Raw genomic sequence first — 72,089 nt, forward strand, 5'->3', positions numbered from 1 at the left:
GTTCAAGTTGCTCTTGATTTGATCAGTGGAATACCTTCAAGCTTCTCTCTCGTCTTTGTAACATATTCCATTATTTATTTATTTTTAGCACTTCCTTACTTCTGGCCTAACAAGATGTTGTAGGCTGATCTTGTGTATTTCCTATGCCAGCTCTGGACTCAGCCATTTCTTCAAGGAGCCCTGGTTCCTTTTATTGCAAAGTGGTATTAGAGACCAAGATCTAGTGTGTGTGTATATATGTATATACTTTTTCATAGTCTTTTCCATTATGGTTTACTACAGAATAGAGGGCTATTTTTAACAGACTCATAAGATGGAAGATATCCTGAGATTTTACTTAACTGAGCTGTGAGATCACTAAATCATTTCAACTCGATTATTCTGAATGTTCAGGAAAGACATAAAGCTTAGATTTAAAAATATTGAAACAGGGACTTCCCTGGTGGTCCAGTGGCTAAGACTCTGCACTCCCAATGCAGGGGGCCTGTGTTTGATCCCTGGTCAGGAAACTAGATCCCACATGCCACAATTAAGAGTTCAAGTGCTGCAACTAAAGATCCCGCATGCTGCAACTGAAGATCCTGCATGCTACAACTAAGACCTGCTGCAGCCAAATAAATAAATGAATACATAAATAAATAAATATTTTTAAAATATTGAAACAAATAAATGTTTAGCTAATTTAGAATGCTTTTTTCCTTTTGATTATTTTGCTTAAAACTTTGTAAAGCAATATAAGAGGAAGAATTCAGCTCTCGCACCCTAGACTTATTTTATTGCTATGCTATAAGCACTACCACGAAGCTTGGTTTTCAAGTAGTATTGTGAAATTATTGACTTGGTTTATGGTAATACCCATTAATGGCAGCACACAGAAACATAACCACACTTAGAAGTAAAGACATCCTCATCACCCGCATCATATGCCTTGCATGGGTCGTAGGAGTGGCATATCAGCAAGGCGGGACTCCTGGAGCCCATCCTAGAGGGTTGCAAATGCACAGAGGGTCAACAGGGTTCTTTCAGCATTATTTCACCCACTCCTTGGGTCCAAATACACACTGCCTTTTTTTCTGGCCAAATTTCTTAATTTGGTTCTCAAAAATGTCTGCTTCAGCAGTTGATTTTCTTCTCTGTAGAGACATTTCAGTAGTTTCCTCAGGGAAATTGGCTTCTTTTCAATTTGAATGCTTTATTAAGGAAAATTATAAGTAAAGGGGCTTTCAACCTTGAGTAATAAACCAGAGTTTCTATACCTGAATTATGGCAATGCTTTGCATTGTCTTAATGTTGTTGACCATTTAAGTAAACTCATACTAATTCATATTACAAGAAAATTATAAATGCCACCTTGAATTACTAAAACCACATAGAGATTGATTTTAACATAGTTATTTTATAGACACTATAACATGAATAGGGTAAAAAGAGCAATGAAAAACTTGCTGTACAATCATAATGCAAAGTTGATGACTTAAACTAAAACACCACAGATATACATTCACAAAACCATAATTGAATATTCATACCCATAATTTCCCCCCCAAATACAATTATTTAGCCTTCTACTATGTGGCCAGTTTTCTTATTTCCATAATAAATAGTTGAATTCCCCAAAGGACTATAAGCAGCTGGAAAAAAATATCAGGGCACATAATATACTATACTATGAAAGGGGTCTAGAAAATGAGGTGACATGTGCTTGGCCTACTTGTTCCTGTTGGGATTGATTTGGGGAACCTTCTCAAATTAGCCCAAGGATCAAGGATAATCTTAACTAAAAACTGTACAGAAGGGGCTTCCCTGGTAGCGCAGTGGTTGAGAGTCCACCTGCCGAGGCAGGGGACACTGGTTCATGCCCCAGTCCGGGAGGATCCCACATGCCGTGGAGCGGCTGGGCCCGTGAGCCATGGCAGCTGAGCCTGCACGCCCGGAGCCTGTGCTCCGCAACGGGAGAGGCCGCAACGGTGAGAGGCCCGCGTACCGCCAAAAAAAAAACAAAAAAAAAAACAAATAAAAACGTTAATGAGAAATACATGTCTAAGAAATAACTCAAAATTGTGTAAGTTTTAGAAGGAACACAATTGAGATATCAAATATTTTTAATTTGAAAAACTTAGTAAATCCCCTTTAATAACTTTGAGATATGTTTTTTAAAATATTGATATTAGAAGTTGTTAGAATTCTTGCTTGCTCAATGTTTTTCATCACCACCCATTTAGTATATGAAAATAAAATCTTTGAGATAGGAGTAGGTTATTTTTGCTCAGTAACAATTTAAATCTGACTTCAATGCTGATATGTCCCCTAAACACGTTATGGCTGATTAGACATATTAGACATCTATCATAAATAATGGCAGAAAGTATTTTTCTACAATGACCACCAAAATATGGTCGTTCCACTGCCCTGTGTACTACCTGCCACTCCACCATTAAGAGGTGGTGTCTATTTCTCTATCTCCTTAAATCTGGACAGTCTTCATGACTGTTTTGACCATTAGAAAATGATGCAGGGCCAGTTCCTGGTGTAGCCCTTAACTGGCCTGGCAGTTCTGCTTTCTGCCTCTTAGAAACCATCCGCCACGTGAGAAGTGTGACTATCTTGAGACCACCATGCTGTGAAAGCCCATATCTCATGGAGAGGCCCTGAAGGATAAGAACTTATGTGAAGAGAGAGGGAGGAAGGGAGGGAGAGAGAAAGAGAGAGAGAGGAGAACTAGTTGCTGCAAGTTACCGAAAATGTGAATGAAGAAGGCATCCCGAAAGAGGATAATCCAGCCTCAGCCACAATAGCTTTAGCTGAAGCCATGTGGATCAGAGATGAGCCACCCCACTGAGCCCTTTCCAAATTTCTGACCTATAAAATTGTGAGCATTGTTTTAAGCAACTAATTTTTTAGGTTAGTTTTTTAAGCAGCAATTGGTAACGAAATTATAAATATTGAGCAAATTCAATTTTAATAGGGAGCCTCCAAACTGTATAGTATGTTTTGCCTCTTCCCTTGTGTCATGGTGCAAGGCAATGTGCTGGGTGCTGGTGATAAAAATTGAAAAGATAATTGTTATCTGGTCCTTGCTATCCAGTAAGAAAGACATATAAATAACTATCTACAATAAATGTGACAAATGCAATAATAATGTAATGTGAGAACATAGAAAGAATAGTTAATTATTCTTCCATTAGAAATTAAACATTACAGTGTTTGCTTTGGCAGCACATAAGCAAAAAGATTTCGGATGCTGAAAAAAAGAGGAAATTAGGCATTATAAGGGCAGGAGTTGTATCTGTTTGGCTCAGACCAAGTATAAAGAAGAGTGCCTGGAGCATAATAGATGCTCAAATAATATTTGTTGAATAAGCAAAAGGCTGAAGGGAGGGAGGTGATGGGCATGTGAATGGTAAGGTTTGGAAATGACTCCTGAAATAATTGAGAAAAGAAATTATATTTTATCCAGATCTTGAAGGATTCCTAGAATTTTGCTAGGAAGGGTAACAGGAGAAGAGAGTGGATAGAACATGGATGGTAAGTAGAATCTATCATATACCATCATATGCAGCTGTGTGGCTGGCACCTTAGGCTGTGGAAGCAGTAAGGGTAGTTGGGTATTTGTTAGTTAGTCAGCACCTAATTTGAAAAATCCTGGCATCTCACCCAAAATTTTAAGAGATTAGTCTAATCTTGAGGAATATTGGGAGTTTAGGTGGGATTAATTCCCAGACTGAGGTCATCCTCTAACACATCCAGGATCCCAGATATCTCTCAGATACAAGCATAGTAAACCTAGAATTGGTTCTTTGAAGTCATTGGCCACATTTCACTTGTTTTAGGTCCTTGGACTTGTTTTTATCATCAACATCGTCTCTAGATTGGGGATAAATGGGAACCTCACCCTGCTTGTAAATTTCCATTGAGATATAAAGTAATATAATACTTATATTTTGTTTTGTATTTGAGAAGGCTGCAAAGATCATTAGTCTTAATAACTAGAAATTCTTAGTTTGCATTAATTGGCTGTGATTTGTAGAAAGACCCTGGAACTCTTTTATCTGTCTTCATGCATTAATTTATTGATTAACTTACTCATATTTGCTGGGCAATATGGGAAAATATACCAGAGTAGTATCAATTCTTTAGTAAAATGTTTTGATCCCTATTAAAATTTTTAAAAATAATAATAAAGTGTGAGAATTTGAACCACTCAGGCCGTTAAAGACATCTTGATCTTTTAATGGATCCTAGACAAACCTATCCTATCCTCTGTTATGTTCTTGAGTACATACTATATGCCATATTTAAGTGCTTTTGAAGAGCACTGTACCAAGTATGGAGGAAATAGGAGAAAAAAGGTAGGAAATATAAATTCTGCCTACAGGGAATTTGAAGGAAAATAGCAGACTCAGAGTAAGGCCAAATAAATACATGTAATCACAAATAAAAGAAATGAATATATATTTAATGAACTATGAATGTACCTACCAAGATAGTGTTAACTTCAAATATTTCTGTGCCACTCATAGAATTTTCTTAGGGAGGGAAGAAGAGTGTTTCCTAAGATAAGGCAGTCAACCAGAAAATAGTGAAAGGATGGTCTACTTTTGCCACTTTATAGGAAGTGGTTAAGGACAAAAAGGGGCATACCAGTCCAGCAGAAGCAATATTCCCAAATAAAACGCAAGCATAAATTTGGTCAATTAATAACAAATGTTGAAAGAAAATTAATAAAACCTTAATAATACATTTATTGTAATTTTTAATGTCAAGCCTCACTGTTAAAAGAGTATGATCTATTTTTAGAAAATTTCTGTTAAGCCAACTGCTATGAATTGTCTGTTTCTGACAATAGTCATATTCTCCTCTCTACCTTAATTAAAAGTATTGATGAGCTAGATGCCATTGAATTGCAGGTTTTTTTTTTCACAGGCCATGATTTAGTAAAAATAGATGGTGCTTCACTTCTATTACTGAAGCAACCCTGAGTATCATTTCTAAAATGTTCTTTAAGCAAGTCTTGGAAAGCAATATACACATGATGTTATATCATAAGAGATAATCACTAACATTAAATTTTATATCACTCCTCTGAATGGCTGTTATAGTCAGCAGGTGACTTGGTTCAATTCTTAAACAGATCTAGACTATAGAACCAACTGCCTTATGACTGTGATAGCTATTTAGGGTGGTTACTCATTCATTGATACTTGGTATGAGTCCCACTACTGTTAGGCAGCAGGTGTTGGTCCTGTAATCTCTGCCCAAGAGTCAACATTCTTATTTTGTTTTATCACAGCCAGTAGGTTCCATAGTTGGGTAAACTTTGTAATACTCATGACGCTAATTGGAAGGTTTCAGAGCATTTCTGAACATATTTTTTCAATAAGAATAGCTAACATCTCATGAGGACATACTATATGCCATAGAGCTAGGCATTTTATAAGCAAAATCTGATTTTATCCTTATAGCAACCTATAAATATTACTGTTATCTCTGTTTATAGAAGAGAAATTGAGACACAATCACGTGACTATTAAGTAGTTGAGCAGAATTTCAAAGTCAGGTTTGACTCCAGTGTATATATCCTTTTAACCACTGTGCTGACATCAGGCAGTGAACAAATATCAATGTGGTTGTTTTTATGACATTGGAACTGCATATGACATGAAGCTTCTTGTTGGACGTTGGATCTTAGTGAGAGAATTGGTTGAATGGATGGGGGAAAAATGTGAATTCCTAGTTATTATTTCAGTGGACCAGGTCTGATGATTATAAACAAGCTAACAAGCTAAACCTGCCAACACATGTTGGGAACACATATCCTAATCACATCAATATGAAATATGAAAATTCTATCACACTCACAACAATTGTTTCAAATAATGGAACTCCAAAAACCTCACCAAGGGTATGTAATAACCGATGAAATTAATTTCTACTGCCCGGGCACAAGTATAACAAATATGGTTCAGAGTTTTGCCTTTAAATTCACAATATTAGTATGAAGAAGTTGGATGGACCTCTAAAAAAGAACATGCTTCAAAAAAGAAAAAGGGCAAAACAACTCAGATAGCTGAAAAGATTATCTGGTAATGGGCAATTTCAAATGAAATGGTTTTGACATAAAGGTCAATTGAAAAGAAATTTAGGAAGCTGGTTATAAAATTAAAAACATTATAAACATGAATTAAATATTTTCCAACACCAGACGTATAAGTATAAATCCATACACTATCTGATTTATTACAAAATCTTACAGTATGATGCCAATAAAACCGTGCTATATCAAAAGGGACAAACCCTAGTACTTTCCCATATGCCATGTGTTACAGGCAGTTTCGTGCACCTGCTGTGGGTGTGTTTTCAGTACTAAAATATTCATGTACTGAAAAGCCATTACAGATACAAATTATCTAGAATTTAAAGCCTTTTGCATATATATCTCTGGTATGAATCAGGATAACTTAAGCCAAAACAAAAATGCTAAACAAAAGGCAAAAATCTTTTGAAAGAATTGGAGAAGCAGTTCTATTAGCATCATATAGAAATTTATGACTTTATGTGTGCAAATATCAGACATTAATAGATGATGAGAAGTTTTGATGATACTCAGTTATTCCCTTTATCCTCATGGGAAACACAAATGCGTGGATTTAAAGTTTATAACAACAAAACCCGTGCTCTACGTGTAGAAAAGTAACATCTCTTTATACATAGAAAAATAATATCTTATATCAATACTTTATTAAATGAAACACTATTATATACATTAAAAATAGAAATGCATGTGGAAATAGTAAAATGCTGAGAAAATGCCTGAGAACTGCCAGCAATGAATAGTACTACTCCACAATAAATTCTATTACCATTTTTGACATGACCTGGATAAGAAACTCAACCTGTCAAATGTTCATTTCAGTCATAAGAAGGCAGAATAAAATTGCTTACTTCTTTACTGGAGATGTTAAAGAGGACGTCTTACTATTTTTCAAATATGTTATGAATATTGCTATTTTTAATGGAATTTGGAATCAATTTTATAAATATAAATAGTAAAAACTTACTATTATTTTTATTTACTATTATTCCTCTAGATTCATATTTAAAGAATCTTATTGAAATTGAGAAGGAAAAGACCCAATACAGCCTTTTCAGCTTGGAAAAATTATTTGAAATGTTAAACCCCCAAAGAATAAAATTATTGTCATTTTTTCTCGCAGTCTCTTGCTCTTTGGGGACTGTTTCTCTTTTAATTTATTGCTCTGTGTTCTAAAAAGTGGAGAAAGATTACAAAACACATTTTAAAAGTGTATTAAATATAACTTATGGTAAATTAGTAATACCTCTTGAAAAACCGTGCTATGAGCTCTCCCATGGTGCTTCCTTTGGGGGAAGATAACCCAATTGTGTTGATTTAAAGGTTCTGTCTGGTTCTTTTAAACATTCCTTTGATGTTGTATTGCTCTGCTTGTAATAGACTGTTATTGCCCTATATTGAGTTTGCAGAGTGAAGGTAAATCTTTTGTGATGTGATTGTGCCGCCACAAATTCAATATTGTTCATAGGGCCTTTATAACTCTCAGCCACATTGCAGCGGAATAGCACACATTTTCATTTTTACCTTTTTAGATTTTTATTCTTTGTTCTGAGACTGAAAGTATGTATGCTTACCTACACTCTACAGTGCTTGTTCTGTGAAGCGGTAACTGTAAGCAAAGAGAACATTGTCAGGTGGTTTTTTTCTTTTTCTGAAATTGTTGATTTTATTGTTGATCTTTTTCATTATGTTCCATTAGGTACTCTGCTATCTTATTGAAAAAGCACCACTATTGGGAAAAGCCCAATTCAAATATCTATCCAAGTTTCTGGTCTGAAATGTTTTCTGAGTACATAACGACACTATGAAAAGAGATTCTCCTGAGGAGTTCTCTCCTCCTTGAAATTCAGATAAATGAGATTTCCCCTGGTGGCAGATCACACATAGAAGACTTATGTGATCAGAAGTATTAACATAGTTAATTCAGTATTAACATTGGCCTGTTTGATTGAAAGTAGAAACTTTATGTAATGGCTTACGATATTATTTGCGTCTTTTGTTAAATTTCTTACAAAACGTAGATCTATTTTTCACTGGTATAGCATTCAACTCAGTTTAAAACTGCTTGTGAAGCAAGACAGCACTAAGGCTACTTTTTAGGCATTTTTTTTTTTACTTCTTGACCTATGCCCTGTTATTACTATCCTTTTTTTTGTTATGTATGATGGTATGATCACACAGTTTGGGGGAAATAATTAGTTAATAAGCAATGTTTGAAAATAAAGAATGTCCACACATGGAAGGAAATATTTTATACATTACAGTAGACTGGATTTTAAATATCTATATTCATTGGGTATATTAGCAGGGTATACCTCTGCTAATGTAATTAATAATTATTATTCCAGAAAGTCAACATTTCCTCTACTACAAACAATTTTCATTATTTTCTCCCTGGTTAGTGAAAATAAATTAAATCATCAGTCTTCAATTCTCAGAGACTGATAAATATTAGTTACACTGGTAAATGTCTGTAGAATCTGCATTTCTAATTATCTTCTTTCTGTTTTCCCTTTCTTGTCACTTCTCCACATCACTCTAGGCCCCTTGCAAATGAAAGTCTAAAGAGCTCTACAATGATTTATGAAGAAACTCAAAGACACACAATTTATAGGAAGAAAATTTCTGAGGTAATGCTTAATATGCATAATTTTAAAAGATGAACGTATATTATTCAATGAAGTTCATAATTGAAACCAGAATTCCTTGGATGGGGTTGTAGAGGGCATCTGACCCAGAAGTTGCAAATCGATGGCCCTGGGGCCATATATGGGCTATAGATGCGTTTTATTTGATTTGAACAGGCTTTAGTTGTTTTAGTTTTTGTTTTAATTAGGTGTTAACAATTTAAAATTGGAGTTTTACTTTAGAATATGAGTTTTCACTTTGGTTGAACAATGGAAGCTTTGATAACACGGGGCTTTGATAACGTTGGTTTTCACCAGTGACATTCCTTAGGTGGCTTGTGCGTTCACTTTCTGGCCACAGTCTCCACATGGGCTGCTTCATTTCCATCACTGCTGGCCCCTGTGGGCATCTGTTGTAGTATCTGTTGCTACTTTAATGCTAGCAAGTTCTTCAGCCTCTTCACTTTGCTCACTCTGGCTTCTTGTTCTGGCATGCCTCTCACTCCAATTCCATCTGTCAGAATCCTTACACCTCAAAAAGCATTGCCTCCCCATGGCTTTCTCCAGTTCCTCATTATTACTTCATAGGAATCTCTCCTGCTCTACTTCTTTTGCCTCTTGTTAGTTGCACACAATCTGCCTTGAGTTATATTGATTGTATTTTCATTTCGCTTCCCAATAATTGTGAACACTTGAAAGGCAGGGGCTATCTTTGCATCCGACAGAGCGACTTCCAGTACATGCCTTGCACCTAGTATATTCTCTCAATAGATATATAGTAATGTAGATACAGGTATATGGTAATTTAATTTATGGTTTTCATCTGTTAGATCATTGAAATTAGTATTTAGGAAGTATTTAGGGGATTTAAATTCCCTATCCAAGTGGTCAAGGAAATAAAAATGGGAGGATCAAAGAGGAAAATTCCCTAAATGGATAACTGAGAGTGGATTATAACTATTATGCATCTCAGTAGTTATACAATGAGTTGTTAAATCACAGCTTAAACGTCTTTGGACATTACCACTGGAACAGAGTTCGCCTCAATCCTACCTCCTACCTACATATTATCTGTTAGCAATTTAGCATCATTTCCCCCCTGCTGTGTCCTCCTTTGTATGGGATAGCAGGACACTTAAGAACTACATTCTCAGCCATGTTCTGAGTTAGAGTCTGCTAGGATATGCATTTGTATCAGATCTGCAGGGTGAAGAGAAGTTGGTGCCATGTTTTCCTTCCTCTGGCAGCAGCAGGAAGGCGTGTGGACTTCTGAGATATGAGATTTTGCAGTAGCCTCTGAGCCATTTTTCTAAGAATTACCTGGTTCCTGATAGAAGTATCTAGAGCAGTTTCTGCTTTCCTAGCTCTTTTCTTGATGGGACTCTTGCTGACACACTTTGATAAGGAAATAGGCAGCAAGGTACCATTTAGTAAATTTATTTCTGACTTTGACATGGTCAAATATTTAAAATCAGAGTTTTACCAACTAGAAAATGATGTGAATGAATATCTCCAGAATAGAAGGAGTATATCTTCCCCATAAAAGGAAAAATAAATTGGCATTTTTCCCCCTCGGAGAAAGGCAAAGATATCACAGGTTTTCTTTGGATCACTTATAAGAAGAGTATATATTTTTTATACAAGACTATTTGCAAGAGAAGTAATGTATTGAAAAAACAACCGAGGCTATGTTTAACTGACAAAAATACTCATGATAAAAATGTTTTAAAGGTACAATGGAAAAGAATAAATATTCCCACCCTTCACCTAAATGCAGTGGTTGACAGAGTGTTCTGTATATCATGGATATTTACTGATTTACATATGAAGAGAAAAGGAAAAGTGCCTTGCTTCTTTTCGGTGAAATCTGGTGTGTGTGAACAATATTACTCATGTGAAATAATTTAAAAGATGTTTATTATTTGGCTTTTGGAAGCATAATCAATGTACTGAGCACTCTTGACAAATATAGAATTGGCATTGGTTCCGACTCAGTAGATAAGGAAAATAGCATATTACGATTTACTTTTGCTTTAGGTTAGCTAGAATTTCAGTAAAATTGCTACCACAAACTTATTTTAATTAGCCTGAAACACGATAAGTGAATTTGCCATGGCTGAGTCAGAGCCATGTAGTGTGGAAGGCTAGTCTATTGAGGTTTGCTATTGTGAGTTAGAGGATTAGTAATATTCCCGTGAGCCCACCCCTCAAAATCACCCCCAGTCTACAAGACAGAGCTGTCTTGATTGGAATTCAAAGAAATTTTTCTTTGAAAAGATGGTTAGTTACAGCTGATTGCATGCTGTTTCTCTGCTGTGTTTCTAATTGTGCTGGGTTCTTGTTGCCTGCTAGATTTCTTGCATCAGGCACTTGGACTCTCTTCTCACAAGTGAAAGGATGCAGGTTGATGTTTTGCAGGTTAAAGGTTTTCTGTGAGATGTTGCTTTGTCCTGGTGAACACGATCTGCTGTCCATTTCACCTTGCTTTTTACACAACAATTTTTTCAAGGTAAACTAAAAAAGTTGAGAAAACAGTCTCTTATATAGGGTAGTAAAGATGAGAGTTGTATTATTACTGATAATATGTAATAACTGTATTTGGATTTTTGGTGAAAGTCATTGGTAATTTGAGGTACTTCATGTATATTTGTGACAATTGGGCTCATTTTTGGAACAAATTGGCACTAGACATAAAGTCTCTTTCTTCTTGATCTCTATGACAACATGTTAGAAAACAAGCACATAGAACTAAAAGCAGCAGAACAAAATCTTGATTTACCTCAATGCAACTAATAAGAAAGCTGGAAAATGCAATTAACTAAAAAACCTCATAAAACTTAAGTGATTGCAACTGGTTTCTTCAATTTTCAGAGAACCACAAAGTATTATTTCATAATAGGATTTTACATTAAGAGAAATATGCAGGCTGTCTCTAGCGATCATTCTTGATTCACTGTCTTGTAGCTTTTGCACCTATGCAGCTGTGATTATTTAAAACTCCAAAGAACGGAAGTCCTAAAATTCTGATTCTAATTTGTTAAAAAAAAAAAACCCTCTTCTGGGCTTCCCTGGTGGCGCAGTGGTTGAGAGTCCGCCTGCCGATGTAGGGGACACGGGTTCGTGCCCCAGTCCGGGAAGATCCCACATGCCGCGGAGCGGCTGGGCCCGTGAGCCATGGCTGCTGAGCCTGCGCGTCCGGAGCCTGTGCTCCGCAGCGGGAGAGGCCACAACAGTGAGAGGCCCGCGTACGGCAAAAAAAAAAAAACAAAAACCCTCTTCTTACCAAAACAAGAATATTTATTGATATATATTTTAATATATGAAAAGTATGTATAATCCAGGTTACAGACATGTATATACTAAAACAATTATTTTGTCAAAATGAAAGAAGAAACTTTGTTTTTGACAATCTAATATATTTTAAAGACATAGAAAATAGTATTTATTAGTGGCAAATCCCAAACAATATAAAAGTGTATGAAACACAATCCTTTCTTTTAACCCCTTACTAGGACTATAAATAATGTCAATAATTTGACATATATTCTCCCAGTTTCCTCCCATATATTTGCAAACATACATGTAATATTTGTAGATTTCTAAAAATCCTGAATGGAATAATACTAATCACACTATTCTAAAACCTGCTTTTTTTTTGCTCAACAGTATATCGTGGACATCTTTCTATGTAAATATATAGGGACTATAAATAATTTTATAAATAAAATAATCAAGAAATAATATAGTTATGGAAAGTAATTACCTGAAAAGATATTTTATATGTCAAAACCTTGATTAACTTTACATTATTTCAATATGTTGGTAAATTAAATGCTTTATTAGTAAATTATTGAAAAAGTTTCCTTGAAAGTGTATCTATGATAATGCAAGTTGTTTTAAAACTTTTCTTATTTTTGCTTACTTTAAAAGATGTATCAGTTCAGTACTTAAATTATTTATAGAGATATTCTGCACTTCAACAAATGTGTTTAATATAATCTCTAATTCTATTTAATCATAATTTTATGATTATCTATTAAAAAATCTTTCATAAGTTCGAATAACCTGAAAGTCATAAATCAAAAGTCCATTCATCTTCATGCCTTAATGAAAAACAGGGAGTGCACTATTAGTTATATGTAGGAGAAAAGGAAACAAGATTATAGGAATAAACTCACTAGGAGAGTTGCATAAGAATAGGAAGAACATTTTAAGAAGTGTAGGACCATCTGGATGTTTGGTAATTATATGATTTATGACTTTTTTATTTTCTGACTTAGTGTTTTTATGTGAAATAAGATAGAAGTAAGGGCAGACCACCTTTAAGATTATTATGGCATATGGATTATGTTAGAATTGAAGCACTCCTATATTTTTGAGATGCCTAACTAAATATTTAATTTCTCAGGTGAGAGAAGCGGTGAGGAATCAGCAGTGTGACCAGGATCACATTGCTAAGTTCAATGATCACTGCTTACTCCTGATTTTGCTTGACCTTTCAGCATGACTAGAAAGAGCTGTTTTCTTTTAATTTATACATTACTCACTTAAAAAATTAAAAAAAAATTTTTTCCAGCTTTATTAAGATGCAGTGGACATATAACATTGGGTAAGTCTAAGGTGTACAACATGTTAATTTGATACACTTATATATTGCAAAATGATTATCACCATAACATTAGCTAACACCTGCATCACGTCACATAATTACCATTTCTTTTTTGTGGTGAGAATGTTTAAGATCTACTCTCCTAGCAACTTTCAAGTATATAATTCAGTATTATTAACTCTGATCACTGTGCTGTACATTAGATCCTCAGAACTTAACTCATCTTATAACTGGAAGCTTGTACTCCTTGGTCAATATCTCCAGTCGCTCCCACCCTCTTGCCCCTGGCTGGTAACCACCAGGCTAGTTTCTTTTTTTTTCTTTTTTTTTGCGGTTCGCAGGCCTCTCACCATTGTGGCCTCTCCCGTTGCGGAGCACAGGAGCAACTTAACTGGCCAGGGAAGCCCCAGGCTAGTTTCTTGAAACAGGTCTTTTCTATTAAGAGATTTGCAAATACGAAAAACAATGCTACTCTTCTCACTATTTTTTTCTGTTTTGGAAAATATAACTCGTTTTATTAAACTATTTATGTTAGCATATCGGAGTTTATTCTTACTTTAAATGATTGAAAAAATAAATATTTTAAATATTTCTGTTTTAATTTCTAATATTATAAATATGGATAGATATAACCCACACAAACAAAGCTCTTTGGAATCATCAATACTTTTTAAGAATATAAAGAGGTCCTGAGAACAAAAACATTGACAAATGCTGGACTAAATTAGAGGAGAAAATAGATGAAAATAAGATAGTAGGATAAAACAATAATTTTAGCATTAAACCTGACGGGAAACCCAAGAATAATAAAGATCAGAACACTTTCATTTCCAAGGCAAAATTTCTAAGATGCCAGTCATATTTGTAATTACATATTTTGATTTAATATATAAATTAAACTGTTAAAAAAGCAAACTTCAAAAAAATGTAAATTAAATACGGAAAACTGATCAAAATAGTATACTTTCCTTTAAATAGTGCTCCACTCCACCCATGTTTAAAAAAACTTCCTGAGGGCTTCCCTGGTGGCACAGTGGTTGAGAGTCCGCCTGCCGATGCAGGGGACACAGGTTCGTTCCCCGGTCCGGGAATATCCCACATGCCGCGGAGCGGCTGGGCCCGTGAGCCATGGCCGCTGAGCCTGCGCGTCCGGAGCCTGTGCTCCGCAATGGGAGAGGCCACAACAGTGAGAGGCCCCTGTACCGCAAAAAACACAAACAGACAAACAAAAAAAACTTCCTGAGGCAGTCGTAGAAAATCTACACTTAGGTCCTTAAACTTAATTGTAATTAAATCCTGAAAAAATAAACACACACAAAAAATCAAAGCATAATAACTCAGAAAAATAAAAACCAAGCCAAAAAAAATAAAAGATCAGAAATGGATGCATTCTTTATAAAGATCTTATGATGAAAATAAATCCCCAAGTATAACTCAAGTTAACTATGTCTCTCAGTGAAAACAAATGAAGAGAAACCAGGCAAATGGTTAGTTTCATTAGGCAAAACAAAACACCAGATCTTAGAGAAGCTGAATTAATGCATTGCAAATTAATGCCGTATATAGTAAATTCTATTGTGTAAGACCCTGGGCTATGAACTTCTAGGAAGCCTTAGATGACTTGTAAAGAACATTGTGGTCAAGACGTTTGTAGTTTAAGATAAAAAACAAATCCAAAGTCATTTAGATGATAAAGTGAAGCATAATTTTCTGAAAAAATGATAAAATATGTAATAGGCTATAAAATAATGAAGAAAGTTTTTTAATTCTTCAGAAATTTTGAATTACATTAATAGCTATATATATTTCAAATTTAGCCGGACATAACCCTTGGCAACAACATTCATTCACATAACTCAATTCGCATCTACTCATTCATTCATTTATTTAGTCAATTAATCAATTAGTTATACAAAAAGTATTAACTATCTACAATGTGCCAGGTACCTTGTAGATGCTAAGAATAAAGAAAAGAGCAGAACAGACTTAATTGGCCCTCATGGAACTAAAGGTAAAGAGAAGATAATAGTCAAATAACATGGTTAAACATATATGTTCAAAACTCACTGAGCTCTGAATGCGCAGCAGAGATGCTATGAAGTACAGGACAGGAGGATGCGATCAAGTTGGGTTTCTGAGAAGGCTTCCCTAAGAATGTGCTATTTGAGCAGGCCTTTGAGGGTGTGTGGAAGAATGGGTAAAGGAGAAGGTCATGATGATGAAGAAGATGAGAAACTGAGAGGCCTAGGTATTGAATTTACCTGCTGTGTTGGAAAGAATTAGAGTGGGAAAGACCACTGTCCAATATCAAAGTTCAGTGAACGAGGAGTGCTCAGCGGACGGGCCCGCTAAATGGTGTGGGTCTGAAAGCTGCTGTTCTGGTTTGTTTGCTTGCTCTGATAAGTTCATGGTTTTATTTTGTTCTTAAAAAGAAGGTAGAGGGGGCTTCCCTGGTGGCGCAGTGGTTGAGAGTCCGCCTGCCGATGCCGGGGACGCGGGTTCGTGTCCCGGTCTGGGAAGATCCCACATGCTGTGGAGCGGCTGGGCCCGTGAGCCATGGCTGCTGAGCCTGCACGTCCAGAGCCTGTGCTCCGCAACGGGAGAGGCCACAACAGTGAGAGGCCCGCATAACGCAAAAAAGAAAGAAAGAAAGAAAGAAAGATGAGGAGGAATGGTCCAAAAGTTTTATCAGAGGAGTAAGGGATACCAGTCCTAATTCTGAGGCGTGAGGGGTGTGAAAGATTAAGAAGCCACAGCTAGCATTGTGGTGGCCATGAGAATGTGCCTTGCAGACCTCCAACTACAGGGAGATTAACTAACCAAGGGCCCCAGCAGCCGGTTCTGGCACCAGGACCGTGCTGCCCACAGGCTGCCCCAAGCACTGACCAAGTACGGCAGGGGTGATGCTAAGGCAAAAGGCAGCTCTAGGGAGACACAGGACTGCTCATGGGCCCCCGATGGCCTTGCAGACCCGTCCTCAGACTGCAGGACTGTCTAGTCTGCTTCCTTCTCTCTCTCCTTCGTGCCCTGTCATACCTGCACCACAGTCTCAGCTCTCCCAGCCTGTGCTGGCTACTTCTCCATTTTCTCTCAACCGGGCATTACCCTTGAGAAAATCTTTGTGCCTTTAATCCCATTTTAGAGCTGCTTTTCAGAAGACAGATTAACACAGGAATAGACTCCTGGAGGAAATGCTTCAGTTCAAGTAAAGAACCACAGAAACGGCACAGAGGTTAAGGCTAAAGGGGTTTGCTGATTATGGCTTAACAGTTCTCAATGGCAAAGAGGGAAGGGTTGAGGAAAACATACTTTCCAAAAATTGCACCCTTTGAATCATTTTTGAAAGGTCATTTGTTTACATACTGACAATCTTTAAGCTATAAAGAAAAGAAGTTATTAAAAAAGATATCGTGAAACATGCATGAAAGGTATAAAAACTGTGTGGCTTTTTATATTCTTCATTGCTGACAAGCAGGGAAGGTCCTTCCATTCTCCACCAGGCATCGCTCCTAAATTCATTCTTTAGGTGTAGCAAGATAAATCCCACCCCCGACGCCCACCCATGCTGTTGTTTGGGGGTTTGCTATCAAATCTCAAATGCATTAACGTGTGGGCTCAGGACCAGGATGAGGCAACCCTGGAGGGCAAGGCTTAGAGAGGGAGGTCGCACAGTGCCTGAGCCTGCAGGGCCCTAGAGTGAGTGCCTCTTCGTTTGCCTCAAGTCCTGGCCCTGTGCAGGCTGTCCAAGGACTCAGAGAGGGGCACAAACTTTATTTGTAAGAACTTTCAGCCCAAAGAATTAAGCCAATCCAAAGCTTTCCCTCGTCTCTTCAGGCCCCAGAAGATGGACACTCAGGGTCTTTCACTGATGGGTAGAGTGAGGCAAACAGTGCTCAGAGCTATTTATTTGCTCTTCTCTTTGGCCGTCAGTAATTTCACATAAATAAATTTCAGTGAATTGCAAAAAGAAGGCTCAGGGGTATTTTTCCCAGCAGAGTAGCGAACTTGGAAATAATTCCTTATGTAGGAGCCTCAGTACTTTTGTTTTTCCCTAATAATTAGGAAAGCCACTTTCTTATCTCATACCCCCTGCTTGCCTGAGTTGTTAACTTCTGCTAGTGCTTTCAGTTCTTCAGTGCGAGAGGTTTGGAGAGAATTGTTCAGTTTTTAAGGATCGGTCTGTTGAATAAAATAAATATAAGCAGTGTGTAATGATTTGGAATCATTTGGAAAATTCCAGTGTCAATATTTGATAGAAAAGACAGCTGAGAGGTCATGTTGAAGAGTAAGGAGACAGTTAACAAAGCTAGTGAGAACAATGAGGAAAATCCAACTAGGTATGAGTAATTTTTAACAAGATTAAAATTTCCAATTCACCTTCCATCGGTAGGGATTGATATCTTCAAGTTGTCTGCATTTGGAATTGATAGCAACAGTTGTGATAAATCAGAAATAGAACAGTTCAGCTACATTTGATTGGCTCTTCAGTAGAGTCAGCTTCGGCATCTTAGGGCTTATAAGAACCTTCCTAGGTGTGTACATTTCACAGATCAGTAAACAATTTTAAATTTTAAAAAAAGGAGTGAGAGAGAATACTGACATGGGTTTGTCAATTACTTTCTGTTAAGTAAGGACCTTAAAAAATCAGCCTCCATTTATCACCATAATCATTTAACTCCCCAAGAAAAGACTGGCAAAATCCTAGAGGAGGGCTTCCCTGGTGGCGCAGTGGTTGAGAGTCCGCCTGCCGATGCAGGGGACACGGGTTCGTTCCCCGGTCCGGGAAGATCCCACATGCCGCAGAGCGGCTGGGCCCGTGAGCCATGGCCGCTGAGCCTGCGCATCCGGAGCCTGTGCTCCGGCAACGGGAGAGGCCACAACAGTGAGAGGCCCGCGTACCGCAAAAAAAAAATCCTAGAGGAAAGTTGGGTCTTCCCTCAGGAAAGAAAGCTCAGCATTTTAGAAATCTTAATCTCTCTCCTTTTCCCTTACTATTATTTTCTCTTTTCACTATAGACTGGTTAAATCTTTGCCACAGACTGGCCCTAGTCCACAAACAAATATTTGAGAACCACAGATTTGCCAACCCACTTTATAAAGAGCAGGAACTTAAGATATTCTAGAAAGATATAAGTCTATTTCACTCCTTAAAATCTTTACAATGGGTATTTTTTAAAATGTAATACTATTCTGATTGAGGAGATTAAAAAAAAAAACACATTCCAAATACCGCCTGCTTTAATACATATTAATTTATTTTTCTTTTATAATCTCATAGTAGAAGACTGAAACTTTTTTAAGCTTTTATTGCCAGAGGCCTAATCATTTATATTCCTATGTTCCTTGAATAACTATTTTATTGCTGAAATTTGCAAATTTTTATTTTGAGAGGAATGGAGGCAGAACACTTGGTGATCTTCTTCTCCTAAGAAGATCAATGCCATACTAGTGGAACACGAGGCACAGAGGTTTCCATGACCATTTCTGTAGAGTTCAGATGTCAATAACATGACCCATTAGGTGAACTGAAAGAATAAAACATAGACAAACATCAACAGCCATTGTTCAACCTGAGGCTTTTACAGTTCCCTTCTACAACACACCTGTTACTCCAGATGAAATTCTGCTGCTGTGTGAAGTGCCCTATTTTGCATGGACTTTTGGTGACCTATCTGTAAGCACACAGCAAACACACACCTGCCTGAAAGGTTGGGTCCTCTATTTGTATGTCATTGCTTACTGCAGGGAGGTATAACAAAGCAAGGCAACATAGATAAAAATCGCAGACATTAAAGAGGAAATAGAATAGCAAATGATCAGATTAAGTAATAGGAGTGTCAAAGTGAAAGAATAAGACAGAACCAAAAGTCAGATGAATTGATTTATATCTAGGAAACTCCTTGTGAGCCCTGACAATTTTTTTTCATGGAGTTAAAACGCAAGGTAAAATTCTTTCATTTATAGGTCTTGCAAAATAATGAACTAGGTTTGGTGGAGAAAACATGAGGCCAAGGGAGCTTGAGCCTTTGAATGCACAGTTGGCCAGTGGGCTTATGATAGATCCAAGGTTCACAGAGAGATGAGTACAGGCAGTTCTAAGAGCTTCTGACAATCCACAGGGACATTGTTTCTACTCTGCATGGTATCTTCACATCTTGGCTGAGAAACATTAAGGTGACAGGTACATCTTCTCAGTGCACTTTTGTACAGGTAATTTTACGAAGGAATTTATTATTTCCTTGAAACAAAATTGGTCCGACTATATAATAAGAATATAAATGAGAACTATATACCATGGGAAGATGGGAAAACCAGATAAGGAGCCAGGAAACCTGGGTTCTGATCTTAACCCCTAAAACCCAGCACTGTATTGCAATAGGAAAACTACAACTATGTCTATATTTTGTCCTCACTTGGAAAATAAAAGGTTTAGACTTGATCTTTAAAGTCCCTTTCAGCTATAAAGTGTTAGATGCATGGTGTATTTTCTATGTCCTGAGGGATCATTTCATCTAAACAGTGGCTTCATTGCAGTATTGTTCCCTCTTAGAGAAGATTTGCAGACTACAATCAATATGCAATGCTACCCAGTGTTAAAACATTCTAAGGAGTAGATGAAAGTGATTTTGAAGAAAATATGTCATGCTACCTCACACAGCTATAACAAAATAAAGACACGAACTCATATAGTTATACCAAAATAAAAATAAGAATTAGTATGGTTAACCTGAATAAAACAGATTACACCTGTCATTTTTATGGACAAAGTTGTCCATAAAGAAAATCTCATGCATCTTTTTTCTTTTCTTTTTTACACGTCCTTTTAAACATATTTTTCCTGAAAAAGGATTGCATTCAACCTGTGATCCATCACAGCTAAGAGATCATTACTGAGGCTATAGTCATGAATATAGTCTCAGTCACAGAAAATTGACTCCTCTTGCATTAAGGACTGTGATTCAGGCTCTCTTGGCTTTTGATAAAAAATGATTTCTCTTTCAATATCTCCATTGGTCTTGCATCTGCAAACCGCACTGTCAATTTCCTTCCTCTCTCTGCTCTGGTCTGTGCCCTGGGCTGGTGAAAGGGGAGGTTCTGATCCTTGAAGACAGCAGCACTAAGTTCATTTGGGCTTCTGGACGGGTTTGGCTTCTGGAGGCACAGCAGGAGATAAGTGGACAGGAGGAGAAAGAGATCAGGGTATTCCTTCCCTCTCTCTGGCCTTGACTCTATGTCCGTGTCCCTCTCATGTGGCTGAGCTCTCCCTTGGTCTGGAAACACTGCTTCTTCCACTTGTCCAGTAGCTTTCCAGTGGTGACGGGTTCCTGCTGTTGCTAGTCCCTGGCTGACTCACCATCTCTTACTGGTTCCTTTACTCCTACCCACAGCTCTGACAACTGTACCTTCCTTCATTCAATTTTCTTCACTATCGCTATGAGGGTGTCTCCTGCTGAGCAGTACACTATCTTTCAAGGGTTTTAAAAGTCTTCCTGTTATAGATTTAGCAAAAGTACATTTGTCCCCCAAAAGGTGTACTTTGATTTTAAAGTGAGGTTTAATTTTTAAGAGTTCTTGTGAATTTTTAAAGATAAAAAATTACAGAAAACAGATTTCTTTGTCATGGCAGTAAGCTTTTTATTTAGTTTTGTCATTAATCGAGACAGCGTGCTTACAGCCAATTCTAAAAAAGTTGATGATGAAACAGTCTCCATTATGCCTTTTTCTTTCTCTTAGACATTCCTTCTCACCCTACTAAAAAATAAGTCAATCCCTCTGCACAACCCCCGTCCCCCCAACAAAAAGGAAAAAGAAACCTACCCAAATCTTTTTGGATACATTAATTCTTATCAGTGCCACTTTATACCTGAGAGAGCAACAATTTCTATTTTGTGATTTTTTTTCAGACTCCTTAACATTTATGTGGCAATCACTGGTATAAGATTGACTTTCCAGTGTTACCACACAACACATCATAAGGCATCCACAAAAGACTAAAGATACTAGAATAAGCCAACTGATAACTGAGCTTTGATATACTGAGCTGCCATCATCTCTCTTTTCACTTAACGAATTCTTTGAAAGGAAGTTGGAAATAAAAGGCAAGGAGCAAAACGCCCAGTTGCCCAACAGAGATTTCTTTAGACTAAAGATCACCTAACACATTTGTTTCTCCTTCCTTTTTTCTTGTTAACTATGTCTGATCCTGCTGTACAGGTGCTGGTTGATACATTTTACCTCTGCTGCTCCTCCTTTTTCTTCCACCATTAACTCTTCCTGGATTCAGAATATTTTTGAAAAGATTTTATCAAAGAACTACACCCTTAGATTGAGTCTCAGAATCTCCAAACATAGAACGAAACTTAAAGGCAATTATATTTTATAAACTCTTTATTAAAGTTATAGCATTGTTGCATCTGGCATGGACTATTAAATGTAGCATGAAAACTGGTTTACTTCTGATGGACAAACTTTGGTCATGTGTACATAATCCAACCTGTGGAACTTGCTACAGGGATAACAGCACATCTCAAAAATCAATGCAATCAATGCCCGTAGTATACTATCTGAGTTTTTTCCCTCCCCATATCCTACTCCTTTTTCTTTCTCCTTTTTTAAGGGTTAAACTGGGTGGTTTTCAGAGTTTTACAAGAGAACTATTAGTGAAAAACAATCTGATACATTCAACTTACTAAGGCCCTACTCTTTCCCTCTAATCTTTCAGCAGGACCCAAGGGAGGCTAAAGTTTAGATCAGTCTATTCTCCACAAGAACTTTGATTCGCTATTAAATTCCGTCTAATGAAGATGACTTTGCCATCCCACGGCCATCAGCAGGCTATGTGTGGGACAATGCAAAACCCACCTTGTATAGAGGAACATTGTTCTTTCTTCTTAGTTACACCAGTTGAATAGAATCTCATGGAAATTCACATGCACAAGAGACCTGTGAAATCAGTAACAGTATTAATCTCTAGGGTGCCTTGCTGAGTCAAGTTAAGGAAATAACTATTTTGCTTAAGTACACACTTGTTCATGTCTTACAGCTTGTCATGTTTATGATAAGAGCAAATAGCTGAGACAGAAAGAGAGGGAGGGAGGAAGGGAGAGAGAGAGAGAGAGAGAGAGAGGAGAGAGAGAGAAAGGGATTTTTTTCTCAATGATAAAAGTTAAGGGTATAACAAAATATAATGCAAGTATTTGCAGAGTATGCACTAATCGCATTGAATCTAATTTTCCTATACTTCTTGCCTTGTAGATAAATTTAAAAAGAGAATGTACAAGTTTGAGAATTCTGGAACTTGCTTTAGTGCTTAAAGAATTTCTGATATATCAATCATATAAACTAGAAAAATGAAAAATATGAAATAAACTCTGATTCTGAAATTAAACTATTCCATTTAATAAAATCATATATTTACAATATTTATTTACTTCCTATTTACCTCACACAACACATTAGAAATTAGGGAAAATTAGACAAATGCAGCCTTATAAATAACTAATTTTTTGTGGTTAATAATGATCCAAGCTAGTGTCAAAGACAACAATTTGTGTTTTTAGGAGGCAGTACTGCATAATGGCTATATGCATGGGCTCTTACAATTCACCATATACTACCTGTGTAACAGGTACATGCTACTTAATCTCCTGGGCCTCAGTTTCCTCATTTCTAAAGTGAATTCTCTACTGCCTAACTTGTATGTTGATGTGAAGATTTACTGAAATAATACATATAAGGCATTTAGAAGAGTAATTGTAACATTCAGTAATAAAATGTTATTATTATTAATATTTTATTCATCGGATACCATGCATGCTTTCTGATGGGGAAAAACAACTTCAAAGTGATGAAGTAGAAATATTTAACATATTAGAGTTAAGTAATGGTTTAAAAATATAGCATAATCCATACATGTTATTTAACATGAAGCAAAGTGTTAATTCTTAATTTTTTTCTATTAAACTTGTTAGAAAAACAGGTGAGTCTACTCTAGATGTGATGGCGTAATTCTTGTAAGATCAAAAGCAGGCAAAATCTGGAGGGGACATGATTTTGGGAAGAAGGGAATAGCCCGTATGAGTTTCTTATTGTGTGTGTGGCTTTTTGACTGAGTGCAGGCCCACTCAGTGACATAAGGAGCACCTAAAATTTGGATAGAAATCTGTAGTCTTAATGGCTTGAAGACTTAGGGGATAGAGACCGCCACAACAATTGGGAAGTAAGGGAATGTACTGGGTTGAATAGTGTTTCCCTCAAAATTCATTTCCACACAGAATCTGTGAGTATGACCTTACTTGGAAATAGACACTTTGCAGATATAATTAAGGTAAGATCATATTGAGTTACAATGGATGCTAATCCAATGACAGTGTCTTTATAAGAAGAGGAAAATTTTGACACAGACCTACACAAAGGGAAAACTGACCTTGTAATGATGGAGGCAGAGATTGGAATATGCAGCAACAAACCAAGCAATGCCAACTGTTGCTGGTAACCACTAGATCCTATGAGAGAGGCATAGACCAGATCCTTCCTCAGAGCCTCCAGAAGAAGCCAACCTTGCCAATACCTTGATTTTGGACTTGTAGCCTCCAGAACTGTAAAAGAATAAATTCTTGTTTTAAGCCACCCAGTTTGTAATACTTTGTTATGGCAGCTCTAGGAAACTAATACAGGGAGAAAACATAGGAAAGGAGAAAATCAACACAGGATACCCCAAGTTCTGAGTATAAAATCTGCCCCTTTCTCTGGCTGACCCCTGAATTGCACATGTATGGAGTAACTAAGGCTACAATAATTGAATAGGCTTTCAGTTGCTTCACTCTACAGGGATACAGAGTTTGAATTTCGAATTCAGTCAAATAAACTGTCTGCTGAGACAACAGCAGCAACAACAACAAAACCCACAATACTTTTGGAAGCATATAAGAAGATCCAGAATCTTTACAATATATCACTCACAAGATAAAATATATATTTACAAAATATCATTCACACAGTACAATTCCAAATAACCAGACAAATGAAGAAACAGAAAATTGCAATCCTTACTCAAGAGGACGGGTCATCAGTAAAGACTCTTAGATGATGCAGATGCTAGAATTATCAGACAAGGATTTTGAAGCAGCTATTATAACTATGTTTAAGGACATAAAGGAAAACGTGACCTTAAAGAGCTAACAAGGGGCTTCCCTGGTGGCGCAGTGGTTGAGAGTCTGCCTGCCGATGCAGGGGACATGGGTTCGTGCCCCGGTCCAGGAAGATCCCATATGCTGCGGAGCGGCTGGGCCCGTGAGCCATGGCCGCTGAGCCTGCGCGTCCGGAGCCTGTGCTCCGCAGCGGGAGGGGCCACAACAGTGAGAGGCCCGTGTACCACAAAAAAAAAAAAAAAAAAAAAAAAAAAAAAGAGCTAACAAGTAGGACATCTCAGCCAAGAAATAGAAACTCTGAAAAAGAACCATTAGAAAATTATAGAACTGAAATGTGAAATGTCTGAAAAATTTTTTAACATCTTTATTGGAGTATAATTGCTTTACAATGGTGTGTTAGTTTCTGCTTTATAACAGAGTGAGTCAGCTATACATATACATATGTCCCCATATCTCCTCCCTCTTGCGTCTCCCTCCTACCCCTCTAGGTGGTCAGAAAGCACTGAGCTGATCTCCCTGTGCTATGCGGCTGCTTCCCACTAGCTATCTGTTTTACATTTGGTAGTGTATATATGTCCATACCATTCTGTCACTTCGTCCCAGCTTACCCTTCCCCCTCCCCATGTCCTCAAGTCCATTCTCTACATCTGCGTCTTTATCCCTGTCCTGCCCCTAGGTTCTTCAGAACCTTTTTTTTTTTCTTTTTCCTTTTAGATTCCATATAGATGTGTTAGCATATGGTATTTGTTTTTCTCTTTCTGACTTACTTCACTCTGTATGACTGACTCTAGGTCCATCCGCCTCACTACAAATAACTCAACTTTGTTTCTTTTTATGGCTGAGTAATATTCCATTGTATATATGTGCCACATCTACTTTATCCATTCATCTGTCGGTGGACACTTAGGTTGCTTCCATGTCCTGGCTATTGTAAATAGAGCTGCAGTGAACATTGTGGTACATGACCCTTTTTGAATTATAGTTTTGTCAGGGTATATGCCCAGTAGTGGGATTGCTGGGTCATATGGTAACTCTATTTTTAGCTTTTTAAGGAACCTCCATATTGTTCTCCATAGTGGCTGTATCAATTTACATTCCCACCAACAGTGCAAGAGGGTTCCCTTTTCTCCACACCCTCTCCAGCATTTATTGTTTATAGATTTTTTTGATGATTGCCATTCTGGAAATGTCTGAAATTTAAAAATACTGGAAGCTTAACAGAAGACTGAAGATGACAAAGAAATCATCAGTAAACTTGAAGCTAGATCAACAGAAATTATTCAATCTGAAGAACAGAAGAAATAAAGATTTTTAAGAAAATGAATGGAGCCTCAATTTCTGTGGGGCAATAGCAAAAACTTTAACATATGGTTAGAGTGGAAAATATAGGACAAATAATAGCTCAAAAGATCTTAATTTTTGATTTAAGAATCTTACTGCAGAAAAACACAGAAAACCACCCTAGGCACATCTTGATGAAAAATAAAGGTAAAGAGAAAATATTACCAGAGAAAAAAAAGCACATTACATACAGGAGAACAAGAATACAAATGATTTAATATCAAAAACAATAATGTCCAGGAAACAGTGGAACAATATCTTTAAGACACTGAAAGAAAACTGTCTGACCAGACTTCTATATGTAGTGAAAATATCAGATATTTAGAGAATCCCTCAACATTTGGAAGTAAATAACCTACTTCTATTTTTTTTAACACAGCAGAGAGAAACATCAAGATCAACAATTTATCTAAAGGCTGAGATTATTTTTATAGCTAGTTTGTCATTACTTTTGCTTATGGACACCAGGCACTATTTGAGGTCCTAATTGGCACTTAGGAATAAAGTAATCATGCATCTTATTTTTTTACTCAAATGACAAATTTCTAAAAGAGACCGAGAGGTTTTCCTTAAGTCAACCATCTCTGGGAAATTCCATTCTACTTTGTTACACTCTTAAAAATCTCTCAGGTATTTTCTGGACAGTCTCAAAGGACTTACTAAATTCTCACCTTTCTTAAATTGGTACTACCCACTTTGACACTGGGTAAGCCTTACATTTGTTCAGAAATTTGCACAAAGCCATTGATGCTCATCAAGGAGACAACTATCTTAACAGCATGACTAGGATTGCACAGCCACATATGACTCACAGGGATTACTTAGCGGTGTCTACTGGTGGGAGCCGTAAACACCCTGGATTTCAAAAGTACTTTGGCTATGGCAAACCATATATTTTCACTAGGAAAAGTCTGGCATTACAGAAAGATTTTTATTACCTTTTGTTGTTGTTGTTGAATGAGAAGGAAACATTTTTGAATGGTTCAAGTTTAAATGGATGGTTCTTAAGTAATCATTTGAAAGATCAATATATCAGTTTACACTGTGAACTATGTGCCCACATGTGTGAACTGGGAACCACAGAAGGAATGGCAAGACAATGACATCCTTTTTATGCTATTCTTTGTCTTTGACATATATACACTATTGATACTGTGTATAAAATAGATAACTAATGAGAACCTACTGTAGAGCACAGGGAACTCTCCTCCATGCTCTGTAGTGACCTAAATGGGAAGGAAATCCAAAAAAGAGGAGATATATGCATACATATTGCTGATTCACTTTGCTGTACAGTAGAAGCTAACACAGTATTGTAAAGCACCTATACTCCAGTAAAAAAAAAAAAAAAATTAAAATACCAGAGGAAAAAATAAAAGAAATACTGAACATATTTTTTTTCCTGTTGGAAAACAGTTAAGTTGTATTTGCATCTACTAGTCAAGAAGAGCAAAACATCTGTCTTCTAAAGCAGAATTTTAAAATAACAAACACTTTTTTACCTTACCAAAAGCAATATCTTTTAAGCTTTTATTTTTATTTTATCAAGAATGCCTATATATGTTTCATAAGCTCCTTTTATCCATTACATCAATTCCAAGTTTCCTTTATTGGAAAGACAAGCTTTTATCAACTTTTCATAGCATGAAAGAAGTGTATTTTTCTTGCTTGCTTTATTATTTTTTATTTGATGACAAAATTTTTAATATCCTTTATTTTTATGATGTTGTTTAAATGAAAAAAACCCAGTTGACTAATTTCCCACACCCCCAACCCCCTGCCCTGCCTCTAGCAACCACCGATCTGTTCTCTGTATCTAGATAGATAGATAGATAGATCTATATGGCAGGATTTCCTTTATTTTAATGGCTGAATAATATCCTATTGTATACATATGACACAATTTTTGAATTCATTCATCCATTGATGGGCATTTAGATTGCTTCCATGTCTTGACTATTACAAATAATGCTGCAGTGAAGATGGGGGTGCATATATCTTTTTAAGTTAGTATTTTCTTTTTCCTTGGATAAGAACCCAGAAGTAGAATTGCTGGATCATATGGTAGTTCAATTTTAATCTTTTTGAGGAACCTCCATACTGTTTTCCGTAGTGGCTTCATGAATTTACATTCCCACCAGCAAGTGCACATGTATTCCCTTTTCTCCACATACTCACCAACACTTGTTATTTCTAGTTTTTCTGATAGATAGCTATGGGTAAAAGAAGAATTCACTAGTCAATTTAGAAAACATTTTAAACTAATAATGAAAGCACAAAATTATAAAAATTGTACAGTGCAGCTAAAGCAGTGCTTAGAGAGAAATTTATAGCTTTTAAATGTTTTAATGAGAAAAGAAGAAAGGTATAACATCAGTGGAAAGTAGGGAGACAATTGAAAAATTTAACAAACTTAAGTTAGTTGTTTTGAAATATCAGCACAATTGATAAGCTCCTAGCGAGAGGGATCAAGAAATAGAGAGAGGGGACATAAATTATATGTATATCAGGAATAAAGAGGGACTTTCACTATAGATCTTAATAGACATTAAAAGGATAATAAGAGAATATATGAACGACTTTATGCCACTATTACTACCAACTTAGATGAAATTGATAAATTCTTTGAAAAATACAACCTACCAAAAGTGACACAAGATAAAACAGAAACTCTGAAGAGCCCTATGTTGTTGTAAATTTATCAACTGATTAGAAAAAGAATGTTTTGTCTTCTTTTTTTTCATACCTGATTGTTTTACAAAGTATCTTAATGTATTTTGTGTGTGCCATGGATCTCTTTTATTTTAGTCTGTTTGGACTGCTGTAACAAAATACTGTTCTCTGTCAGCTGTTTTACACCTTCATCATGTGATCAAAGTTAATATCACCTATGATGGGACAAATTGATACCATGTGCCTCCTGATATGATGCATTGAGAAGGACACAACGTCACTACTGTGGTATCCTTACCAACAATGAATAATCTGAATTTAATCATGAGGAAACATCAGATGAATTCCAATTGAGCAACATTCTAAGAAATAACTGGCTAGCATTCTTAAAAGTGTGAAGTTCACGAAAGACAAAGAAAGGCTGAGTAACTGCTTCAGATTATAGGAGAGTAAAGTGACATGACAACTAAATGCATCATGTCATGGTAGATTAAATCCTGAACCAGAAAAAGGACATAGTGGGTAAATTGGCTAAATTTGAATAAGGTCTGTAAATTAGATAATAGTATTACCTAATGTTAAGGTTGATTCTAATGTTAATTTCATGATTTTGATGATAGTGCTGTGGTTATATAAGATAACATTTATGGGATATGGGTGGAAGGTATATGGGAATTCTCTGTAGTATTTTTGCAACATTTTGCAAGTATAATATATCAAAATGAAATTTTAAAAAATTCTAGGCTTAAAAATTAAAAGAAATTTAACAAAAAAGTAGCTTTTGCACTTGGCTTGCTCTCTTCAACCAGTCCACAATTATTTATGGAAGATTTACTGCCTGCTAGTGACTATGCTAAGTTAGAAGTAGACAGTCTCTGTGCTCTTGGAGCTTGCATTCTGGTAGAGGAAGACATTTATTAAAAAGATACTTACAAGAATGCAAGTAGATTTTTTTTTTTTTTTTTTTTGCCACTAGAGACTCTTTACCATGAACTAGGCTTCTGGGGCAGAATTTAAAAGCACCAAAACTTTGATCCTAATATTATAAATTTAGGTCCTAATACTCTAACTTTAAATCCTAAATCTATCTACCAATTCACTCTATACTCTGCACTTCCCTATTCATCCTTCCTTATTCACCTTCTTATTTCTGTGTTACAAGGGCAACTCCCCAGATAGACAGTAAAAGATGAGATTAGTTTTCTTTTTTGTCTTTGCATCTTCCCCAAGTCTTTGTGCCTAGTACACAATAAATGTTAAATATTTGTTTATTATAGGCTTTATTTAAACTCTTTAAAATTTGTATATGTATTTTGAAATTCACAAAATAATAATACAGAGTCCTAAAGTCTCTATAAAGTGAATATAAATCTTTCACTTTATGTATATTGCTGTGGACATCAGACAATATGAGTTGTTGATTGCATATATATTCATGTTACATTTATTTAAATTATTAGTAAATTTTAAAAATTGAATATCCAGTGACCAGCCTCTGTCTATTGCTCTTTACAGAAATTACTCTGTCCTTATCTCTGAAGAGGATATATTGACCAAACAATCACAACCTGAGCCACATCCCCTAATAAAATAAAACTAAATACAAATGGGTAATATGTATTGTACTTATTTATATTTAATCATTATGATGGCGTCAGTAAACAGTTTTGAAGATGAAGTTTTTAGTCTTGCTGGCTGGCCCAGTCTTTCTTGTGACTAGTGAAAATTTTGGTGCTGTCTGTGACCATAAAACTTAATATACACAGGAATTAATTCTATGGCCTTAACCTTATGAGAAGACTCTATGACCTACTGAGTTCGGCAAAATCAACACAGTGTTTTAGAGCACAGAGATGTGGAAAGCCAGTGAACCAAGAACAAAAATGCTGGGCTGACAATTCTGTGTCCTACTAGGGCACCTCTGCCTTTATTGTTTTGGAGAAAGTGCTCTGACATTCAAAGTTCAAAGGACATAATGAAGTATGTGCGCTCATATTTAATTTTCTGACCCAGGTAATAAATGACACCATAAATTTAGGATTTCTTCAACCTTAATGGATGAAATTTTTTTTCTCTTCATGGGCCTCTAAGTACAAACCCTTAAGGATGAACATTTTAGTCTCCCAATGACGATCTAAATCTTCACATTTTAAACTTTGGATCAATTGTTCACTGTGCAAAAAAGTTTAAAGACTGCAGTCCTATCATGTTTTCTTCTACCTTTCATTAAGCTTTCAAAATCCTTGTTATGGATAGTCTTTTTCTCTCTCTCGGGGCCTTTTAATTTTTAATCACTGTTGTCTCAAGTGCTGATCATATTTCTGAGAAATTACTTTATGTAAAAGATGGAGCAAGATAGAGTTGCCACATACCTTTTTATCTTTTCTGTGAAATTATTTGGACCTAAAGTTGTGGTGACAAGGTTGGTTCTAATAGATTCTGTTGCCATGGAAGCAGGCTGTTGAAAAGAGCAAGACTCAAGGCCTCCAAGTCTTTGCATGTTTATATCCACACTCACAAATATACACATTTTAGATTGAATGGCAAAATGTATACAATGAAACTTGTTGATCATGCAATATTTTTCGAAAACAAAAGTTATAGATGCTAATATAGCGGAGTTGAGCTAATCATATATAATCAGGATTCTTTTATACAATAAATTGGTGAACTGAAGTAAAAAAATTTTTTTTTATGTTGGGGGTAGGAGTTTATTAATTAATTTATTTATTTTTGCTGTGTTGCGTCTTCGTTTCTGTGTGCGGGCTTTCTTTAGTTGTGGCAAGCGGGGGCCACTCTTCATCGCGGTGCGCGGGCCTCTCACTATCGTGACCTCTCTTGTTGCGGAGCACAGGCTCCAGACGCGCAGGCTCAGTAGTTGTGGGCCTAGTTGCTCCGTGGCATGTGGGATCCTCCCAGACCAGGGCTCGAACCCGTGTCTCCTGCATTAGCAGGCAGACCCTCAACCACTGCGCCACCAGGGAAGCCCCTGAAATAAATTTTAAAAAGTACTTCTAGGAGCCAGAGAGAAGTTATCATTCAAGATCTGAAATGAAACAAAAAAAAAAAAAGGAAGGAAGAGGAAGGAAAGAAGGGAGGAAGGAAGAAAAAATAGCCTACTATTTAGTCACTAAGTACACACATCAAGTATGTGTATGTGTTCCATAAGGATAAGATCAATGTCCAACGTGTTTCTTTCCATATTCTCAGTGCTTAGCCCAATGCATTACACATAATAGATGCTCCATAAATACTTAATGAGTGAATGAAGACGTAGGGGTAGCAAATAGCAATGTTGGTGACAAAAAGATTTGACTCACAATGGTGTGGAGAATCTAAGGGAGAAGGTAGTAGCCCTTAGAGTATCGTATATATGAAACCAGCCGGACTCAGCTAGATCCTCCTATTAGGGTAAGAGAAGTGCTTGGGCAACTGACCCACTGCAAGACTTACAGTAGAACACAGAATACATAGTGTTCAAGAGCCAGTGACTATCTCTGGACCTGGTCCAGACAAAGTTAATAATAAAAGACTAAAATGGAGTAATATAACTGTTCAACATGTGGTAAGACTATAGGACTACTTGGAAATCCAGGCAGACAGTCAGGCCATGGGTAATCTAACAACTGTTAGCAAAGTGTGTATATATAGCCATGGGAATGTATATGCAGTCACAGAAGGTTTTCTACACAAGTGTACAGGTTTCTTTTTCTAAATATTGCAGTGCTGTTTAGAGCTTAGTATTCGACATATTCACTCTTTTTGAGACCATAGATATATATTTTTAACAGATGCATCAAAAGAAAAATATAAAATCTTTTAAAAATTGATAAAACATTTACTTTGAAATAATTTTAGACAAAGTCGCAAAAATAGAACAGAGTTCCTATATAACTTTTGCCCAGCTTCCCCTAATGGTAACATCTTACGTAACCACAGTACAATGATCCAAACCAGGAAAGTAACATCAGTACAAAAATGTTAACTAAACTAAAAGTCTTATTCAAATTTTCTCATTTTTTGCATTAGTATCCTTTCTCTGTTCCAGTATCTATTCAGGGATCTCACATTCTGTTTATTTCTCATGTCTCCTTAGCTTCCTCCAATCTGAAGTCAAAACCTCTTAAAAAAAGGAAATTTTTACTTTTCATCAGAACAATATGTTAAAAGTTAAATTTTCAACTAGCAGTATTGGTGTTTCTCAGGTCCTCCCCCATTTTCAGAGCACAGCCAAGAAAAGGAAGTAAGAGTCTGTATTTAATGCTGGGGGGAAGACTTACAGCTCTCTTTCCTACAACCTGGGCTTCTCTAATAATTGCTTTGTGTTGTTTGGCTTTAGTTTCTGCAAGATTTCGGGGGGAACATTCAAAATCCCTGGACCACTTTTTAGTTAACGAGTTGCAACAATTGTGAACAAGAGTAGAAGAGAGTAGAGGAGTAGAGTGGAGAAGAAATCAGGTGGGCTTCATTCAGAAGGACATTCTGCTCATGAGAACTAGAAATATACTAAGGAACTGAGGTTACAACTGCCATCCAAAAGACAGAGTCTAGGACAGAGCTCATGAACTCCAGTGCCAGATAAATATTGTGAATAAATAGGGTGGGTACAAAATCCAGGACTTGTGTCACGATAAAAATCACAGCGTGTGAAGAAAATGGCAAGTATCACTCTAGCTCAGTCAGTAATGATATGGGGGTGTGGTGAACTAGAGGGTACATATCACGTCTAAAGCAGGCAGTTGGTATTCAGCTCCACCTGAAATTTACAATCAGAATTTGAGCCCAGGGTTGCAAGATCCTCAGATGGTTTTTGTTTTTTTTTTTTTTCTGGAGAACTTTCTTTTTTCCCCAAGAGAATTTTATGTGAAAATTCTTATTTTTATCTATTTTTTAAAAATTTTAGGAGATTTTATACTCACAAAACAGCTATAACATTAAATTTTCTCCATAAAATATGTATGAGTCTCAGTTAAATACATCTAGATGCTGGATGGCCTGCTGAGTGTGCTCAACACCTAAGTGACTAATTTCTACTTGCTGCTCTTGCAATGGGTACAAGTCAAATGCCGTAGCAAAAGTACAAATTATTTCATGTCATAGACTTTTAAATTACTATTAGTAAGTTCAAACAAATCAGAAAAAACCAAGAGTCTATTACACTAAAAATTTCTAGGAAGGTGATCCGTAGACAACAGTGCTGATAGTAAATTTTTATATTTAAATGTTAGTAACTAACATTGGCCTGTGAATTTCTCTGGAAAATCCCTCAACTCTTGAATTATCTAAGAATTCCAAGGCCTTTCTCAGTCAATCAGAGTCGGTCTGCTTCCAAACACCGTGAAAAGGAAAAAAGAGAACAGATCAGTTTTCTCTTGCTTTTACTTCTCCTGGCCATGGAGTGGTCATTGTTAAAGATGGGTTGGAACAGATGTTGGTCCACTGCTGTTGGATGGTCCTTGCAGATCCAGATCTTATTCAGGCCACAGTTGTCACACTGAGCTCCAGCAATTACAGCTCTTTCACATTCCCACAGTCAGCCGTTGCTCCCCAGTGCCCAGAAACATGCTAGACTGACTATGCCCAGTGGAGCTTCCAGTATCATCCAGAAGGTGTTTTCCTTGACAGTTTTCCTTGAAAAAAATCTTTGGACATTTTGTGGATCTCTAGTCTTTGGCCCAGAATCCTGCTTTTCTCAGGGAAATTTTATTTTACTTGATTATTTTGTCTGTCCTACACCTGGGCCTTATTCTGTGCCACTCTGGTCTACTCTATACCAAAAAGACTCGTCAACTCTGAACTTTGAGAAGTAGGAACAGTGGAGGTTGGAACTTCCTTTTTTTTTTTTTCCTTTCCCAGGAGGTTGAAGCCTCTTCACACAAATTCATCTACCTCTCCCTAGTAATCAGCTCTACTGAGGTGGCTTTTGCTAAACCACTAAGTAAACAAACAAATAAATAGTCTAGTTACAACTTCCTGGAGGACAAAGGGTACAAGTAACATTACATTTACATAACTCAATGAGGCCATTGAAGTGACTCAACCCTAAACAAAGAAGGTCTGGTCCAAAGCAGTCTCATCTTTAGGCATAGGAAAGGCTTCCCTAAATTTAAAAAATTTCCCTCAACTAGCATTTGATATAAATCTTTACCTTAATACATAACCTGTTATCCAGATTTAAAGAGTTTGATAAACTTGAAGCCATTCCTTATAGGGAGTCAATATAGGAAGTAAAAGCAAAGAAATACAAGATTATTACTGATATGTAATTATTTGACATAAAAATCTTACTTCCCCATTATGAAATTGGAATTGGAACTGAAAATGAGCACATTTATAACAAATCTTTAGTAGGTAGAAAGTGCAATTCATATACCTGTTATAACATATATATTCAAACATCTGCAAGAAAACTTCAGCAAGCACTTACATATTCTGTGCTTAGATAACAACTTTGTTGCTGGTTAGATCTTTCTTTTAACCTTCTGCACAAAGTGAAGAGCCAAAAAATGCTTCAGTCCTCAGTGAATCTGTAAGTTTTCCCTCTGTGGATTGTTAGCAATAATTAGCCTGGATGCCATTTATGGCAAGGGTACAAACATTTCGGTTTGTGAGAATATGTTTCAAAGGCTCTTCAGTGCTAAATGTCTTCCTTGATTGGGAATGTGAAACTGAATAAAGGAAACCTCATTTAAAAGAGAGCTGGGGGCGACTTCCCTGGTGGCGCAGCGGTTAAGAATCCGCCTGCTAATACAGAGGACACGGGTTCGAGCCCTGGTCGGGAAAAATCCCACATGCTGCGGAGCAACTAAGCCCCCCGTGCCACAACTAGTGGCGCACGGGCACCCAGAGCCCGTGCTCCACAACAAGAGAAGCCACTCCAATAAGAAACCCGCGCACCACAACGAAGAGTAGCCCCTGCTCTCTGCAACTAGAGAAAGCCCGCGTGCAGCAACGAAAACCCAACGCAGCCAAAAATAAATTTAAAAAATAAATTTATATAAAAAAGAAATAATTAAAAAAATAAAATAAAATGGAGTTGGGAATCCAGAAGGGGAAACTCTCACGCACTACCACTCATTGCCATCTGCAGACCCCAAGAAGGAAGAGACATACCTTGCATCTCCAACAGGAAAAAGATTACTACTTTACTACCCCAGCAGAGGAAGGAAGATTTTCTGCTTGCCCAGCAACAAGTGCAACCAGTGGGAACATTGCAACTCAGCCACTGGGAAACCATCATTAGCCTGAACTCTCACTTTCCTCTGATGGACTTTCATTCAAAACACCTCCTCTCAACCTTTCCCTCTCCTCTATAAAGTAACTTTACTCTCCTTTGTTTGCTGGACTTGGCTATGTATGGTTTTTGCTGCAGAGAATTGCAATTCTCCTCTGTCCCTGAATAAACTTATTTTGCTTGTAAAATAACTTGCTGTTTTTAACAGAAATAATACTTTATTTTGCTTTTCTTCTCTTCTACTTTTTCCGAAGAAACCTAAGAATTGTTTCAAACGTGTACTATGTGTGAACTTTCTAAATAGATTGTAGTGGGTTTGTGAGCTTCAGGAGAGACAACGCTTGGGGAAAAGCTCCCAGGCTGGTGAGACTTAGGGACTTGGATTTCATCAGCTGAGCACCAAGAGACTTCGTTTGCTCACTGGTAAATGGAGAAAATAACATTGGCTCTGTCTGCCTTACAAGGCCGTGTGAGAAATAAATGAGATAAAAAATAATTATTTGAAAATTCCCAAAGCACAAATACAAAATATTAGTCCAGGGTAGAAAACTTTGTAAGTTTCAAGGTGAAAAAGTTAGTGCTAATCTAATTTAAAAGTCAGTATGTGATAACTTTTTATTACTGTGCTTATAATTTTATGAATAACAGGAAAAAACCATATATGGTATGGTTAAATGGTTCATACGGATGACCTAGCAATTTCATACATACTCCAAGAAGACCATAAATACTACTCTTTACGTGGTAAACATGGGTCAAAATGTTAATACAAAACAAATTTTTTATTTCTTTCCTCAGAATAAGAACTTCTTGGAAAAATAATTGCAGCATCAAAGAATGCTCTGGATGAAACAGGTCCTGGACACAAATTCCAGTTTGCAGCCTACATTCCCTCAGTCTTACGTCTCATTTTGGGTATGCAATTCTGTAGTTGTTGTCTTTTTTCTTTGAGGTTACAAACTTGCATGTGTATGCAGATGTTTTGAGAACTTGTTTTTGAAAAGTTGATTGGTGGAATGGATTTGAAAAGACCATGAAGGATCAGTGATCCGTTAAGTAACAACAAATTTAACCATTTACATGATGTTGTCCCAACCTTGTTAATGAAAAAGAAATAAATGTTTGAAGCAAATTAACTCGGAGACTCTCCAGGATTTCTTAATGCAGCTAAACTCCTTTAAGAAATGCTTGGAATTTTTGTTTTAATTGATATTTCACTTTAACAAGCTGGCATCCCTTAATGGCCTGAAATCAGAGCCATTTAACTGAGCTCAGTCACCCGTGAAAATTAATTTTCAAGATTTAATAAAGGATATTATGAAGGGTGGGCCAAGATGATTCCCATGATGAAAATCAGTGTAATGATACTAAGGGCAAACTGTGCAAGCCCACCATGGGTTCAGGTATTTCAGTGGGCTTCCCAGTCAATGTTACCACTTCCTAAAAGAGGTTATTGCCAAAGTTTTACTGACGATGAATAATTAATTCTAGTGGCTTTTGGAACATGTAGTTTGTTGATTGAAATATTGGATAAAAATATAGAGTATACAAAATGGCTCATTTTTAAATGGATTCAGACCTTTTACAGGTCAAACCAACTAAGCCTCTCCTTCAAACATAAAGATGTACATAACTCTAAAGTGAGATTTAATTGTGTCCCAAAAGCAATGTTATATAAAAGGTCATATCCCACACATAGCATGGCCTTATGTATCCACAGAAAGACACACAAACACAAGCACTTTCATTTGCCATGTGATGTAGCTCCTAGAATGTTATGTCCATACTGCCTTTGTAAGACTTTTAAAAAGGCATAATTGAGGAAGCACCCAAAGTGAAAAGTATACACCCAGAGGCAAATATATTTGAAAATATTTTTCTTCTTTTAATAGGTTAATTTAGACATTTGTTGATATGACAGGTACTTTTGGTGTCATACTTCTATAATATTACATTATGCTTTAAAATATTTTTGTGGGTTTAAAGTTTTTTGGCTTGTTTTTATTATTTTGATTGAGTGTTTTGAAGGTTTGCTTGTGTTCTATTTATTACATTTATAACTATTACTTTACATAATACTCTTAATCCTCTACTATTTTAAATAGTATCTGTTAATTTCCTTCGATGAGTAATAAAAAAATTAGGTATTTCTTTTTCCTTCCCATTCTTTTACCCATTCTCTTTCCCATTCATTGTGATTGGTTATAATATCTTTCTTAGTGTTTAATTTTACTGTTACATGTTCTTATGACTCTATTATATTATTTTCTACCTTTAAGTGATATATCTTAACTCCCAGCTACATAAGATGAGGTTATCAGTGTGCATTATTTTTTCCCCAGATTCTCACCTGCTTCACTGTATAATTTTTGTGAGAGATCTCATTTCTATACTGTCAAAGTTTATACTATTTTCGCTTGATTCTGTAATCATAACCCTGTATCTATGTTACTCTTGGTCCTATGGTTATATAGGATTAATATTCATCATCACCTTTTCCTCATTCGTCTCGTACTTGGATGAAGTTCTTAATCTACTTGTTTTTTCTTTTTCAAAATGGTTTACTCTTATACTTAGATGATAAAATAGCCAGGTATAATTTTTTTATTAGGTGACAGTGTCTTTTTTCGGTAATTTGTAGGCAATGCTCAGTGAATTTTTCATGTTCAGTGTTGACTTGAAGGCCTGTCTGATTTTGTTTTTCTCCTTCACTGGTTTTTGTGGGATAGTCCCAATTTATGCCTATTGTCCAGTCATACTTTTTTTTTTTTTTTTTTTTGCTGTGCGCGGGCCTCTCACTGTTGTGGCCTCTCCCATTGCACAGGCTCCGGACGCACAGGCTCAGCGGCCATGGCTCACGGGCCCAGCCGCTCCACGGCATGTGGGATCTTCCCGGACCGGGGCACGAACCTGTGTCCCCTGCATCGGCAGGCGGACTCTCAACCACTGCGCCACCAGGGAAGCCCTATTTTTAAGGTTTTTGATAAGCATCACCAAGTTGCTTTTCAGGGAGATTACACCAGAAAATCTTCCACCATGAACATGTGAATGTGCTCATTTCAGCTCATGTTTGCTAACAATGAATACTATTATTTTGAGATATTTGTTTATTGCATTCCTGAAAAGTAGTATCTCATTGTATCAGAGGCAGCCAGTTGCCCCCAAAATCCCTTCTTCCATTCTCCTGCAGCATGAATCCGTAGTTCCCCTCTTTTCCATGTGTCTGCTCAGCTACAGACCTCATCCCCCAGCCCCCCTTGCAGCTAGGTTTCACTTTGTGGCTAGATTATCAGCAGTGTAAACAGAAGGACATGTGCCACTTATGGATCTTGACCTTAAAACACTGACTGACTACTTCCCTGTGGTTTTTTTTCCACTGTCTTTCCCCTAGAACATGGGTGAGCCTATGACAATGTGTTTGGGAATTGCAGAACTACAAGATGGGAGAAAACGGTGTTCCTGGATGATAGTGTGAAACAAAACCACTCAGCTGACTTGGACTTTGTCAACCATGACTGTTATAAGAGAGAGAACTTAATTACTATGTTCTTTAAGCCACTGTATTTTGGGCCTGTTTATTACATCAGCCTAGCTTTTACCCTGATTTATGTACTCATTTTATTTTATTTTGAATTATTTGCTGACTTTATATTACAAACTTCTTTCTGGGGCTAAATGGGTTTGAAATAACGCTTTGTATGTTAAAGTTAATAGCCCTTTGTTGTTTATAATTTCATTTTCCTTCAAATTCTTCTTAGGCAGTTACACTTCTCAATTATCTTGGTATCATGTCCAATGCATTTCTTCATTTTACTTAGGGAAATATTCTATGCTAATATACATAATGCTATTAATGAGAGTCCTGAAACTAATATTCTCTTTCTGCTTCTGCCATTAACTCATCTGTAAAATTAATTTCCAAGACCTCTTCTAGCTGTATAATTCTGTGATTCAGAATAGCTTTCATACTCAAGAACTAATAAGGACACAAACATCTAAGAGCTACAACTTTAAACCACAAGAAGAACGAGGTAAGTATTATAGATCATCTAACTATTTTTTGCCATTTCCTTCTTTCTGCTGCATTTCTTAAAGAATTGGAGATGGGACAATAACGTAAGGGAGATTTCAATAAATTTTTTGAAGCTGGACATTAGATAGAGGAATGAGAACTGAATTCGTTGGGTTACCATCTCAGTGATTATAGTGGGGCCTACTGGTGTAATTAATCACCATGCAGAACCTATAAGCTTCATCAACTGAAGGTGTCAAGAACTGTGAAGGATAAATATAGACCCTTTCTCATATCTCAGGAGAGGAGAGTTTTAACCAGGACCAGGGGGCACCTGGCATTTAAGAGTACAGGGGTGAGGGCTTCCCTGGTGGCGCAGTGGTTGAGAGTCCGCCTGCCGATGCAGGGGACACGGGTTCGTGCCCCGGTCCGGGAGGATCCCACATGCCGCGGAGCGGCTGAGCCTGCGCGTCCGGAGCCTGTGCTCCGCGACGGGAGAGGCCACAGCAGTGAGGGGCCCGAGTACCGCAAAAAAAAAAAAAAAAAAAAAAAAAAAAAAAGAGTACAGGGGTGAGAGGTAGGGATGAAAACATGGTATGTAGTGAAAATCTTCATACTGAACTGTGGAATCCTCAGTCACTTCCTTTATTCCTAGCATTTCTGAAGTAATGTGTATAGAAAACTGAATGACCCTAGAGAAAATATCTTAAAGTGCTGAAATTTGAATTTCTTCCCATGAAAAGTGCCTAATATAATGGAAATCCATATAATTGCATATCATCATAAACTTTCAGAATAGGAATAAAGAAAAAAAAAAATCCTAAAGTCTACCTGAAGGTAAAACAGGTCATGAATAAAAGATCAGAAATAAGAATGACATTAGATACCTCAAGAACAAAACTGAAGTATGAAGAAAATAGAGCCATACCCTTACAATTGAAAGAAAAAATAATTCTCACTCAATTAAGTGTGAGGATAAAGATATTTTCAAATTCTCAGTGTTTCAAAAAGTGACCTCCCATTCACCTTGTTTCTCCTAGGAATTGACTGGAGGATATGTTCAGCTAAAATGAGGGAGTAGATCAAGAAAAAGGAAGAGAAAAAAAAAATTTTTTTTTTAAAAAAAGGGGCTTCCCTGGTGGCGCAGTTGTTGAGAGTCCGCCTGCCGACGCAGGGGACACTGGTTCGTGCCCCGGTCCGGGAAGATCCCACATGCCGCGGAGCGGCTGGGCCCGTGAGCCACGGCCGCTGAGCCTGCGCGTCCGGAGCCTGTGCTCCGCAACGGGAGAGACTACAACAGTGAGAGGCCCGCGTACTGCAAAAAAAAAAAAAAAAAGGAAAAAGGAAGAGGTGGAGCCCTGAAAAGAGGGGAAGACATTGTGAAGGGAATTATTAGGATGATGGCTGTGTATAGATGGAGAGAGAAGACGGTCTACAGCGGAGCAGGAGAATGGAGGAGCTGAAATGACATCTCCTGGATAGACAGTTTGAAGTAGTAGAAAACTTGGAAAAAATTTTGCTAGGTCTGTTTGAATCTTTGGGGAAAATCAGAGATAGGCACATAACAGGCCAATCAAAAAGAAGTTAGGTATTAACTAGGGAAAATAATCTTATGAAACATCAACATAATTGTAGTATACTTGGCGGTATACAGCCTTTACATAATCACAATGCTGTAAACTCTGACTACTGATCTCACCAAACAATTACAAGTATATTAGAAAGGAGGGTGGAGGTGAGATACGTGTTTATGAGATTACTAAATCTTCACCTGTCTCCAGTGCTATTTTATCTTTAAACTATGAATGTGAATTTCTATAGTAAAATAAAAAAATATTATAGACAAGAATATATCCATACTTTGCATTAGATTTCCAGAAATTTTCTTGGAATAATCTTTTTAAAACTGCTGTCTGTGCTTTTAGAACTGATCATTGCAATGCTCCAACTGTAAAAGCAAGAGCGATGCAGTTGTATTTTTAAGATATTGTAGACACACTTTTAGGTCAAACTTCTCTCTTGTTTTTTTAAAAATTTATCAGTGTTTCAATATTCTTTAGCCACTGGTTTTCAGTGAAGGTTGAAACCCTAAAGTTCCACAGAATCCTTGATAACAGGTCTCCTTATCCTACATGAAATGAAAAAATACATGATTTGATGATTAAGGGTTCATTCTAAACAGAATCAAAGGGAATTATATATCACATTTTTATATTTGGGCACAAATTTTATATCTTTTAACAATCATATTAAGTTACTTGCTCTTGCTTCTAACCCTTTGTTCTCCAGAGGTCTTGCCATGCTGTCTGAATAGAATATCCTTTCCACTATTTGTCTCTTGATCCATATTTGTGCCTTTATCAAACATCAATTTAAAATAAATTTTCTTCATCAAGACCACTTGAATGGTTCTACTCTACACTGATCATTCCATTATTCCATTTCTCTTAGCGTTGATTTTTTGTTACATTAATTTGTACCTGTTTCCATGTCATCTTTGCATGTGTTGTTATATCTTTTCATCTGCATTTTGTTCCCCTATTATATTGCAAATTCTCTGAGAATGAGGACAATGTCCTTAACTTCATTTGCATATCTCCATGACATCCAGTAGAGAATGCCATTTGAAGGCAGCACTCAATTAAATCACATTTTCACTGACAGAATCGTGTCTAGCTTTGGAAAATATGGTTTACGAGGCACTAAGTATATATACTTTTGTTATATATACTTTTTTCTTAAGAATTCTTTAGGAAACATACATATACAGTATTATGTAGAAGATACATGCTGAGTGGCTTCAAAAAAACTTACCACCCAATGTACTGACTTATAATTTAAAAAAATTCAGATGGCAGATAACAAAATATCATATATATATGCAGGTTGGACAAATCATATTAATTCATTCCAATAATATCCAAAATAAACAAACAACAAAATTTTATCATATGTTCTTTCTCTCCATAGTTTAAAAAGTAGTCAGCCTGGGGCTTCCCTGGTGGCGCAGTGGTTGAGAGTCCGCCTGCCGATGCAGGGGACACAGGTTCGTGTCCCAGTCTGGGAGGATCCCACATGCTGTGGAGCGGCTGGGCCCGTGAGCCATGGCAGCTGAGCCTGTGCGTCCGGAGCCTGTGCTCCGCAATGGGAGAGGCCACAACAGTGAGAGGCCCGTGTACAACAACAACAACAACAAAAAGTAGTCAGCCTGAATTTATATATTTACATTAAAACTGTATGTTGAGAATGGTAAAATTTCTAACAGACTTTGGCTTTCTATAGTATCCAGAATGTATATAACCTCTTTAGCTTGGTTTTTTACACACTTGCCTCAAACTCCTTTTTCTATCTCATCAAAATTGTATCAAATGCGCAGTTCCGGAATTCTGCTTTTGGCTCCGTAAACACAGAATCTTAAAATGTTAAAGCTGGAAGAGTTCATTAAGTTCCAAAAATTCCCAAATATTCCAGAGCAACAGAATCAGGAAAGAATTCATAAAACTGAAGATCCCAGGCCCTATTCCCAGCAGTTGTCACTTATGAGGTAGGGCCTAGAAATCTATTATTTTAACAGGCACCCTACTTATTCCTAATGTATTGACAAATCAATGATTTAGTCTAGTTTCTTCATTATAGATATAAATAAATGAAGACATTATACATATATAAGTATGTGTGTATGTATATGGATGTATTGTAAATGTCATGCTGCTCCTCAGATGTAAGTAAATTCTAATTTTTCTTTTATTTTTTATTGAAGTATAGTTGAATTACAATGTCGCGTTAATTACTTCTGTACAGCAAAGTGACTCAGTTATACATATATATACATTCTTTTTCATATTCTTTTCCATTATGTTTTATCACAGGATATTGACTATATTTCGCTGTGCTATATATAGTAGGACCTTGTTGTTTACCCATTCTATATATACCAGTTTACATCTGCTAATCGCAAACTCCTAATCCAGCCCTCTCCCACCCTCCTACCCCTAGGCAACCAGCAGTCTATTCTCTATGTCCCTGGTGAATTCTAATTCTTAATCCCTCCCTGCTTCCATCCCCTGTCCCATGGCACACTTCCACCTATATCCCTTGGGCAGTTCCATCTTCAAGGCTTTGCCCACACTCTTTCCCATCTGCTGTGGCCTCTCTTTTCCTTTCAGCCAAATCAGTCTTTATGGTACATATCTATCAAGATGCCTTCAGCATCTCACATTCATACAGTTATCTTTCTTCACTAAATTCTTGTTGAACCATTTATCTGACACTGAATCAGATACTGCTGGCATGAAGATTATTTATGGATAATAGTGAATTCTACTCTGGCTTGTGTTCCCATCAAGCCTATTAGAAATTCTATCTTGGGAAAAATTTTACCACCGTGGGGCAGGGGGGGGAACCTTATTAATGGCAACAAATCCATACGCATTTTGGGAAAGTGTTTTAACTATCAGCAAACCACATCAATGATCTGACATAGTCTGAAAGTATCATGAGATCTCAGTTTCTCAGAAAAGAGATTCTCAAATTTTAATGCACAGATGAATCACTTGCAGTTGGAATCTCTTAGTATGGTCCAGTGGTATTTTAATCTACACATATTATTCTATTACTTAGCTTTTGATTTGATTTTATCTCTCATTAAATTGGAAATCTCACAAAGTATTCTGTCTTCGCCATATCCTCCATAGCATCTGTGTATCATATACATAATAAATGATTAATAAATAATTGAATTGAATAATTAAATTTGTTAAGACTGCTACCTGACTTTCTGATTTTAAAATCTCTTGTTAAGACACTTAAAGCAGAAGTTTAACTGGAAGAAATCTGAGCTGCACCGTAGAAAATCCTTTCTCCTTTGTTTAAGCCAAAAGTAAAAGGTAAGAAAAAGGTAAAAGATGTCATTCTCAAAAGGAAAACCCCAGAATATGTAAAGAGTGGGTCTTCTTTTGCCAGCATCAACTTTAGTTCACATAATTATTTATAATTAGTTCACATAATTATTTATATGAAACTTGCAAATTAAATTATTTATTTATTTACAAAATCAGCTGTGCTAGATTTTAGAATTTGGAAATAATTCTCACCCATGAAGGATTAATAACTGTTAGACTAAATGTTCTTGTCCCAACTGGCTTTATTATTTATTTATTTGGCTGAACCGGGTCTTAGTTGCGGCATGCAGGATCCAGTTCCCTGACCAGGGATCAAACCCAGGACCCCTGCATTGGCAGCATGGAGTCTTAACCACTGGACCACCAGGGCAGTCCCACCAACTGGCTTTAGAATTTAACTAAAAAATCAGACAGGCCTGTCTCTCAAGGAAGAGCTTCTATAAAATCAGTTGCAAAGGACACTTTCCCTATTGTCATGTTGCTAATCAGTTTGTTTTATACAAGCATCTGAATGCCATGTGTGACTCTCTAAGGTTTAATGGATCACCAAAGTAGTAAATTGTGGGTTCTATCTGACAAGGATGCAGGGTTTTAAACCTATTGTAGTAGATAGTAGAGGACACTTAGTGGACTTCAGACCCTCATTCCTATGCCTCTCTTTGCAGTAAATATTTCTGGAGATGCACAGACTTTTTCAGGTCTCTAGGACTCATTTAGGCCAGTAACTGTCATAAGTTTTACCAGGAATTCCTTCTTTTGGATTAAGGCTCAAAGATTCATTTGCTATAATCACAAAACCTTAATCTTCCCAGTTCATGCATATGTGGCTGTATTAGTGTAACTTTAGTCCATTTATGAATATTCTTCATATCATTTGAAATATGCATATAGAGGAAAAGCAGCCAGTAAAGTGACAGCTGTATATTAAAAAGAATTTTTTTTTGCTGTGGCTCCTCCTTAAATGGAAAGGCATTAATTTTGTTTTTTATTATCAGGAGACATCTATCTTTCAATTTAGAACTTCTTTCCCTTGCTTATAGTCATTTTATTAATTACTATGACAATATCTCTGAGATATAGGTTGGTATTGTTATCTTAATTTTATGGTTACTGCATTTAATCTATTTTATGCTTATCTCTGGTCTCTAGTTTATGGCAATGTGCATCCTGGCAAAAGAGTCTGAAACTTTCCCACATTTCTGTGATATAACCCACGCACTTTGTCCCATATTTGAGAATAGCTCCATCCTATGAACCACACCCATCTTTGTAGGTATGCTGATTTCTTCACTTCTAGGTGTGAAGTTATATCACATATTTATTACCTCTAGTAAACATTAGCATGAGACTGTGATTGAAAGTGTCCCAAGTGGGATTTCATTTTCAGTATTCAACAATGAGGAGAGTCCTTGCATGCATGCCTTGTTCTATTAGACTTTCAATCTTGTGCCCTCACCCCCTCCCCTATTTTCTTTCATTCTCTGACAAAGAAATTCTCACTTGTTCATAAATGAACCTGATGTTCTCAGATGCAGGGAGGAGCAGAAGAGGAAAGGTAGAAAACCTGAGAGGCCACATGGAAGAGGTTCAGAGCACCGACTCTGAAGTCAGCTGGCCTGAATAGTATCGGGCTCTGCCCTTAATAGCTGGGTATTTTGAGAAAGTTACTTTACCTTGGTGTGCCTCAGTTTCTCTATCTTTAAAATGGGAATAAAGCCAGAATTTGCCTTACAGAGTTTTTCTAAGGATTAAGTAGATAAGTATTTGTAAAGCACTTAGAAGGATGCCTAGCACAGAGAGTGATATATAAATAGATAAACAACAGGTGTTCTGGGTGATTGAAATTGACAATAACTGATTACAGTGTTAGGACTTTGCACTACCTTAAGAATTTGAATCATTTTAATATACAAATTTGTATAGAAAAATCAAAGTTTCTATATTATATATATATTTCTTTCCTTTGTTGCTACAGGCCATTAATTAGACAATGGAAAAGAGATCATAACAGTAGATGGTTACATTGGAATGGTTACTACAAGAGACAAATACTCTTCTTGGCCTGAGTTCACTAAGTTCATCTTGTAAGTAGACATGGAAATAATACTTATTACTTCCTCTAGGAGTCTCCTGGGCAATTCTACAAGATCCTTTGCCTGGAAATTTCTGTGAATAAATTGCTAACAATTTGCTAATGAGTGAGTCATAATATATATTAGTCATTTTTACCTACACAAGGAGAATACCCTTTTCCAAAAACTCCCTCTTCCTTAAGGTGTGGCAAGGCCTGAAACATTCACACAAACATTTGAATAGCACTCTCTATCTTCTGGACATTTTACAACCATTTGAAGTAAGTTTCCAAACCAGCAAATCTCTAGGAATTTATTTTATGAATAAAAATACCATGCCTGACATTATATCAGAGAGTGTGCACTACTTATTTCATCTTCTGATTATAGCACTGTGTATTCTTTGCCCTAAAATGTCATTTGTGTGGGGAAAAAACCTATGGTTAAATTTAAATCTCTAATGAAAAAGGCATGGCAATGAAGCAAACGAAGTTAGAAATAAAATTTTTTAATAGTCAAAGGCAAAAGTATTGTATTCTAATTCATAAAAAATGTATTTTGGAAGTGTAAATTTCAGTTCCTCTCTTGGCAAAGTCTGTTTTATCCCTACTGCTTCATTTTCTATAAGCATGGTCCTCAAAATACTACAAATGGTAAAGGCATCTGACTGGGTACTGTTTTTGGACTTTTAAAACAGGCATTTAAATATTTTTCTATAATGTGACTTTGTGGAACTGTTGTAATAAAATCATTTTCAATTATAGGCTTACACATTTATGCTCAATGAAGAGAAAGACAACTAATATCATCAAATTTATGTTTTACATTTCTTTGTAGTGCTTTGAAAGACAGAACATATGTCTTGTATAAATGGATGATATATGAATATCTTCACTAATTTAGTATAGATCTCATAAGCTGGGGCATAATATCACTTAGCCAGTTCATTAAAGATATCAGTTACACTATAACAGTAAATAATCTTGATTCTACATGCCTCAGTTTAGCCCTCAGATCAAAAGCTTAGTGATCCATCTGTTAAAAACATACACATTAAAGGAGATTACATGAAGGATTGGACTACTGTCACGAAGCAGGTCAGAGAAATTCCATAATGGCAGAGCATTAGACTGAACTACCAGGGTTATCAACCCCCTGCTGCTTTTCGACCCTAGTTCATGGGCAACTAAACCAAAGTTAGGTATCTCAAGACCATCAGGTAAAGACCTAGGAACTTATTGGGAACAAGTCCAATTTCAGATAGCTGGAAAATCAACACACTCTCAGAGAAGCCCAACAAGACCTACGATTTTTGTGAAAGAATCTAGGAGAAGTCTAATTTCCTAGTGGCAATTTTAAAAAATGCCTACATGTATCCCAAGTTTATATTTGAGGCTCAAACCTGCATTCAAACACTCAAAGTGCATAGAGGCTGCAGTGAAACCTCGTAAATTATAAGCAGATGGTATTTTATGAAAACACAACTTTTTATTTGGGTGATAGAAAATATAGGTAATACAAAATATAAATAAAGGTCTTCATAAGCCTCAGGAGGTTAGGTGCCTGCTGGAATACACTATGCAAAGGTAATTTATACATAACAGTAAGAGTGTTCAGTGTAGATTTTTGTTAAATTTTATGACGTATGGGACAATTTTGATAATTTTTCTATGACAACCACAAAATTTACTGGAAAAAAAGATGGCCTGTGGATATCTAAAGTGCTCATCTTTTCATCCAAATAAGCAATTTAAATCTAAATCCATGAAAATGTGTGATATTATTTTAATAAATATATTGTGAAATGTCAGTATATTTCTTTAATCAAAATGGTGAGAGTGGTTTTCCCCAAATTGAAGATACATTAATTACAACTGTGAAGTTAACTTGCTGTTCTATTTAACTATCCATGTCACAAAACTAAATATTATTAGAGTATGAAAACTTTTTCAGAAGAAAACCATCTTTGTTGATGTGAGATTTAACTGCTGAAATTTAAGAACTCAAATCACTAGGTGTGTTTTATACCACCAAGCTACAGTTGCTGTCCGTGTCATCCCCTGCAGCAATGTTCTAGGCAGTCCAGATGACTAGCACAACTATTAACAAGTACATGCAAAAAATTGTGAGATGAAGTAAAACTGAATAATTGGGACAATTGATTTATGTGTGATAAGTCACACAAAGAATTTTATTACATTATTTCAATTAAGTAATTGTATGGTGAATTTTAATTCCAGCTGTAAAAATCATTGAATGATTGTAATTGTGAAATTAGATTAAGGAACATAAAAACTCACAGTCTTCCAGAGATAATTTTTTTTTTTTTAGATCTTAGGCTGACAAATAAGCTCTAATTTTCATAGTTATACAGGTATATATTCATTGATATAAATAGAAAATGAGATTAAGCATACAGTTCTATGTAATGAGGAGTTACATATATTCAGATAGTTTGTGCCAGTTTTATTGAATACCACCTGTTAAATAAGAAATATGAATAGATTGATATACATATAATCAGAAGTCCTAGGACATTAGGAAAAGAGAACAGGACTTAGAAAGCAGAGGAATTGAGGGCTTGGATCTGCTCACTTACTTGGAATTAAAGCTTGAGCCAATTATGTAGCCTCTTAAGCCTGAGTTTCTTTATCATGGAAATCTGGGGAGTGGGCTTCCTGATCTTTAAATTCCATCCAGCTCTACAGTTTTATCATTCTATTCACCTCCTATTTTATATTTGTATCTGCCTACATGATCTTTAAAATTACCTCCAGCTTTTATAATTCTTTTTACTTTCTGTTTCATATTTGTATCTCATTAAAAGGTGAGGATGGGGATAGGAGAAATAATGTTAGGTGAAGAGGCTGCCATAAAGAAAGATAATGCTTGGAATGCACCTAACTATGCTGGCCTGGACAGATTTCTTCCTAGATTGAAGAACTATTATGAATGATCTTTGAGTAAGAGAAGAAAACATACATGAGGCCAGGCAAGTAGTCTTCTTTCTCTTTGTTCTCAGGGGAAAGAAGGTGGATGTCAGATACAGATGGAGACACTTGTTCAAGATCTGGGAGACCAGGATGCCTTTCCTGCCTTCAGGGACCATAAGCCAAATGGAATCCTTTCTATAAATTCTTTTCCATCTTTAATCTGGGGCTCAGGAGGGTTTTCGTTACTTGTAGCTAAAAACATTTGGCCAAAGAATTCTAACAGCAAAGTGGATGAACAACAAGAATAGCCCTTTTACAACTAAGAAAATAGACACAGGGAAATAAATTCTACCTCACTAAGGAGTAAAAGCGTGCAATGGAAACAATGTGAATTCCGTCTTTTGTTCACCAGACTGGCAAAAATTTAAATGTTATATCCAGATTTTGCAGGAGAGAGGGAAATAGGTCTGTGGTTGGGTTTTTTACCATGAGCAATATGCATGGAAATTAGGCAACATTTATCAAAACATAAATCGTCCATTCATATGAATGTAACCAAATAATATACAGTGTTCTATGACTGACTTCTTTCACTTAGCATAATATTTTCAAGATTCATTTATGATCTGGTGTGTATCAGTACTTCAGTCCTTTTGGTGGCCAAATAATATTCCATTGTATGGACATACCACATTTTGTTCATCCATTCATCAGTTGACAGACATTTGGGTCGTTTCCATCTTTTGACTATTCTGAAAAATGCTGCTATAAACACTCATATACAAGTTTCTGTGTGAACATATATTTTCATTTTCTTGGGTAATATACTTAGAAGTAAAATTGCTGGTCATATGGCATCTCTATGTTTAATCATTTGAGGAACTGCCAGACTGTATTTCAAAGCAGCTGTACCATTTCACATTCCCACAAGTAGGGTATGAGGGTTCTGACTTTTCCATTCCTCATCAAAACTTGTTATTATTGGACATTTTGATTCTAGCCATCCTAGCATGTGGAAAGTAGTATCTCACTGTGGTATTGATTTGCATTTCCCTGATGACTAATGATGCCCAGCATCTTTTTGTGTGCTTATCAGATATTTGTATATATTCCTTGAAGAAATGTCTATTCAAATTCTTTGTCCATTTTTAAATGTCTTTTTATCATTGAATTGTAAGAGTTCTTTATATATTTTGAGTACAAGTCCCTTATCAGGTATCTGATTTACAAATATTTTCTACCATTCTGTTGGCTGTCTTTTCACTTTCTTGGTGATGTCCCTTGAAACACAAAAGTTTCATTTTGCTGATGTCCAATTTATCTATCTTTAACTTAGTTGCTTATACTTTTAGTGTCATATCTAAGAATTCTTTGCCAAATCCAAGGTCATGAAGTTTTACCCCTATGTTTTCTTCTAAGTGTTTTAGCTCTTACATTTAGGTCTTTGACCCACTTTAGTTAATTTTTTTTTTTGAACCTTAAAATATTTATACTTTTTTTTTTTTTTTTAAACATCTTTATTGGGGTATAATTGCTTTACAATGGTGTGTTAGTTTCCGCTTTATAACAAAGTGAATCAGCTATACATATACATATGTTCCCATATGTCTTCCCTCTTGCGTCTCCCTCCCTCCCACTCTCCCCATCCCACCCTTCCAGGCTGTCACAAAGCACCGAGCTAATATCCCTGTGCCTTGCGGCTGCTTCCCCCCAGCTATCTACCTTACTACGTTTGTTAGTGTGTATATGTCCATGACTCTCTCTCGCCCTGTCAAAACTCACCCCTCCCCCTCCCCATACCCTCAAGTCCGTTCTCCAGTAGGTCTGCGTCTTTATTCCTATCTTACCCCTAGGTTCTTCATGACATTTTTTTCCCCTTAAATTCCATATATATGTGTTAGCATACGGTACTTGTCTTTTTCTTTCTGACTTACTTCACTCTGTATGACAGACTCTAGGTCTATCCATCTCATTACAAATAGCTCAATTTCATTTCTTTTTAAGGCTGAGTAATATTCCATTGTGTATATGTGCCACATCTTCTTTATCCATTCATCCGATGATGGGCGCTTAGGTTGTTTCCATGTCCTGGCTATTGTAAATAGAGCTGCAATGAACATTTTGGTACATGACTCTTTTTGAATTTTGGTTTTCTCAGGGTATATGCCAAGTAGTGGGATTGCTGGGTCATATGGTAATTCTATTTGTAGTTTTTTAAGGAACCTCCATACTGTTCTCCACAGTGGCTGAACCAATTCACATTCCCACCAGCAGTGCAAGAGTGTCCCCTTTTCTCCACACCCTCTCCAGCATTTATTGTTTCTAGATTTTTTGATGATGGCCATTCTGACTGGTGTGAGATGATATCTCATTGTAGTTTTGATTTGCATTTCTCTAATGATTAATGATGTTGAGCATTCTTTCATGTGTTTGTTGGCATTCTGTATATCTTCTTTGGAGAAATGTCTGTTTAGGTCTTCTGCCCATTTTTGGATGGGGTTGTTTGTTTTTTTGTTATTGAGCTGCATGAGCTGCTTGTAAATTTTGGAGATTAATCCTTTGTCAGTTGCTTCATTTGCAAATGTTTTCTCCCATTCTGAGGGTTGTCTTTTGGTCTTGGTTATGGTTTCCTTTGCTGTGCAAAAGCTTTGAAGTTTCATTAGGTCCCATTTGTTTATTTTTGTTTTTATTTCCATTACTCTAGGAGGTGGGTCAGAAAGGATCTTGCTGTGATTTATGTCATAGAGTGTTCTTCCTATGTTTTCTTCTAAGAGTTTGATAGTTTCTGGCCTTACATTTAGGTCTTTAATCCATTTTGAGCTTATTTTTGTGTATGGTGTTAGGGAGTGATCTAATCTCATACTTTTACTTGTACCTGTCCAGTTTTCCCAGCACCATTTATTGAAGAGGCTGTCCTTTCTCCACTGTACATTCCTGCCTCCTTTATCAAAGATAAGGTGTCCATATGTGCGTGGGTTTATCTCTGGGCTTTCTATCCTGTTCCACTGATCTATCTTTCTGTTTTTGTGCCAGTACCATACTGTCTTGATTACTGTTGCTTTGTAATATAGTCTGAAGTCAGGGGGCCTTATTCCTCCAGCTCCTTTTTTCGTTCTCAAGATTGCTTTGGCTATTCGGGGTCTTTTGTGTTTCCATACAAATTGCGAAATTTTTTGTTCTAGTTCTGTGAAAAATGCCAGTGGTAGTTTGATAGGGATTGCATTGAATCTGTAGATTGCTTTGGGTAGTAGAGTCATTTTCACAATGTTGATTCTTCCCATCCAAGAACATGGTATATCTCTCCATCTATTTGTATCATCTTTAATTTCTTTCATCAGTGTCTTATAATTTTCTGCATACAGGTCTTTCGTATCCTTAGGTAGGTTTATTCCTAGATATTTTATTCTTTTTGTTGCAATGGTAAATGGGAGTGTTTTCTTGATTTCACTTTCAGATTTTTCATCATTAGTATATAGGAATGCCAGAGATTTCTGTGCATTAATTTTGTATCCTGCTACTTTACCAAATTCATTGATTAGCTCTAGTAGTTTTCTGGTAGCATCTTTAGGATTCTCTATGTATAGTATCATGTCATCTGCAAACAGTGACAGCTTTACTTCTTCTTTTCCGATTTGGATTCCTTTTATTTCCTTTTCTTCTCTGATTGCTGTGGCTAAAACTTCCAAAACTATGTTGAATAAGAGTGGTGAGAGTGGGCAACCTTGTCTTGTTCCTGATCTTAGTGGAAATGCTTTCAGTTTTTCACCATTGAGGATGATGTTTGCTGTGGGCTTGTCATATATGGCTTTTATTATGTTTAGGAAAGTTCCCTCTATGCCTACTTTCTGGAGGGTTTTTATCATAAATGGGTGTTGAATTTTGTCGAAAGCTTTCTCTGCATCTATTGAGATGATCATATGGTTTTTCTCCTTTAATTTGTTAATATGGTTTATCACATTGATAGATTTGCGTATATTGAAGAATCCTTGCATTCCTGGAATAAACCCCACTTGATCATGGTGTATGATCCTTTTAATGTGCTGTTGGATTCTGTTTGCTAGTATTTTGTTGAGGATTTTTGCATCTATGTTCATCAGTGATATTGGCCTGTAGTTTTCTTTCTTTGTGACATCCTTGTCTGGTTTTGGTATCAAGGTGATGGTGGCTTCGTAGAAGGAATTTGGGAGTGTTCCTCCCTCTGCTATATTTTGGAAGAGTTTGAGAAGGATAGGTGTTAGCTCTTCTCTAAACGTTTGATAGAATTCACCTGTGAAGCCATCTGGTCCTGGGCTTTTGTTTGTTGGAAGGTTTTTAATCACAGTTTCAATTTCAGTGCTTGTGATTGGTCTGTTCATATTTTCTATTTCTTCCTGATTCAGTCTTGGCAGGTTGTGCATTTCTAAGAATTTGTCCATTTCTTCCAGATTGTCCATTTTATTGGCATAGAGTTGCTTGTAGTAATCTCTCATGATTTTTTTTATTTCTGCAGTGTCAGTTGTTACTTCTCCTTTTTCATTTCTAATTCTATTGATTTGAGTCTTCTCCCTTTTTTTCTTGATGAGTCTGGCTAGTGGTTTATCTATTTTGTTTATCTTCTCAAAGAACCAGCTTTTAGTTTTATTGATCTTTGCTATTGTTTCCTTCATTTCTTTTTCATTTGTTTCTGATCTGATTTTTATGATTTCTTTCCTTCTGCTAGCTTTGGGGTTTTTTTGTTCTTCTTTCTCTAATTGCTTGAGGTGCAAGGTTAGGTTGTTTATTCGAGATGTTTCCTGCTTCTTAAGGTGGGCTTGTATTGCTATAAACTTCCCCCTTAGAACTGCTTTTGCTGCATCCCATAGGTTTTGGGTCGTTGTGTCTCCATTGTCATTTGTTTCTAGGTATTTTTTTATTTCCTCTTTGATTTCTTCAGTGATCACTTCATTATTAAGTAGTGTATTGTTTAGCCTCCATGTGTTTGTATTTTTTACAGATCTTTTCCTGTAATTGATATCTAGTCTCATGGCGTTGTGGTCAGAAAAGATACTTGATACAATTTCAGTTTTCTTAAATTTACCAAGGCTTGATTTGTGACCCAAGATATGATCTATCCTGGAGAATGTTCCATGAGCACTTGAGAAAAATGTGTATTCTGTTGTTTTTGGATGGAGTGTCCTATAAATATCAATTAAGTCCATCTTGTTTAATGTATCATTTAAAGCTTGTGTTTCCTTATTTATTTTCATTTTGGATGATCTGTCCATGGGTGAAAGTGGGGTGTTAAAGTCCCCTACTATGAATGTGTTACTGTTGATCTCCCCTTTTATGGTTGTTAGTATTTGCCTTATGTATTGAGGTGCTCCTATGTTGGGTGCATAAATATTTACAATTGTTATATCTTCTTCTTGGATCGATCCCTTGATCATTATGTAGTGTCCTTCTTTGTCCCTTTTAATAGTCCTTATTTTAAAGTCTATTTTGTCTGATATGAGAATTGCTACTCCAGCTTTCTTTTGGTTTCCATTTGCATGGAATATCTTTTTCCATCCCCTTACTTTCAGTCTGTATGTGTCTCTAGGTCTGAAGTGGGTCTCTTGTAGACAGCATATATAAGGGTCTTGTTTTTGTATCCATTCAGCCAATCTGTGTCTTTTGGTGGGAGCATTTAGTCCATTTACATTTAAGGTAATTATCGATATGTATGTTCCTATTTCCATTTTATATATTGTTTTGGGTTCGCTACTATAGGTCATTTCCTTCTCTTGTGTTTCGTGTCTAGAGAAGTTCCTTTAGCATTTGTTGTAAAGCTGGTTTGGTGGTGCTGAACTCTCTCAGCTTTTGCTTGTCTGTAAAGGTTTTAATTTCTCCATCAAATGTGAATGAGATCCTTGCTGGGTAGAGTAGTCTTGTTTGCAGGCTATTCTCCTTCATCACTTTCAGTATGTCCTGCCACTCCCTTCTGGCTTGTAGGGTTTCTGCTGAGAGATCAGCTGTTAACCTTATGGGGATTCCCTTGTGTGTTATTTGTTGTTTTTCCCTTGCTGCTTTTAATATGCTTTCTTTGTATTTAATTTTTGACAGTTTGATTAATATGTGTCTTGGCGTGTTTCTCCTTGTATTTATCCTGTATGGGACCCTCTGTGCTTCCTGGACTTGATTAACTATTTCCTTTCCCATATTAGGGAAGTTTTCAACTATAATCTCTTCAAATATTTTCTCAGTCCCTTTCTTTCTTTCTTCTTCTTCTGGAACCCCTATAATTCGAATGTTGGTGCGTTTCATGTTGTCCCAGAGGTCTCTGAGACTGTCCTCAGTTCTTTTCATTCTTTTTTCTTTATTCTGCTCTGCAGTAGTTATTTCCACTACTTTATCTTCCAGGTCACTTATCCGTTCTTCTGCCTCAGTTATTCTGCTATTGATCCTATCTAGAGTGATTTTAATTTCATTTATTGCATTGTTCATCGTTGCTTGTTTCATCTTTAGTTCTTGTAGGTCCTTGTTAACTGTTTCTTGCATTTTGTCCATTCTACTTCCAAGATTTCGGATCATCCTTACTATCATTATTCTGAATTCTTTTTCAGGTAGATTGCCTATTTCCTCTTCATTTGTTAGGTCTGGTGGGTTTTTATCTTGCTCCTTCATCTGCTGTGTGTTTTTCTGTCTTCTCATTTTGCTTATCTTACTGTGTTTGGGGTCTCCTTTTTGCAGGCTGCACGTTCGTAGTTCCCGTTGTTTTTGATGTCTGTCTCCAGTGGCTAAGGTTGTTTCAGTGGGTTGTGTAGGCTTCCTGGTGGAGGGGACTAGTGCCTGTGTTGTGCTGGATGAGGCTGGATCTTGTCTCTCTAGTGGGCAGGTTCACGTCTGGTGGTGTGTTTTGGGGTGTCTGTGGCCTTATTATGATTTTAGGCAGCCTCTCTGCTAATGGGTGGGGTTGTGTTCCTGTTTTGCTAGTTGTTTGGCATAGGTTGTCCAGCACTGTGGCTTGCTGGTCGTTGAGTGAAGCTGGGTGCTGGTGTTAAGATGGAGGTCTCTGGGATATTTCCACCGTTTAATATTATGTGGAGCTGGGAGGTCTCTTGTTGACCAGTGTCCTGAAGTTGGCTCTCCTACCTCAGAGGCAGAGCCCTGACTCCTGGCTGGAGCACCAAGAGCCTTTCATCCACACAGCTCTTCAATTTGGGATCATTCCTTGTCTATTCAGGTATTCCACAGATGCAGGGTATATCAAGTTGATTGTGGAGCTTTAATCCGCTGCTTCTGTGGCTGCTGGGAGAGATTTCCCTTTCTCTTCTTTGTTCTCACAGCTCACAGGGGCTCAGCTTTGGATTTGGCCCTGCCTCTGCGTGTAGGTCGCTGGAGGGCGTCTAGTTAATTTTTGTATATGACGTGAGGTAAGGATACAATTTTATCCTTCTGCATGTGGCTACCTAATTGTTTCAGCACCACTTGCCGAAAAGACCTTGCTGAACTCATCTAATGGTTCTAAGAGGGGTTTTTTTGTTTATTTTTAATGGCTTTCTTAGAATTTTATATATACAGGATGATGTCATTTGCAAGCTGATATAGTTTTACTTCTTCCTTTTCAATCTGGATGACTTTTATTTGTTTTTCTTGCCTAATTGCAAGAAAAACAATTGGATAGAATTGCAATTCAATCCAATTGTCCAATTGGATAGAACCGCCAGTAAAATGTTGAATAGAAGTGATGAAAGTGAACATCCTTGTCTTTTTCCTGATCTTAGGGAAAAGCATTCTAGTCTTTCACCAGTAAATGTGATGTTAGCTAGAGGTATTTCATAGATGACCTTTATTAGGTTGAGGAAGTTTCTTTCTATTCTTAGTTTTCTGAGAGTTTTTATCATGAATGGGTCTTGGATTTTGTCAAATGTATTTGTGCCACCAATAAAGGTGATCACGTGGTTCTTGTCCTTTATTCTAGTATTACAGTATGCTACCTTGATTGACTTTTGTATGTTAAGCTAACTTTGCATTGCTAAGATAAATCCACTTGGTCACGGTGTGTAATACTTCTTATATGTTGCTGGATTCAGTTTTCAAGCTTTTTTTTTATTAAGGATTTTTGCATCTATATTCATAACAGGTATTGGTCTGTAGTTTTCTTTTCTTGTGATGTCTTGGCCTGGTTTTGGTATCAGGGTAATACTGGCAACATAGAATGAGTTCAGAAGTATTCCCTCCTCTTCTATATTTTGGAAGACTTGTGAAGTATTTGTGTTACTTCTTCCTTAAGTGTTGGTAGAATTCACTAGTGAAGCTATCTGAGTCAGGCTTTTCTTTATAGGAAGTTTTAAAATTACTTATTTAATCTCTGAATATAGATATATTCAGATATCATACTTCTTTCTGAGTCAATTATTTTTTAACATCTTTATAGGAGTATAATTGCTTTACAATGGTGTGTTAGTTTCTGCTTTGTAACAAAGTAAATCAGCAGTACATAAACATATGTTCCCTTATCTCTTCCCTCTTGTGTCCCCTCCCTCCCACCCTACCTATCCCACCCCTCTAGGTGGTCACAAAGCACTGAGCTGATCTTCCTGTGCTATGAGGCTTCTTCCCACTAGCTATCTGTTTTACATTTGGTAGTGTTTATATGTCCATACCACTCTCTCACTTTGTCCCAGCTTACCCTTCCCCCTCCCACTGTCCTCAAGTCCATTCTCTAGTAGGTCTGTGTCTTTATTCCCATCCTGCCCCTAGGTTCTTCATGACATTTTTTTTTAAGATTCCATGTATATGTGTTAGCATATGGTATTTGTTTTTCTCTTCTGACTTACTTCACTCTGTAGGACAGACTCTAGATTCATTCACATCTCTACAAATGACCCAATTTTGTTCCTTTTTATGACTGAGTAATATTCCATTATATATATGTACCACATCTTCTTTATCCATTCGTCTGTCAGTGGGAATTTAGGTTACTTCCATGACCTGGCTATCATAAATAGTGTTGCAGTGAACATTGCAGTGCATGTATCATTTTGAATTATGGGTTTCTCTGGGTATATGCCCAGCAGTGGGATTGCTGGGTCATATGGTAATTCTATTTTTAGTTTTTTAAGGAACCTCCATACTGTTCTCCATAGTGGCTGTATCAACTTACATTCCCACCAACAGTGTAAGAGGGTTCCCTTTTCTCCACACCCTCTCCAGCATTTGTTGTTTGTAGGTTTTCTGATGATGCCCATTCTAAGTGGTAGTGAGGTGATACCTCATTGTAGTTTTGATTTGCATTTCTCTAATAATTAGTGATGTTGAGCAGCTATTCATGTGCTTCTTGGCCATCTGTATGTCTTCTTTGGAGAAATGTCTGTTTAGGTCTTCTGCCCATTTTTGGATTGGGTTGTTTGTTTTTTTAATATTGAGCTGCATGAGTTGTTTATATATTTTGGAAATTAATCCTTTGTCTCTTGATTCGTTTGCAAATATTTCCTCCCATTCTGAGGGCTGTCTTTTCATCTCGTTTGTAGTTTCCTTTGCTTTGCAAAAGCTTTTAAGTTTCATTAGGTCCCATTTGTTTATTTTTGTTTTTATTTCCATTACTCTAGGAGGTGGATCAAAAAAGATCTTACCGTGATTTATGTCAAAGAATGTTCTTCCTATGTTTTCCTCTAAGAGTTTTACAGTGTCCGGTCTTACATTTAGGTCTCGAATCCATTTTGAGCTTATTTTTGTGTGTGGTGGTAGGGAGTGTTCTAATGTCATTCTTTTACATGTAGCTGTCCAGTTTTCCCAGCACCACTTACTGAAGAGATTGTCATTTCTCCATTGTATATCCTTGCCTCCATTGTCATAGATTAGTTGACCATAGGTGCGTGAGTTTATCTCTGGGCTTTCTATACTGTTCCATTGATCTATATTTCTGTTTTTGTGCCAGTACCATATTCTCTTGATTACTGTAGCTTTGTAGTATAGTCTGAATTCAGGGAGTCTGATTCCTCCAGCTCCACTTTTTTGCTCAAGACTGCTTTGGCTATTCAGGGTCTTTTGTGTCTCCATACAAATTTTGAGATTTTTTTGTTCTAATTCTGTAAAAAATGCCATTGGTAATTTGATATGGATTGCATTGAATCTGTAGATAGCTTTGGGTAGTATAGTCATTTTCACAATATTGATTCTTGACCAATCCAAGAACATGGTATATCTCTCCATTTGTTGGTATCATCTTTAATTTCTTTCATCAGTGTCTTATAGTTTTCTGCATACAGGTCTTTTGTCTCCCTAGGTAGGTTTTTTCCTAGGTATTTTATTCTTTTTGTTGCAGTGGTAAATGACAGCGTTTCCTTAATTTCTCTTTCAGATTTTTCATCATTAGTGTATAGGAATGCAAGAGATTTCTGTGCATTAATTTTATATCCTGCAACTTTACCAGATTCATTGATTAGCTCTAGTAGTTTTCTGGCAGCATCTTTAGGATTCTCTATGTATAGTGTCATGTCACCTGCAAACAGTGATGGTTTTACTTCTTCTTTTCGAATTTGTATTCCTTTTATTTCTTTTTCTTCTCTGATTTCTGTGGCTAGGACTTCCAAAACTATGTTGAATAATAGTGGTGAGAGTGGACATCCTTGTCTCGTTCCTGATCTTAGAGGAAATGCTTTCAGTTTTTCACCATTGAGAATGATGTTGGCTGTGGGTTTGTCGTATATGGCCTTTATTATGTTCAGGTAGGTTGCCTCTATGCCCACTTTCTGGAGAGTTTTTATCATAAATCGGTGTTGAATTTTGTCAAAAGCTTTTTCTGCATCTATTGAGATGATCATATGGTTTTTACTCTTCAATTTGTTAATATGGTGTATCACATTGATTGATGTACATATATTGAAGAATCCTTGCATCCCTGGGATAAATCCCACTTCCTCATAGTGTATGGTCCTTTTAATCTGTCTTTGGATTCTGTTTGCTAGTATTTTGTTGAGGAATTTTGCATCTGCATTCATCAGTGATATTGGTATATAATTTTCTCTTTTTATGACATCCTTGTCTGGTTTTGGTAACAGGGTAATGGTGGCCTCATAGAATGCATTTGGGAGTGTTCCTTCCTCTGCAATTTTTTGGAAGAGTTTGAGAAGGATAGGTGTTAGCTCTTCTCTAAATGTTTGAAAGAATTCACCTGTGAAGCCATCTGGTCCTGGACTTTTGTTTGTTGGAAGATTTTTAATCATCATTTCAATTTCATTACTTGTGATTGGTCTGTTCATATTTTCTATTTCTTCCTGGTTCAGGCTTGGAAGTTTATACCTTCCTAAGAATTTGTCCATTTCTTCCAGAGTGTCCATTTTATTGGCATAGAGTTGCTTGTAGTAGTCTCTTAGGGTGCTTTGTATTTCTGAGGTGTCTGTTGTAACTTCTCCTTTTTCATTTCTAATTTTATTGGTTTGAGTCCTCTCCCTGTTTTTCTTGATGAGTCTGGCTAATGGTTTATCAATTTTGTTTATCTTCTCAAAGAACCAGCTTTTAGTTTTATTGACCTTTGCTTTTGTTTTCTTTGTTTCTATTTCATTTATTTCTGCTCTGATCTTTATGATTTCTTTCCTTCTGCTAACTTTGGGTTTTGTTTTTTCTTCTTTCTCTAGTTCTTTTAGGTGTAAGGTTAGATTGTTTATTTGAGATGTTTCTTGTTTCTTGAGGTAGGCTTGTATTGCTATAAACTTCCCTCTTAGAACTGCTTTTGCTGCATCCCATAGGTTTTGGATCATCATGTTTTCATCATCATTTGTCTCTATGTATTTTTTGATTTCCTCTTTGATTTCTTCAGTGATCTCTTGGTTATTTAGTAACGTATTGTTTAGCCTCCATGTGTTTGTTTTTTACGTTTTTTTCCCTGTAATTGATTTCTAATCTCATAGCATTGTGGTCACAAAAGATGCTTGATATGATGTCAATTTTCTTAAATTTACTGAGGCTTGATTTGTGATGCAAGATGTAATCTATCCTGGAGAATGTTCCGTGCGCACTTGAGAAGAAAGTGTAATCTGCTGTTTTTGGATGGAATTTCCTGTAAATATCAATTAAATCTGTCTGGTCTATTGTGTCATTTAAAGCTTGTGTTTCCTATTAATTTTCTGTTTGGATGATCTGTCCATTGGTTTAAGTGAGGGGTTAAAGTCGCCCACTATTTACTGTGTTACTGTCGATTTCCTCTTTTATAGCTGTTAGCAGTTGCCTTATGTATTGAGGTGCTCCTATGTTGGGTGCATATATATTTATAATTGTTATATCTTCTTCTTGGATTCATCCCTTGATCATTATGTAGTGTCCTTCCTTGTCTCTTGTAACATTCTTTATTTTAAAGTCTATTTTATCTAATATGAGTATTGCTACTCCAGCTTACTTTTGATTTCCATTTGCATGGAATTTCTTTTTCCATCCCCTCACTTTCAGTCTGTATGTGTCCCTAGTTCTTAAGTGGGTCTCTTGTAGACAGCATATATATGGGTCTTGTTTTTGTATCCATGCAGCAAGCCTGTGTCTTTTGTTTGGAGCATTTAATCCATTCATGTTTAAGGTAATTATTGATATGTATGTTCCATTTACTTAATTGTTTTGGGTTTTTTTTTTTTTTTTTGCGGTGCGTGGGCCTCTCACTGTTGTGACCTCTCCCATTGCGGAGCACAGGCTCCGGACGCGCAGGCTCAGCGGCCATGGCTCACAGGCCCAGCCGCTCCATGGCATGTGGGATCTTCCCAGACTGGGGCACGAACCCACGTCCCCTGGATCAGCAGGCAGACTCTCAACCACTGCACCACCAGGGAAGCCCTGGTGTTTTATCTTGTTCCTTCATCTGGTACATAGCCCTCTGCCTTTTCATCTTGTCTGTCTTTCTGTGAATGTGGTTTTTGTTCCACAGGCTACAGGATTGTAGTTCTTCTTGCTTCTGCTGTCTGCCTTCTGCTGGATGAGGCTATCTAAGAGTCTTGTGCAAGTTTCCTGATGGGAGGGACTGGTGGTGGGTAGAGCTGGCTGTTGCTCTGGTGGGCAGAGCTCAGTAAAACTTTAATCTGCTTGTCTGCTGATGAATGGGGCTTGGGTTCCCTCCCTGTTATTTGTTTGGCCTGAGGCGACCCAACACTGAAGCCTACCTGGGCTCTTTGATGGGGCTAATGGTGCACTCCAGATGGGCTCATGTCAAGGAGTACTTCCCAGAACTTCTGGTGCCAGTGTCCTTGTCCCCATGGTTAGGACAGCCACAGCCACCCCACAGCCACCCCCCATCTCTGCAGGAGACCCTCCAACACTAGCAGGTAGGTCTGGTTCAGTCTTCTCTGGGGTCACTGCTCCTTCCCCTGGGTCCCAGTGTGCATACTACTTTGTGTGTGCCCTCCAAGAGTGGAGTCTCTGTTTCCCCCAGTCCTGTTGAAGTCCCCAAATCAAATCCCACTAGCCTTCGAAGTCTGATTCTCTGGGAATTCCTCCTCCTGTTGCTGGACCCCCGCGTTGGGAAGCCTGATGTGGGGCTCAGAACCTTCACTCCAGTGGGTGGACTATTGTGGTATAAGTGTTCTCCAGTTTGTGAGTCACCCACCCATTGTTTATGGGATTTGATTTTATTGTGATGGCGCCCCTCCTACCGTCTCATTGTGGCTTCTCCTTTGTCTTTGGATGTGGGGTATCTTTTTTGGTGAGTTCCAGTGTCTTCCTGTTAATGATTGTTCAGCAGTTAGTTGTGATCCTGGTGCTTTTGCAAGAGGGAGTGAGAGCACATCCTTCTACTCCGCCATCTCGAACCAATCTCTACTGTGCTGATTTTGAGAAGTCCCTACACTTAACTATTCCTTGGATCTCCTTTTCCTTAGTCCCCCAATGTCATCCTTTCCAAGTCCCTGATCATCTGATGAAACCATCCACCACTGTCCATGAACTAATGTGGATGTATAACTCTAGCCAACTCTCCTAGAGTTGGCTAGGGTGGACAGCCAAATGTAACCCTGAAAATTTCTTCTCATCAGAAATATTTCTTTCCCTATGTACTTCAGGGCCTCCTGCTTCTAGTATGTATCTTCAAATCATATAAAACCATTCATAACCCATAGTTTAACCTATTTCTTCCTTATCAGCTGGTCATGATGAAGTCTCATAAGACCATAGGTGTGGGTTAAAGGAGAAATAACAGTGCACCAGGAATGGAAGTTCTAGTAGTGTGAGCATCTGCTTATGAAGCCTAATTGTGTCTCCAGGATCTGTGCAAGTCCCTTCTTTCATGTATCACTACCACTCAAGAGGATATATTACTGTGCATGCCTACCTTTATGGCTTTGTGGATTAGCTATCCCCACATTTATGATGGGTGTATCTGATTGCAAGGTCACTTTGTTGTCTCATGGCAGTTCACCAGATATAAGATATTTCTATGAATTTCTCTTTTGGTACAAATATGTAGATACAGAGGCTTCCAATTGGACTTTCTATTATAACACTTCACATTCCGTAGGTCTGGTAGCCAGTGTAGATTCTGTGAATTGCCCAGTAACTTAGAAAGTGTTCCCTAGACTACAGAGCCTGAAGGAAGCAGGAGAAAGGGAAAAGGGAGTGAGTCAGGAAGGAAGGGAGAGCAAATGCAGAGGGGAGTGTTAGCCCAGTCACAGATTCTGCTGCTTCTGCTATTCTGCCTCTTCTTAATTTGGAACCAATTTCAAAGTAACAGAAAATTTGCAAGACTGGAATAAGGGCCTCCCCCGCCATTAGTTGAGAGTAAATTGCCAACATAATGCCCATTACCCTTAGGTGCTTTAGTGTGTATTTCCAACAGTCTCCTTCATAACCATGACATAAACGTCGAAACCAAGAAAATCATTCCAGATGCATTGCTGTCATCTAATCCCAAGACTCCATTCAGTTATGCCAGTTGGTATATCTTTTATAACAAAAGGATCCAGTCTATCATCTCATGGTGCTGTTAGTTGCCATGTCTCTTTATCCTCTTTCAGTTTGGAGTCGAATTCCCCAGTCTTTCCTTGATTTTCAAGACCATAACATTTTTGAAGATTACAGGCCAGTCATCTTGTAGAAGTTCCCTTAATCTGTGTCTGATGTTTCCTCACGATTACATTCAGGTTCTACATCTTTGGTAGGAATGTCACAGAATTGATTCTGTGTTCTTCTCATTGCCTCCTATCAAGTGGTGCACAATTCTGATTTTTTCCATTATTGGTGAGGTTAACTTTGGTCACGTGATCAGGTGGTGACTATCAGGCTTCTCCACTATTTACTCTGTAATTAATAAGTATTTTATTGTGAGTTACTTTGAGGTAATGTTCCTCATCAGATTGAAAATGTTTCATTGATATATCATTACGGACTCATGAATGTTTTATTCAATGGGTTATAATTCATTACTGTTATTTATTTTGTTGCTAAAATTGTGCTAGATTTGGCCTGTGTTATGTATATGCCTTCAAGCTGGCTTCTGTGTCTTGGTGAAACGTCATCACTTTTAAGAACTTTCTCACTTTTTGGCAGAATAAGATGTTCTAGGTTCATCTCGTTTTTTCTCAGCCCCAGCCTTGAAACCAGCCATTCTTCCGAAGAGGGCTGATTCCTTATAGTGAGGAGTGATATTTAAAAAGCAGTGTGTGGGCCCTAATTGTCTGTATTGCTATTTGAGGGTTTCAACTCCTAGACTCTCTCAGTGGGCAGAGCTAGAGAACACACACACACACACACACACACACACACACACACACATACATATACATGTTCACATCTATATTTATTTCTGTATCTATCTATATAGCTTCAAAGTCATGATTTCACCCCTATATTTCTAATTTCAGTTGAACACCATGGGGCTTAATCTAGTTTTCTGCCTTTCTATATTTGTGACTCCCCTCTCTGACAGTGAGAAACATGGCTCCCATCGTCTTTATTTGAGCAGTCTACTCATATGGAGACAATCTTACTTGCTGCTGCTTTCCCCCACCTCCTCATGGGTGCTCTCCTCACTTTGCTTGGCTCCAGGACTCCACTTCTGGGTACCACACTCCACTCTGGGCCATCGTGGATTTCCTTCTCTCTCCTCAATCTATCCCCACACCTCCTAGTGTGGACACATATCTTGCTCAGCCCCAAATAATGAGTTTTGGATTGAACTGTTTAGGAAGGGAAGAAAAAGAGGGGAAAGGGGCGGGAATGGGAGAGGAAGAAATGAGAAAGAAAGGGAGAAGGTTGAGAGGTGGGAAAGGACAAATAAAAAAGGGAAGGAGAAAACAGAAGAGAAAGCTGAATGCTACAGCTTCTTTACAGCCCAATAATTGCTTGTCCCACTGGACACTGCCAGAGAGGCCATGCAAAACTAATGCTAGACTGAGCACTGTTCTGGGAGAGGAAGAACTCCTTTCTATCCCCTGTCTCCCACTGGGAAAAGTGTCGCCCATGGGGCATTAACTACCATGTGCTTCTGGTTGCATCACCTGACTTTTGCAGGCATTTGCGAGGGGAACCAGAGGCGCCACGGTCTGGGCAGGCCTGTGCACAGCCGTGGTGTTCTCTCTCCATTAGGTGGCCCTGCATCTCAGTCTGAAGCAGTGGCAATAGCAATAGCAGCAGATGGGCTCAATGACACACAAGCAGCTGCTTCAGCCATTCTGACTGGAAAAGGCGTATGTGTGAATCTAGAGTAGTCATTAAATGGAACTGGTACAGTCCATCCCTTTCCTGAGAGGAAAAGCATGCAAATCCAATTCTTCAAGCTAGAGGCCAGATGCAATTTCCCAGAATATTAACAAAGCAAGCTAGAGTTCATCTCTTGCAGTTTGTCCCAGAGTTGTAATTATAACCAAATATCTTCTTCCTGCACCACCTATTCTAGATTTCTTTCTTTTCCGATAGCACTTTAGCAGCCTGGATTGCTTGCAGTGGAGTGACCTCCAACTTCAAGTGTTTTGAGCCCTTGGTTACTTTTTCTTAAGGACCAGAGTTTTTGCTGTTGTCCGCTCGCAGCTATCTGGTCATGGAAGGATGAAGAGGGGCCACAGCGCCTCCTGTAATTTCCTCATGAATCAACGTTGGTTATGCTATTCTCTGCTTCTTGGCATTCGGGCACGAGGAGTCTGCTATTGCCCACTTGAAGCAGCCATTGAGTATGGAAGTGTCAGGAGAAACCCTGGTAAATCATAATCCTACATCTTGGTTTTCCAGATTTGTATATTGCAGCTCTTGGGGACACAGCATCGTTTATCAGCCATTGGTTCAATGCATATGTGCTCCCTGGAGGGCAGAGTCCAAATCCTTCAACATATGTCCCTTAAGCTGGCACCTTATCTGAGCCTTCAACTGCCACCCCTTCATTTTATACAGCTGGCCCATAAAAACCAACCCGTGTGACTTTCCGTGTTCTTTCCTCTTCCGCCTGTTTGCTGTAAAACAACAGAGTGCCTTTAGAAGGCATATGTTAAATGTGGCAAAGCCACATGATGGAAGGAACTGAAACATCACATGAAGGAGATCAATTACCAATTAGGAATATCTATTTTGGGTTTTATATGAGCAATAAATAAACTTGTGTTTTAGTCCTTGTACATTTGGGGCATTATTTATTAAATTTGCTAGTGTTACTAGTAATGCAATGCTCCACTGAGGCCAAAGCTCTGAGCTAAACTCACACCTTTTTAAAACTCCAAATAACAAGTACATGAAAATTAAGCCACAGTGCACCTTAGCTGGTATTTACCTACTCTCAGACTATACACAACTGATTTCAAAGTTGTAATGTCAAAATATAAAATGGTAGGCCCAGTAATGGGCATAATGTTATTGACAGTTGTAATCATGTAGACTATTCTATCCTGAATTTGCTAAAATTATCGTAACCATCGTAATCCACAGCAGCAGTCATAGTCACATGCCCCGTCTCAGACTGCTTTGCTGGGACCTGTGCAAAGTGCCTCCTGTCTTTGGGGGCGGGCGTTACTCAGGCGGTCAACACTGACATAGAGAGAAAAGTTGAGGTTCATGTATAATGATGATGTAATACATGCAAAATAAAATAACCTAAATATTGTACATACTGAATTACTCTCCTAAACAGTTTTCGATAGCAACTTTGATTTTGAAGGAACCTGGGGGGAAGTGATTATTCTTCAATACTACTGATTTCTTTATGACTTCGATCAGTGGTCCTCAACTGGTGCAATTTTGCCCCCAGGGGACTTTTGGCAATTCAGTCCAAAATGTCAATAGTGTTGAAGAACTCTAATTTAGGTTATGGCGTTTCAAGCTTCCTTCTTTCATGGGGCTTAATCTGAGGTTAAAATCCAAACCAAAACAAGCCAAAGTAAAATAACTGAAACCACTACAAAGTGGGAGAAATAGAATAAAACTAATAGTCAATTTGCAGTTACACTGTTCCTTATATCAAAGTGCCACTAAAAAAATGTATCACTCTCCTATGTCTATTACATTATCTGTTAAAGCAGTAAAGCCAACCTCATTTTTATAGTTGTCCTGCACCCCTATATATTCCTAGTCTTGGTTTGCAGAATGGAACATCAAATACCAGATGTCTCCCAGGTTTGCACATCTTCATTAGCTCCATCATAAAAGTGAGGTGAATGCAGAAATCTGCTCCTAGCAAAGGAACATCTCCAAACATACACATGAATAGAGGCAGTGATCTAAAGGGCAGTGATTGGGGTGATCCACACATGACTCCAGGGGCTGGTAGGAAGAAAGCAGAAATCTCTTGGTGTCCCCCACAGTCTTGCCAAGCGTTCCCAGCTGTTTTAGAGGGTGTTAGATAACACCTAGAGGTCCCACGTGTCCACGGTTTTGCTTAGAGCTACTCTGGGATTAGAGAAGAGAATCGTGTGAGTGTAAACTCACAGTGGAAGGAGGCACAACATGTACCTTCTTGCTGCCTTAACATAGACTCTGTTGACTTAAGAGAACCTCACCCTATCCACGCAAACCTGGCAAACATAGGAAACAAAACAGCCTGGCTCACCTGGTGTTTTCCCTTTTTTTTTTTTTCCTTCTCCAAGTATATTCAAGTTTGGGGAAGTGGCTTAGACTTGTCAGTCAGGAAAGAAGTTGGCTATAGCCCTCCTGTTCAGGGCAGTGTAACTGACACAAAAAATTCACACACATTTGGGCAATACAAGTAAGATGGCTCCTCTGAAGGATGTCACTATTTCTCACCATGTAGGCTAGAGGAGAAACATAAAATAAAGTTGTTCCTACTTGGAATAATTCTTTAAATACCAAGTGGTTCTGTTTAAAAGCTTGACATTTATAAATGCGGGTAAACATCACTGACATGGACTAATTACAGGCAAGGCCCATAATAAATTAAAGAAATACTTAGAAGAAAAGTAGTATTACTCTAACTTTCAAGGACTTAAACAATAGTTTGTGATAATGCTAATAAAATCCTTCTAAAGAAAGATCCTTCCAGAAAATTGTTTTGGTGTTCTGAGGCATTATCGGCAGCACGCATCTTAATTTAAAAAGTTGCGTGTTAAAGTCATACAAATAGTTTGTGGTAATTAAGTAGCTTTAAAATGTCCTCAGATGTGGTATTTTTACTGCTAATTTGCTAACCAAACCCTTTCTTTGTAGATTGGGTGAAGGAAATTTTTAGCTCAGATTAAGACAATTGATAAAAATTAGAAATTAGAAGAGTTGTAAATTAACAAAATATGTTACAATATGCAAAAGAGAGGTTCCTCTGAAAATAGGATGTTGAACTTGGCAAGTCAGAAGTCCCGGATGACTTTAGGAGAAAGCAGTGAGCCACAGTGGACCGAATGGGACTTAAGGGGGAGGACACCCGGGAAGTAAGAGTGAAGTTTTGACATGGAGGAGGCTGAAAATGGAGGCCAGTGTTGGCCGTTGTTTTCTCTGGAGAGGTGAAGCTACACAGACAATTTAAAGTTGATGGAAATTGTAAATTTGGAACAGTCATTCATTGTGGAGAACACAGAATAATGCTGACCGGAGACACTTAAGTACTGCCAGTTTAGGTCGAAAACCATAAAACCACAACAATAAGAAAGGAGCAATGATAGGACATCAAAAACAGAAAATAAAATCACGTTAGCACAGCTGGGACCGTTTCGGCAAACGTCTGACTCAAATCTTGTTCTGGTCTGTCCCATTTTAGCGATCTTCCACGTGCGCCTGTGGCTTCCCTCCACTTCAGCTCGTTAGGTGAGGTGGGCAGCAGACCCGGGTCTTGTCTTTTAAGAACTAGGTTGTTATGTGCACATTAAACTTCGAAGCCACAGCACTTTTTCAACAAGGCAATTCATTGGCAAACGCTAAACTTTAAATTAGTTTGTAATGTTAATTTTTCACTTGTAGACCATCATAAGATTTGGGGGAGAAAGGATGGAATAAAATTAGGGAATGATGGACATAGAATTAACCGGGCCACGTGTTTTGTGTCGAACTAAACAATTATTCATCTTAATTCAATCTTGATCAAAGAGCCACTGTTTTCTTTCCATAATTTAACCGCCCATTTAAAATAAGACCTTGTTGGGACTTCCCCAGTGGTCCAGCCGTTAAGACTCCGTGCTCCCAGTGCAGGGGGCCCGGATTTGATCCGTGGTCAGGGAACTAGATCCCACATGCATGCTGCAACTAAGACCCAGCGCAGCCATATAGATAAATATTTTAAATAAATAAGACCTTGTTGGGGACTTCCCTGGTGGTGCAGTGATTAAGAATCCACCTGCCAATGCAGGGGACACAGGTTCGAGCCCTGGTCCGGAAGATCCCACATGTCACAGAGCAACTAAGCCCGTGCACCACAACTACTGAGCTCATGCGCTTAGAGCCTGTGCTCCACAACAAGAGAAGTCACCGCAGTGAGAAGCCTGCGCACCGCAATGGAGAGAAGCCTTCGCTCACCACAACTAGAGAAAGCTGGCGTGCAGCAACAAAGACGCAATGCAGCCTAAATAAATAAATAAATAAAAAGACCTTGTTGATTCAAAATCTACTAATTAAGAAAGGTTATGTTAGATGGTAACAGTATAAATAATGTTAAAGAATGAATATTAAGCTACTTGTGAAAATAAAATATTTTAACACCTCTTCAGGAAGTTAATAGGTCTTTATAGCATGCAAAACTAATGCTAATGGAAAATAATCTAAAGTCCTGTATTCAACTAGAGATAATAACAATACATCTTGTCAGTTGCATCTACTCCAATGTGTTTCACATTAAATATATTGGATTCAGTAGTGCAGAAATTCTCAACCATGGCAGCTTCTTGGTATCACCTGTATAGCTTTTAAAACGCTATTCAGCAGAGATTCTAATTTAATTGATTGGAGTGGGGCTCACACATTCCTTAGTTTTAAAATCTCCACAGACAATTTTAATGGGTAAGTAGGTATGAGAACCACTATGTTAGCACATTGTGAAAGCAAATTACTTTGTCTATAAGCAGCATTTTAAAAATGAAATACAGTATGTATGTAGAAGGTAATTTTGATTTGTGAAACTTTCACATTGGTTATGTTTGTGTCAGTGTGTGGACATGAATATTTACTTGGTTGCTATGCAAAATATATTTTTGACCCTGGATTATTTTAATCCAGTCATTGGTACTGGTCTTCTTACTCACAAACTGAATTAATGACGTTTATGTGAAACTATTTTTCTATTCATAAGGACCTTCCTGGGAAATTAAATTGGCTTGTAGTATGTAGAAGGTAAGAACACAGATCCTGGGGCTAAACTATCTGAGTTTGAGTCGCTGATCTGCCACTAACTGGCCTCAGTGACTAGGCAAATTCCTCGATCTCTTTGTGTTTCAGTTTCTTCAGCTGTAAAGTAGAGAAAATAACAGTTGCTACCTGATAGAAGTGTTATTAGGATTAAATGAGTTAATGTTTGTGTAGCATTACAGCAGTACACTATAGTAAGGAATATGTAAATATAAATACATTTTAAGTAAATAAGATTAAAAGAGACTGCAAAGCAATCTTTATATCTTTAATAAAGACAGCAAAAATGTCTTTATTCTAGATGACAACATATTTCACAATCAAAAGAACATAGCCAAAGCATGGGCTTTGTAACCAATAATTCACTGGAGAAGGAGTGCTAAAATCAAACCTAATTTCATATTCAACTGATGGGAAGAATAAATCCTAGAAACATTGACTGAATATGTTCTTAGTTGGTACCTATTTACAAAAACCTTTAAATTTGCTTTATCTTTTATTTTAGCACATCGAATGTTTTCATATTTAATAATGAAATGATTTCTGTCTTTATTTCAATCAAAATGTGATATGATACACTGCCTGTTGAATGTTGTGTGAACATATTGTAATCTTGTACTGCACCGGGTCTCCTAACTGAATGAAGCGTCCCTCAAAGATACTTTGTTCAGAGCTTTTGAGGTTGCAAGTGAAGCAGAGAAGTAGGAGCAGTGAGTAAAATTTCAGTTCCTGTAGTCACTTGGGTAGATTTCAGTTTTGGATTTGGGAAAT

General features: G+C 37.2%; 1 long non-coding RNA gene across 1 annotated transcript; it reads left to right on the forward strand.

Annotated features, from left to right (window-relative positions):
- The first annotated feature begins 8,633 nt into the window (after nucleotides 1-8,633).
- Nucleotides 8,634-39,278, forward strand: LOC116754292. The gene is made up of 3 exons (XR_004350034.1): nucleotides 8,634-8,721; nucleotides 36,524-36,640; nucleotides 39,117-39,278. It is a non-coding gene; the product is annotated as an uncharacterized LOC116754292 (long non-coding RNA).
- The last annotated feature ends 32,811 nt before the right edge of the window (nucleotides 39,279-72,089 follow it).

Source organism: Phocoena sinus, chromosome 5 (assembly GCF_008692025.1).
Source record: "Phocoena sinus isolate mPhoSin1 chromosome 5, mPhoSin1.pri, whole genome shotgun sequence".
NCBI classification, from domain to species: Eukaryota; Metazoa; Chordata; class Mammalia; order Artiodactyla; family Phocoenidae; genus Phocoena; species Phocoena sinus.